General features: G+C 32.1%; 2 protein-coding genes across 2 annotated transcripts; one reads left to right on the top strand and one right to left on the bottom strand.

Moving 5' to 3' along the window:
* Positions 1 to 7,020: 7,020 nt before the first annotated feature.
* LOC108912774 (tyrosine aminotransferase) lies at positions 7,021 to 14,369 on the top strand. The gene is made up of 4 exons (XM_018718152.1): positions 7,021 to 7,306; positions 11,088 to 11,409; positions 11,642 to 12,311; positions 14,111 to 14,369. The coding sequence occupies exons 1-4, from the start codon at positions 7,129 to 7,131 to the stop codon at positions 14,219 to 14,221; spliced, it is 1,281 nt and encodes a 426-aa protein (XP_018573668.1). The 5' UTR covers positions 7,021 to 7,128; the 3' UTR covers positions 14,222 to 14,369.
* A 13,534-nt stretch (positions 14,370 to 27,903) lies between these two features.
* LOC108912777 (Y+L amino acid transporter 2) lies at positions 27,904 to 63,679 on the bottom strand. The gene is made up of 5 exons (XM_018718156.1): positions 63,309 to 63,679; positions 40,111 to 40,340; positions 36,576 to 36,835; positions 35,960 to 36,284; positions 27,904 to 30,840 (listed from the first exon to the last, which is right to left on the bottom strand). Exons 1-5 carry the CDS (start codon positions 63,556 to 63,558, stop codon positions 30,439 to 30,441), a joined length of 1,467 nt encoding a protein of 488 aa, XP_018573672.1. The 5' UTR covers positions 63,559 to 63,679; the 3' UTR covers positions 27,904 to 30,438.
* Positions 63,680 to 64,973: the final 1,294 nt, after the last annotated feature.

Here is a 64,973-nt window from a genome sequence, read left to right as displayed (position 1 = left end):
ATGACAACATTGTTATTGTTTGACAGTTTGTATTATTATTTAATTAAAATGGGTTACACAGAAGTAGAAAATTGGAATATTATAGGAATTAAAATATAGCAAAGTTCTTCTCCATTCTCTATTTTAATTCTAAATAATTTTGTACTTCTTGTAACCTATTTTAATTAAATAATAATACAAACTGTCAATCAATAACAATGTTGTCAAGACATTACTACCTGTCACTGTCACGACCTACCATATAATGTCCATGAGTAATTAGAACTCTCACGGCCTATAATTAGTAAGATTTCGTTACATTACCTATACGAATTTTGGACCGTATCAATGTCAGATATGTCAAAATATATTGCAACTAAATACGTAAATCCTTAAGTAATTGGAAAAAAAGGCAGAAATGCCTGAAAGAGGTCTCACAATTACAAGATGTATTATTTTCTTAATAAAAAACCTTCTTTTCGTTTTTTAATAGTATCTTGCTCATTGTTAGAGATGGACCAAACAAACTCTATATGACTATGCTCGAGAGGGAACGTTCTATCCAAATATGTAAAAATATACAGGGTGTTCCGTTTAACTTAACAAAGTTAACATCCCCGGCCATTTTGTTTGGTCTTCATTTGTTTTTCTACTATCATTTTCGAAAAATTCATAAAAAATCGTGCATCTTTTATATTTCACATTTTTTTTATAACTCTTAAAACAAAAAAGTTAAAGGGGGGGTCAAAATATAGTGAATCACCCTGTACAGTAACCTGCTTTTTTTTTCATTGTGTCACGCACCTTACAAGGAAATCCCACTGCCGAGTATGATCTCCAAAATTCGTCAAAAATTACTTTTCTAGCTTCTTCATTTATTATTTTGTTGCATTTATACCTGCAAGTTTCTTTACAAGGTGATTTCATTACCTTTGCAAAAATAAGTTTGGCATTACGATTTTTATGTAATAAAAATTTCATTCAAATTTTAATTTATAAATTGATTCTGTCTCACTCACGCAGCGTGCAAGGCGCAAACGCGGCAGGCATGACAGAAGCTATTTACATGTTTCCATCTGGATCGAGCTTGCAAGGCAAACTCTCCCATCTAATTGCAGCTCAAATTAAAGCTTTTTAGTTATTTCAAGCACCATCTTTAAAATATTAAAAATATACTTTTAATATACTTACCCTTGCAGTACTTATTCCGTTTTTTAAATAATTTTTTTAACAGAAAAAACTCATTGGCTTATAGATAAAGGAGTTATTAGTTTAAAGGGTTTACGGTTTGGAATATATATTTATTTCTCTATTTTTCTTTCCTGTAGGTACACTGTTTATAGGGGTATAGGGCAAAATAATAAAATTTGTGTTATTTTTTTGACCTGGGAAAATCCCATTTCTATAAAAGATTCAATTTTCATTTTTACGTTCTTCTTTTTTCTTTTCAATTTACGGTGGCTATATCTCAAGAATTCATAACAAATTTTCTTATACTTTTGGCGCCTCGTTAGTCGTTTGGGGGCCTATCTTCCAAAATAAGTCGGGTGTTGTCGACTGCCCGACCTGGCCAGACCGGGCCTGGCTTTCACTTTTCCGTCTTGCTTAATATTCTTTTTTAGCCATGATGTTAGGAACTCTGCTCCATCCTCTGCCAGGCTCAAATCTCGAACATCATTTACTTTTTCTTAGGATATTGTTCCTGTCTTTTTCACAATGTGATATGGAATATATTCGTCATAACTAGTATCACTAGTGATACTAGTGATAACGATGATAGTTTCATTGCCACCCAAATTTCCTCCTTCTTTAATATCTTGGTGAAACCTTTCTCTCTACTCAAACCCAATAAAATTTTCACTTTTAGATTCAAAACCAAAAAATTTTTGTAAGCATTTTTCGTAGAAAGTATTTAGTAGACCTGATCGGTTCAAACGGACATCAGATTCGGATTCAACGACCCCAAAAACGTAGGTTTACCTTGTTTTCAATTGTTCTCTATATGTGAACTGACCTCAACCCAGCAAACGGACACCAGATTCGGATTCGGCGATCCCAAGAACGTTCCTATAGGTATGTAGGTTTAGTTTGTTGGCAATTGATTCTCTACATTTGACCTTGAACTGAACTTAAACCAAAGGACCCCGCACAAACCTTATGGAAAATGGCTTTCGGTCAAAATGACTGAAATTGAAATATGATATAGCTCTCACCTTCCTGAGCAAAACTTGTCATGGGCCTAAAGCGATCCTATGAGTAGGTTTAAAGATATAGAGCTTTGAAGCTAACGATTTCATAGAACGTCCTGAATATAAGTGCAGGATAGGTGTATGTATATCTCCCTTTCTATACATGGTGAGTCAGTTTTTTGTAGACAAACTTTAACAGGAGATAGAACACATGTTTTTAAAAAGAAAAGTTCCTATAAACATATGTCGTAGAAGGCTTCGTTTCCGAGATACATGGTGTTGAATATAATTCTTTTTTCTCGAATTTTCATTATAACATAAACGAATGCTTAGATTTTTTTCATGTTTGGGAGATAATGCCTATTAATTAAGGGGCATAAAACAAGCGATAAGAATGTTCAAAAACTTGCACAGTGGCGGAGTGGAGGGGGTGCTCAACCCCTTTCTTAAACAGAACTTCTACGCCAATGACTATTTTTTAAAAAAACTGTTATTTTCATTATCTACATACAGTTTAACAAAAATAATGTCCCTTCTTCTGTTTCGAAATTCCTGTGCGTTTCCGAGTTATTTTGATTTTTAGTGTTTGTTGTGGTACTAAATTAAGTAATTTATTTATTATCAATTATCGGCTAAATATTTAATTCTTTCAACGAAACCTACCTAAATATGGTTTGTTAAGGATTCTAAAAAGCCGAAATCTCTTATTCTTTATCTCTTTCCAATGTAGTCAAAATAAATATTTGTTATATCAAGCCATACTCAAATACAAGACTTTTATAAGTTGAAATCTGTTTAGTACACTAATTTTAACAATCCTTATTTATTATGTGCTGCGTAAATACTAATGTACTGCAACTAAATTACAAAAAAAAAACATTGAATGAACATTGATGTTAATGTTTATGGAGAATTTTTTTGAATTTATAACAATATTTAATTAACAACTTCTTAAAACTTTTTGGCAACTGCACAATAATGTATTGTATGTATGTAATGTAACAGATTTCAACTTATAAAAGTCTTGTATTTGAGTATAGTTTGATATAACAAATATTTATTTTGACTACATTGGAAAGAAATAAAGAATAAGAGATTTCGGCTTTTTAAAATCCTTAACAAACCATATTTAGGTAGGTTTCGTTGAAAGAATTAAATATTTAGCCGATAATTGATAATAAATAAATTAGTTAATTTAGTACCACAACAAACACTAAAAATCAAAATAACTCGGAAACGCACAGGAATTTCGAGACAGAAGAATTTGTTAAACTACATGTAGATAATGAAAATAACAGTTTTAAAAAAAAAATAGTCATTGGCGTAAAAGTTCTGTTTAAGAAATGGGTTGAGCACCCCCTCCACTCCGCCACTGTGCAAATTTTTGAACATTTTTTATGCCCCTTAATTAATAGGCATTATCTCCCAAACATGAAAAAAATCTAAGCATTCGTATATAAGTTATAATGAATATTCGAGAAAAAAAAATTATATTCAACACCCCGTATTTCGGAAACGAAGCCTTCTACGACATATGGTTATAGGAACTTTTCTTTTTAAAAACATGTATTCTATCTCCTGTTAAAGTTTGTCTACAAAAAACTGACTCACCATGTATAGAAAGGAAGATATACATACACCTATCCTGCACTTATATTCAGCACCGTGCTATGAAATCGTTAGCTTCAAAGCTCTATATCTTTAAACCTACTCATAGGATCGCTTTGGGCCCGTGACAACTTTTGCTCAGGAAGGTGAGAGCTCTATCATATTTCAATTTCAGCCATTTTGACCGAAAGCCATTTTTCATAAGGTTTGTGCGGGGTCCTTTTGATCGAGTCAAACGGACACCGGATTCGGATTAGCCGACCGCAAAAACGTGTACATACATAGGTTTAGTTTGTTGACAATTGATTTTCTACATTTGACCTTGAACTGACTTTAAACCAGAGCTAATCGTGTCAAACGAACACCGGATTCGGATTCAGTGACTCCAAAATCATATGGATACCATGGTCTTGTCTTTCGGACCTGCCTTTTTTTGTGGGACTGTGATTATTACAGAATACATTTTTAATATGTTAGTAGCCATGAAATGAAATAAATTCAGTTTACATAAATAATCAATGGGAGAATTTATAAATGATTACAAGCCACTTGACTAGTAATATGTTTGTAACAATAATTTTATTTTTTTCATTTTGGCAACTAAGTCGCTAAAATTAAAAATTATTATTAAAACAGTAAGGTCAAGATCTCGAGTGTAGATGCGATGGTTTGTCATTGGTGACACCAAGATTTAGGGAATTTTCGTTGCTTAAGCTCGGCGGTCACTTGGCTTGTAAACATTTATGAAGGCTCTGTATATATCACCGTGTATAATATTACAGTCATTGCATTCCCTTTATTTTTCCCCTATACAATTTTTCTCATCCTTTGCCGTTTAACAACGAAACTGATTTTCTTACCAAGTATATTTTTATGATATCAAATAGAAATGACTGTAATGATTTAATTACAGTATAATAATCTTTTTGGCAAGGGTTTTAAGTAGTGTCGAAATTTAACATTTCTTCTAATATTAAAAGTTATGGTAAACCTCTGACGGTTAGAATACTCGAATTGGAAAAAACTATATTATATGACCCTGAACATGATCCTCATGCAAGTGGCAAAAAAATTGCTACAAATTTTAACATAGGCAATGAATTAGTACCATGGTCAATTCTCAAAGATCAACAAGTTGAAACCTTACTAACACAAGATTATCTCTCTCGCTTACAATTTTGCCATTTGATTTTGTAGAAAAATGTGCACTTTTCCGCTAACATACTGTTTAATGATGAGGCTGCTTTTTCGAGAAGTAGAACTAATTTCCATAATACTCATTGTGGAATTCTGAAATTTTAGGAAGGGTGACTTAAAAGCTACAGCACTCAGGCCCCATTGAGTCCCTTGTATTTCCTCGCATTAGGAGATCAATCCACCTAAGCCGCTAACCAACCTATTACAGAGAAAAAGATGGTGACGTTACTCAGGGGGATCTTTCTAATATAGGAGAAGGCCAACGTTATCCCAACACGGATTCTCTTGTTGACGAGACGGCAGTGCATTCCCATAGTATATATAGTACTGTCCCGTCTTCCTGTTCACAACCCCTACAAAGATCTGTTTCACACTTCCTAATGTTGTGAAGGTGCTTCCTTAGCCAGCAATGTCCAGTTTGAATACCTGTCACTAGGCGAAGATTTGACCTATAGATGTGGCCAGGTATGTTTTCAGGGGTATTCTAAGACTCCTTAGCGAATTAACAGCTATTTGTATCATCCCACCGTTTGATAAATTCTTTGTGGATGTTTTCCTTGATAATTTCAGCGAGTGCTTACAACGGAAGCACACTGGAGGAATTGGGTCCAAAAATATTGAGACCCGATGTACTCCTGGCTAGCTTGTCAGCTTCTTTATTGCCATTGCACCGCTCGTGTCCCAAGTTCAAACCTTACTGCTGCTTACAATTTTGCCATTGTGTTTTGCAGAAAATATACATTTTACCGCTGACATACTGTTTACTACTTTTTCCTACTACTACTACCACTTTTTCAAGAAAAGCTATAATTAATTTCCATTTGGATACAGATCTCCACTCCAATAGTAGAATTTCAACAATGTCAGTTATCTGCAAATGTATTGTTGGGTATTATTGGTGATGTTTTGACTAGAAGACCTTATTGGTGATTCGTACCATTTTCTTGAAAACGTTTTGGTACCTAAACTGTTTGAAGATGTTCCCATTGTACTCAGACAACGGATATGGTTTATGCACAATGGGATTCCCCCATGTTTTAGTGTGATTGCTAGTGCATATTTAAATGAGCAATTCGTCATGTCAACCTTGGTCGCCTTAATCACCAGACTTGAATCCAGTTAATTTTTTATTATAATTGTTTTTCTATCTAAAAAAATTTTTTGTATGCCCATTTTACTAAGTAAACATATCAGGTTTATCTATAAATTTTAATTTTTAATTTATTTAATTTTGGATAATTATTTATTACTAACAGTTTAATGAGTATTAGCGTGGTGTAATACAATATCATAGCTGGGGCATGTAACCCATGGAATGGAGTACTAGTTATTTCCCGAAGTATCAGCAGTTAACAATCTTGTACGTGATGTTGAATATCTTTTGCATGTTTGATAAGATTTTCTTGAATTTGTTTGAATTAAATTAATACCGTTTAAAATAAGTAAAAAATACACTTGTTAAGAAAATCAGTTTTGTTGCTAAGAAGGATGCGAAAAAGTGTGGAGGCATAACAAATGAGAATGCAATGGAGCATTTATTTGAAGACTTAAATTTTGTTTGTAATATTATACAAAGTGATACATTTTTTTGTGAAGAAATCATGACAGTATCCATTACTTCTCCACTGGAGATTTATGTAAACTGGAACTGTTTCATATTATAGGTACTAATGTATTTAAAAAAAATCGTTAGTAATATCTAAAGCGGTTCAAAAATTAAAAATTTTATATTTCGTCTTTTTTTTCATTTTGAAAACCCTGTGGCTGGAAATCGGAGATATTGGGATCCTATAATTATTTAACGATATTATCTTAATTTTAGTCACATAATTTGCCCCTGACTTTCTGTGCGCCATTAGGAAATACTCTGTATAAACAAATGTTTTGAAAATGTGGTGCATAAGTTGTTTATTTTATTTTCTTGAAAATAATACGTCTTAAATACACGCGTTGTAGAACTAACCAAATTAGCATATTATAGGTATATGTTTTCTATATAATAAAATTAATAAGCAAAAAAACGCTTATTTAAATACTTGTCCCTATCTGTAGAACGTTTAGATTATTCAAGCGGTTGATATCGTTCAGTTGTGGAAATACGTATACTAAACAAATACTTGCGAAACCGGAATATTAAAGTATCTCTTGTGTGAGCATGTTGGACAACAAACTTAAAGAAAAGAATAGTTTGAACATTACTGAAAGCAAACCCGAAATCTGGAAAGTCGAACCCTCGACCACAGCGAAAAATTGTAAAAATTTTATTAGGGAAATTGTTGATAACTTGGACCTCAAACCCAATCCCGAAAAACCCGTCATCGCTTTGTCTTTAGGTGAGTATTTTTTAATACTTCATATTTCGTTTTTTTTGACATGGTGTACCTATTATGTTGTTCAATTGGATAGTGTGCTTTGAACTGTAAATTTAATTTTTTGTTTCTTCCACGAATTTTTGAAAAAATTGCCATTACTATCAAGATTTCCGACAGTATGTATATGTTAACATTATTAGTAAGAATTGCACCAAAGTTGTGCATTAGAAAAAATGTAATTTGATGATAGTGAATTTTAGAGTAAGATGGATATTCAGAAAAACAAATATGATTACCAAGCTCTCTGAAAACGTTTAGCTAATAAAATAATTTTGGAAATCAGTTAAAAATGCTGTTGGACACGGATGTATCTCCAAAGTTCAAAGTTGATATGCATATTTTAGTTATTTGCAAATCGTTATGATGATTGAAATACGCATTATATTATTGTATTTTTTGTTACTAATGTTGCTTTCTATTTAATATATACGTGAAAACTGAACTTTTGCATTATAAAAATTTGACTTATTTTACATTGCAATTAAATAACCAACAGTTTTAGCCCGATTTTGGTTTGGCATTTAATTATGTGAGAACGCAAAATATTGAGCTAAACATTAAAAACAGCTCTAAATAGTATCATCCCAAAAATATAAAATGTGTAATATGTTTGTCTTACAGTGTATCATCATTTTCAGTTGGTTGTCATGCTCATTTATAGAAACAACTCCTCGATGATTAATAAAAATTGCATGATAACGCAGTTCGTATATTAATTTATATTGAAAAGAAACGAAATAAAGTTAATGCCGTTAGTAGTTTTTTTATTTGAAAATTTTGAATTTTCCTAAATACTTCTTTTTCGTAATTTTAAAATTCTGTTCTACTGCTGTAAAATACCTACCTCCGTAAATTCAGATTTAATTGTTAATCTTCCTTTTCGGTCAATGATTTTTGAAATATTCCCAAAAGAAAAATATAGGATTTGAACATACTATTTCTATTCTATTTCTATTATAGATATTCGAAATATGTGGGTATAAATTCAGCTAAATTCAATTTTATACAAGGTGTGACTAAAATTTTTGGCCAAATTTTTAAGGTTGATTCTGTTTTACAAATTAAGAAATAAACTTCATGTAGGTAGATGCCGAAGTATGTGTTCACAGAAGCTTTTTTGGGATACAGGGTGTTGAAAATTGATGAAAAAAACGTGATTCTTATTTTAAATTTAATTACTTATAACAGTTAAAGGAAGTCATGTAGGTAAACAAAATTGTGGATTGTTATTATTTCAGAAATAAGTTGATGTTATAACATTTTTAGGAATATCTATATCAGCATGCATTGTTTAAAATAAACTTATCACACAGTTGAATATATCTAAAGCAAGATTCAAAACCTAAAACTATTAATTTCACAAAAAATGCACATGCGGGAATTTTTTGTTTTCAATACCATTAAAAGTCGGAAAAATCATTGCCATTAACATTTTTTACTTTGTGAGAAATAGTAAAGCTACTATTTTTAATTTTTTAAAACTTTTGAACTAGGTAGGTATTTTATTATTATTTTTTGGATATACATTCCTATGTATGTTGCCTATAAATATACATGTACAGTGTATTAAGGGATGGACTTGAAAAGAGGGAATATATAAAAGTAATTCTTTTTAAAAAATTATGCTCTCTTCAAATGTAAAACCTATGATGTATGTAGTTTTAAATGTTCCAACAAGCCTTTAGAATTTAATAATACAGTATACCAGTTCTTCAAATGTAAAACCTATGATGTATGTAGTTTTAAATGTTCCAACAAGCCTTTAGAATTTAATAATACAGTATACCAGTTCTTCAAATGTAAAACCTATGATGTATGTAGTTTTAAATGTTCCAACAAGCCTTTAGAATTTAATAATACAGTATACCAGTTAAAAAACACATAAATAAATAATCCTTTTCCAACATTTAAAATCTACAGGATATTCCCAAAATGTTTGGGCGAATATTTGATATCTTGGGGAACAATTCTGCTAGGTTATAAATTGATTTGTAACGCCTTTTTGTTTCTGAAAAATTAAGTAGAAGTAGTTGCAGAAAATTTTAATAGAATTTCTTTAGAATTAAAATCTACTATTTACTTTTGAGTAAAAGGAGTCTGTAAAACGAATATTTTACATATGTTATATATTATATGAGTTATATATTATATAACTGTAAAAACAATAAACGGAAGAACTTTTTGTAATAAATTTATTTTGATGTTTCCTAGAACATTACTGATATCTGATTTGGTTTGAGATACATTTTAAAGGCCCCGAAATTTCTAGAACATGAAAAAAAATATAAAGGGTATATTTTAAGCCCGGGGGTGATTTCTCGAGTAGTTTTAGGCCCAAAAGCCTTAATAAACCAGGATCCTAAAGTTACTGATTTCCAACACAGAGGGTGTTAAAGTTTTTGAAAAATATCACATTTTTTCTATTACCTCTGAAGTTGTTTGACCTAGATTGAGAAAATTTGGGGAAATGATGTAACTATAATAAAAGGCTATTCGGTATATTTCTATATAAATCTGTCAATTACTAGTGGAAATTCGGGAGGAGGCTTATCATTCAAAATTAAAAAAAAAGTTACGTCACTGGGTTTTCAGAAAAATTATTAGGCGCATTAAATGTTCTGGCATATTTCTAATAAAAAAAGTGTCCTACATTTTCTTTCTAAAGACTGTCGTAATTTTTAAAGATTCCTAGCATTTATCTTACTTGCTGAGGTTCATTTAGGATTCATTTTCTACTAGTATTTCATAGACACTGGAGATGAGATAGCCCTATAAAAAAAATCAAGCAGATTTAAGTCAGGAGATCGAGCTGGCTATACATAGTGTATTTCGTCCGATCCATCGGTTGAAAAAAATTTCATTTGAACAGTTACTAGCAACTCTACTGAAATGAACTGTTGCTCCGTTGTGAATAAACACTGTTCTCTGTCTGGCTGCAATTTGAACATCTTCCAGGAGTTCATTCATCTGATTTTGAAAACATTCTCTATAAGTATCGCCATTAAATCTCAATGATAGAAAAAAGGTACCAATTAAGAAATCATCCATAATGCCTACCCAGACAATTACAAAAAACTGATACTGGTTCCTACTTTGATTTATCATATGGGAATTTAGTTGGGAAAAAAACGATTTGGATACCTATATGTTACAATATTCTCCACAGTTTTAATAAATTTAATTTGAAATTGATGTCCTTCGTCATTTGTATCTTCTAATTTTGGAATTATGTTTTTGTAGTTCTTTATCTCTTCACAGCACTGGTGCTGTTAGACATCAAAACTCAAATAATTTGTCAAATAAATAACATGAAACAACGCATGTTGCATTGCATGAAATATGTATATGAAACAAACTGTGTTTTCTTGTTTTTTGTTTTTATTTTTTCTAAAATGATCCAAGGAACCATTTCAGAGGATATGACATTTATAAAAATCTATATATCAAAGTGATGATGAAAAATGTCTAATGAAATAGCTTTAGCTGTATTTTTTCTTTTCAAGAATAATGTGTATTTTTTTCTTATAATTTTAACCATATATGTAGAAAACGAAACATTTGCGGATACATATTGATATCAAATTGTTTCTTAATTTATAATGTACAATCTGTTATTAGAATTTGATAAAGCATTTTAGCTACACCTTGATGAATATTTAAGAAAAATGCAAATAGCGTACTTTAAAAAACACATCTCTCTACCTTTAAAATCGGGCACTTTGAAATTTCTTACCTTTTATAGGTGATCCTACCATTTATGGTAATCTGAAACCATCTCCAGAAACCATCCAATCTGTAATAGACATAATAGAGGAAGGTTTGTGCAATGGATATGCACCCAGTGTAGGGTACGAAAACGCTCGAGCTGCAGTTGCAGAATACCTTTCTCATGATAATGTGGATGTAGATCCCAGAGATGTGATTTTGTGCAGTGGATGTTCTTCTTCTTTAGAACATTGTATAACCGTTCTCGCCGATGGCACCAAGAATCATAACATTTTAATGCCCCGGCCCGGATTTCCTATATATAGAACCTTAGCTGAAGCCCTAGGAGTATCTGTTAGGTAAGTTTCGCAGTCGAGATGCTAACATATGCTGTACTAATGCTGTCACTATTGAAATGATAAAAATTTGTAGAAATTGTGCTTAATACAGGTAAAGGTTACAGTATATTACAATTTCTTTGACTTTTTCCAACTTGGCAGAAGTTCTACATTCTGTTATGACCATAAATAATAATTATAGTACTGTTAATTTAGTGAATTAAATACTTATTTTTACTGTCTTTGTTTGCAGATACTACAATCTGATTCCTGAAAACGACTGGGAAGCTGATTTGCATCATCTGGAGTCTCAGATAGATCAAAATACGGCGGCTATTATTTTAAACAATCCTTCGAATCCCTGTGGTTCAGTGTTCAATGAAGAACACATACGAAGTATCTTAGAAATAGCCCACAGGCACAAGGTTCCCGTGATCGCCGACGAAATATACGAACAGATCGTGTTCCCCGGAGAAAAATTCGTATCCACGGCTTCGCTAAATTCCCAGGTACCTATCTTAATTTGTGGAGGTTTGGCTAAAAGATTTCTCGTACCAGGATGGAGGGTTGGCTGGATAGTAGTGCATGATGAAATAGGCGCATTCGATAATGTACGAAAAGCACTCGTGTGTTTATGCCAAAGAACAATTGGAAGCAACACTTTAATACAAGGAGCCCTTCCGTCTATATTGCAAAATACCCCTCAGAGTTTCCACGACGAATTGATTTCTACTTTGTACGAAAATGCACAGCTGACTTATGAGGGTCTGAAGAATGTTAGGGGGTTGAGCCCGTTTATGCCACAAGGAACTATATACATGATAGTGGAAATTCAGATGAATAAATTTACTATGTTTGCAAACGGACTGGAATTTGCACAGAAGATGATGGAGGAGGAGTCAGTATTTTGTCTACCAGGAGAGGTATGAAAACATAATAATGATAATGAATTTTACTGATTATTAATCTCTGTGAAAGAAAATGTTCTTCGTGTTTCAACGTAATATGTGTTGTGATTGTACAGGGTGTAAAAAAATAAAATGCATAGTTAAAATATAATGGCAGAAATAAAAGATAGATGCTTTATTTCAAAAAACAATGTAGAATATTATGTAAGTAATATTTTAATTCATTTCTAAATAATTATTTGAATTTTATAATGTATTCTTTGTATTTTCTGTTTAATGAAAAAACGATAAATCTTGCTCTACGATAATAACAAGTCAACATTGAGATAGCTTGAAAAAAATAATAAATAAAAAATTACCAAGTTCACATCCGAAGAAATTAGAGCCATATACGAGTATTTAGACAAAAAGTGCACACATATTTTGTAGAAAATCAAAACCAAAAATGAATGATAGCGTTCGAATAGTTTCTAATAGTATTTTTTTTTCTTTCTTTAAATTTTTACATTCTTTATTCAGGAAAATAATCATTAATATTTACAATCATTTATTATTTAGTTACAATATGGATTATGTGGGTGTGCGATATGATTTCATTCTTAGATGTGGCAATATATTAACCAACTTTTTTTTACTTCCCATTGTTTCTTGGAAATCTAGTATTATTGTTTATTTATCGTTTCTTTTATTATTTATTACTTATTCAGATTTTTGTGTTTAAAAAATAATTATTTTAATATTTTAACGGTAATTTAAAATTATAGGATTTTAAGATTTTTAAGTAATACAGGGTGTCCCTGAAATGCATGTACCAGCGAGTCATCCTAGATTGTTAAGGTCAAATTATGACGATTTACGCTAATTTACCTATATGCAAAAACGCATCGTAACGGTGCTAGTTGTCGCCAAAATTTGTTGAAAAAATATCGATAACCATCACAACAACGGAAAAGCGTTGAACGATTAAACTAAAATTTGGTATATGAAAATATATTTATAAAAGGCGTATCCTGATGCAATTAATGTTAATTATCGACTTGCATGAATGCTTTAAACTAGATACCTCAGTTAAAAAAATGTTCATATATTTTTTTATATTTATGTCACAATTCTCTGGTGAAAGCTAAAATTTTTTAAATAAATTCTGTCCCAAGATTTTGATATCCCATATCGTTTAATCGCAAAAAAATCAACCGTCACATGCAGCCGGCAAATAAAATTAAAATATACCCTCTCAAGTACTCAAGTACTTTTTTAAGGAACAAATCCAGTTATTATGCGCTTCCAAAACAGCAACTGGAGTTTCATATACTTGAGCTTTTAACGCACCCCATAAAAAGAAGTCCAAAGGATTCAGATGTGGCAAAGGTGCTGCCCATTGGATTGAGGTATAGTTTCCTCTACCAATCCATCTGTTTTCAAACTGTTCATGCAGATGGACATTGAACATGAACATTTATTGTAAACGGAGGAGGAGCATCATCATACATGAACCACATTTCCCTTCTTATAAGTAGGGGAACATCCTCTAGCTTAACGGGTAAAGTCGTTGGTAATCTTGCTGGGCCAATCAAATTATTTTCAACTATTTCCGTCCATACATTAATTCTAAAACTTCATTGAAAATACCACTCTACTACTGCATGAGTGTTCATTATGTAAATTAAAGCTACCTGTTTTCGTAAGAGAAGTCTCATCGTTAAATAATACATAAGAAATTTCATTTTAATAGTTTGACCTTAAAAATCTAGGGCGACTCGCTGGTACATGCATATCAGGAATACCCTGTAGTTATTTTCAATATCTATTTTCAGTGTTTTGCAATTCCTGGATTTATGCGAATTGTGCTGACGGTTCCTAGAGACCTTCTGCAAGAAGCATGCGAACGTATTGCAGAATTTTGTAATCGTTATTATGGGAATTGATAACAAACTTTAGTACCTAGTTAATTTATACCAAATCTACCTCTTAACTCAGCATCTCTTAAACGAGTTTTAAAAACTTGTTTGTGTTATATATAAACATTCCACATTATATGTAAATATAAGCAATAAATGTTAAGTTATCAAGTAACTGTCGTAGTTATTTCGAAACAACAATTCTTAAAGAACAAGAATTTAACATTTCATTTAGATACTGTACAGAGTGCTTCAGGATTAATTCGCCAAATTTTAACTCCCTATTCGGGTAGCCGAAATAAAAAAATATGGAGGATTGTCCGGATATACTTTGAAATGTGAATATACGAGTACATTTGTTAAAGTAGATAATATCTTCGAAGACCTTTGAAGTAGACATGATGATTTATTTCATTAAAAGCTGGCATGTAAAAATCCACAGAAAATGGTTATAAAAATGTTAACCTGTAGCGGAGAGTCCTCTAAAGACTCTAAAAAATTGCTTTTGTAAATTTGATCGCTACTTATAATTTCATGTGGTATTTATAAAAAAAATATCTGTTCTATTTTATTCTAAAGAATGAACTATTTTCGGATGATTATTTCTTTAACTTACATTAACATTATCATTTCAATATTCATAATGGTTATTCGTTTTCCGAAACTATTTAAATGCTATGCAATGTATAACTAAATTTTGGTACATAGTAACACAAATATAGTCTTATTTATTTTATTAATGTTGTATTGGAAACTAATTAGGTCGTATCACAATTGAGCGATTGAAATTTAACTTTAGAAAGTTCTTGAAATTGAATTATAAAACCATCATATGAAGGTTCTATTAACACTTTATAAAGGTTCTCAGAGAACTCTATCAGATTGTTAATCAACAACACAAGTTTATGTATTTTATCAGCATTTTATAAACATTCATTTAGCTATACATAACTCATATATCGTCTTAAGACTTTAAGATTAAGATGTTTTATAAACATATTAGGTATATACCTACAGCAAATTATTCAGCAATAAGGCTTACTACACTGTCTAGTGTGTTCATAAAGATCTTTTGTTAAGATGTTTTAATGTAATCTGGAGAAGCAATTATAGAACTTTTACAACGAGGAAACTTTATTTTGAAACTTATTTAACTTTACTACAATTTTGTTTAATATATTCACTTTCTACTTTAGAATAAGATACGCTTTCTATAAAAGTTCTATATTACTCCCATATTGTCGTTGAAAACATTTGTAAATGCTCACAAATTTCTTAGAAATTGCCTTAGGGTACTGAAAAAATATATACCACAAACGAATTTCTAAAGATGGTTACAACTTATGTATTTACATGTTACTAACACTTTGCAACTAATAAGTGCCAAAAATAAGACATTTTAACGTTATATTAATATTTTTCACTTTTTCGAGCAAATCCGTTTATTGTAATCTGTTTTCTGCAATTATTCACAACCAGAATGAATTACAAGAACAACGCTTAACACGTTCGCATATATGGCTATCCTAAAATCTAATAAGTATGACGTAAAAGCAAAAGATAGGTAAACTCTTACTTCGCATGTCAAGGTTAGGTTAGGTCTCATATTTTTAAAAATATTTCTGCAAATAATTTAATCAAAAACAAATATGGGAAAATGTGTTCTAGTAAATATATTTATCTATGACCACTACTGTAAATACTTAAAAACACACCGTCTGCGATCAATGTAAGATTCATGATACGTACGGTAAAAAAATCGCACAGTTTTCCTAGCAACCGCCTAGCAACGGTCAATACAATACTGTTTGTATTGACCGTTGCTAGGCGGTTGCTAGGAAAACTGTACGATTTTTTTACCAAGCTGTGCGATTTTTTTACCGTACGTAAAATAGGAATTTTACATTGATCGCAGACGGTGTGTTTTTAAGTATTTACAGTAGTGGTCGTAGGTAAAGTATAGTACGTAATACGTGACGTGGTGTAATGCAATTACGCACTCATAGAATTAACTTTTCCATTCGTGCGTAAAATGCTTTTTACAACACTTATTACGTAATATACTATTACAATATATACTTCGTACTTTCTACTACAGAGGTAGTTAGATATAAATTGTAGAATTCGATAGAACAATATGATTAAATTTTACTGCAATGAAACTATCACATTTTTATGTGGAATTATAGGAAAATATTTTTTATACATAATTACAATTTTGGCGTTTTTTGCAAAAATGGAAATATAGTAATTTTTATAAAGGATTTTTATCGTGCTAATTAGAAATTTAGAAAAATTTGATTTTATGACCAATATAGTACCATTTCAGCAGGAGGTAGCAAAATATTAATAAAAATATTTTGTTAGGATGAAACATTAGATATGTATGGAAAATTTCAATGTGTACGTAGGTCTAGACAAAATGTTTCTCAGAATAAAAAACTCAATATCATATGCCTACTCTGAGAAAAATCTGAAATCAAGCAAAACGTCAAAATAGACAGCAGGTTTATGATATTAAAATTTTGCGCACACACACTGATAAATTTTTTTAGTACCATTTTGTCATATCTCAAACAAAAATTACACTAATCTTTGTGGCGACACACTAATTTACAGTAAATTTTGAGTATTTTGAGTAAGTATTGGTTTGTAGTGCTAATATCACAAGGAAATTTGATTAACAATTAACATAGTCGTTAAGATATGAAACAATTACAATTATTACTTTATTTTATATGACTTCTATGATGCCAGTAAGTTTTTTAAATAATGAAAACAGAAACTATTATATTACCACAGCTTATTAAGCTGTGATATTACCATGTTCTCGTGTAGGTACATTACATACATATCTACATATTTCATGCATATGCATTTTTCCTTATGAGCTTTATAAGTTTTATAAATGTAAGTGTTATCACCTATAAATTATAAAATGTGTTTATAAACCCTTGCCCATTCTGGGTATAGAATAGAGCTATAGTGATCACATAAATGTTGGGGAAAATGTTTTCGGTGCTTAAACTTTTTGTCTATAATTCTTCTAATATTAGTTGTCGAAATGTTCTTATGTCTTTTATAAATTAGTTTGTGATAGTGGAGTTTTAAAAAATAGTACATTATACTATAAGGGAGAGAAATGCGTTATTTTGGCAGAGGTGCAATTTGAAGCCCGAGGGCTACAATGCACCGAGGACAAAATAGCATCTCTCCTGAATGGTATATACTATTTTTTCCACGGTCTCATTAACTTAAAAACACATATTCGGATATACTTTGAAATGTGAATATACGAGTACATTTGTTAAAGTAGATAATATCTTCGAAGACCTTTGAAGTAGACATGATGATTTATTTCATTAAAAGCTGGCATGTAAAAATCCACAGAAAATGGTTATAAAAATGTTAACCTGTAGCGGAGAGTCCTCTAAAGACTCTAAAAAATTGCTTTTGTAAATTTGATCGCTACTTATAATTTCATGTGGTATTTATAAAAAAAATATCTGTTCTATTTTATTCTAAAGAATGAACTATTTTCGGATGATTATTTCTTTAACTTACATTAACATTATCATTTCAATATTCATAATGGTTATTCGTTTTCCGAAACTATTTAAATGCTATGCAATGTATAACTAAATTTTGGTACATAGTAACACAAATATAGTCTTATTTATTTTATTAATGTTGTATTGGAAACTAATTAGGTCGTATCACAATTGAGCGATTGAAATTTAACTTTAGAAAGTTCTTGAAATTGAATTATAAAACCATCATATGAAGGTTCTATTAACACTTTATAAAGGTTCTCAGAGAACTCTATCAGATTGTTAATCAACAACACAAGTTTATGTATTTTATCAACATTTTATAAACATTCATTTAGCTATACATAACTCATATATCGTCTTAAGACTTTAAGATTAAGATGTTTTATAAACATATTAGGTATATACCTACAGCAAATTATTCAGCAATAAGGCTTATTACACTGTCTAGTGTGTTCATAAAGATCTTTTGTTAAGATGTTTTAATGTAATCTGGAGAAGCAATTATAGAACTTTTACAACGAGGAAACTTTATTTTGAAACTTATTTAACTTTACTACAATTTTGTTTAATATATTCACTTTCTACTTTAGAATAAGATACGCTTTCTATAAAAGTTCTATATTACTCCCATATTGTCGTTGAAAACATTTGTAAATGCTCACAAATTTCTTAGAAATTGCCTTAGGGTACTGAAAAAATATATACNCTACTGCTCTTAAAAAGAATTTACATCCACGAGTAGCTAGGTGGTGGATGATATTGCAAGATTATGACTTCAACATCGAATATCGACCTGGACCCAAATTAGCGCATGTAGACTATCTTAGCCGAAATCCAGTTAAAAGTGTTAGCGTTTTAAAGGACATAACTAAATCGTGCACAACTTTAAAAGACTTTCAACAATATGACCAATTTTGTAAAAATGTAAAGGAAAATCCGTCGGAGTATACTGACTATACAGTAAATGATGGACTAATAGTGACAAAAACTGAACCATTTAAGTGTTTTGTCCCAATTGCGGCTCGTTTGAAAACAATGCAGCTGTACCATGATCAATCTTCACATATTGGATGGGACAAATGCATTGCAAAAATGCGTGAAGATCTGCAATGGCCAAGGATGGGACAATGTCTAAAAAAATACATAAGAAATTGTAAGGCCTGTGTCCTAGGAAAATCTCACACTGGACGACGAAGTGGTTTCTGGCAAAAAGGAGAAAAACCTAGGGATATATTAGATACGTGGCACATAGATCATGCAGGGCCACTTGTCAAATCTAATGGGTGTACACAAATATTAGTAATTGTGGATGCCTTTTCAAAATACTCTCTTTTGAAACCAATCACGAAAAAGACCTCTGAATATACAATAAAAGCTTTGCACTCAGCATTTACTGACCTCGGAAAACCCCGCCGCATTATTGCTGATAGAGGTGCAACCTTCACTTCGGCAATGTTTAAAAATTTCCTAAGCGAACAAAATGTGCAGCTCCATCATATTGCTACTGGGATGCCGCGAGGCAACGGCCAAGTTGAACGAATAATGAGAACTTTATTCAATTTGCTCCGCGCTACACTGACCGCCGAGAAAGAAGACATGGGTAGCCGCGTTATCAGATATAGAAGTTACACTAAATACAACGGTTCATTCAACTACTGGGGTTTCTCCCATTACCTTGCACTGTGGTTTAAATCCGAAACTACCGGCAACTCAGCAGTTTCTTCCAGATGTGTTGATCAATAGAAATGACGTTGATCCTGATGATGCCGTCTCGCAAGCACGAATGCGAATGAATAAAATTAGAGATCAGCGGGCTCGACACTTCGATGTGTCCAGCTATGCGGCAAAATTATTTGAAAAAAATGATCTAGTCGCTGTTGAGGATTCTCAAACAGGCGGAGGAAAACTGAAACCCAGATACCATGGACCATTNAATAATAATAAATCGTCTTTATTAGAAGCAGATAATGCAAATATAAAATAAAGAAATAGAAAAAATACAGGGAAAAATTCGCAAACTCATGGCGAAGTCTAGCAAAAGCTATTCACACTCAACCATGTGTATGCGATAGCATGTAACTTCAAATACATAAAAAAAAACAACAGACAATCGCTTAGAAAAATATCCATAACACAATTAAAATAAAATACAGTTACCTAACAATAATCAAAAGTTTAAAATAAAAATCCTCAACTATAAACTATAAAATCATAAAATCAGCTGTCCACTCAATAGATATAATTTAAATTTATACTTGAATTTGTTAATATTAAAAATTTTAAAATTATCAGGAAGAGAATTGTATAAAGCAGTAATTGTATATTTCCGCAGAAAGCACAGCGGAGTAAAATGATAAACTCGTAAGTTTATTCTCTCATCATTATTTATTTGAGTGATTTGGAGAGTTCGAAAATTTTGAACAAAAATTGAATTTATAACATTTTGTCGAAAACTGAAAAATAACGAAAGAACCTGTTTCTAAGATTTTTTAATTATCTTTAAACTGAATCTATTTAATTTTTTCAAAACTCATAAATAAAAAAAATTTTTCGTACTTAGTATAGTTTGTTACCAATAAAAAATAAAATTTCAATACCGATAAAATGTTGAAATTCTAAAAGCCAGTCAAAGATAAAGCAACTGAAAAAATATGTACCGGCAACAGTTTTAACTACACTGAAATTAGAGATTTAATTGCATTAATTTAATTTAAATTTATTCACTGGTTGCGATGCTACGTCGGCATTTCTTAAACAGGGTAAGAAAAAACTTGTAAATATTTTAAAAAACAATGTAAAATTGGCGGAAATTTTTAATAACTATAAAACTGCTNTATTTATTTGAGTGATTTGGAGAGTTCGAAAATTTTGAACAAAAATTGAATTTATAACATTTTGTCGAAAACTGAAAAATAACGAAAGAACCTGTTTCTAAGATTTTTTAATTATCTTTAAACTGAATCTATTTAATTTTTTCAAAACTCATAAATAAAAAAAATTTTTCGTACTTAGTATAGTTTGTTACCAATAAAAAATAAAATTTCAATACCGATAAAATGTTGAAATTCTAAAAGCCAGTCAAAGATAAAGCAACTGAAAAAATATGTACCGGCAACAGTTTTAACTACACTGAAATTAGAGATTTAATTGCATTAATTTAATTTAAATTTATTCACTGGTTGCGATGCTACGTCGGCATTTCTTAAACAGGGTAAGAAAAAACTTGTAAATATTTTAAAAAACAATGTAAAATTGGCGGAAATTTTTAATAACTATAAAACTGCTTTAAAAGTTTCTAGAATTTCTAATTTTTATCGGCACAGTTGTGTTCCTCTCTTTTTGATACATCGATTTGAAAAAAAGCACATTTTTTGGTCAAGTAAAAGCCGAGAAAAGTCAATAACCAGCGTCGCATTTCGAACGACGCGCGCGCGTCCCCTGCTGACCCCCCACCACACGTCCCGGACGACGCGACGGTCGGTGAAAGTTTCATTTTCGAGCGCGTTCCGCTTGTATACTATTAGAATTATGCCAGCGCATAATCTAAGGGTTAGTTTTAAAAAAAAGTTAGTTCTAAAAGTTAAAAAGGGCAGTTGGCAGTTGCAAAATTTAATTATTAGAAGTAGACCTCCTTTCTTATTTGTTTGTATAACAAAATGCGTGTCTGTTATTTGCACAAATCGAATTTTTCGGGCGCTTTCTTTGAGCTAGCATAGGGTGATTGATTTTGGGTAGTTCTTAAAATTCCTTAGTTTATCCCCTGAAATATGCAACTATATAGTAAATTTAAACAATTGTTTACTTAAAGTTAAAGGTTTACCCCACACGTACGTTTTTGTTTTATGTCGATATGTTGAATAATGTACGAGTACGGCTGACAGGCGCACAATGCTAAGTAGCTTTAGCTTAGGAACTAAACAGTAAAAATTAATTTTTTTTTATTGTAGGTAATTGTGTTGGCTAATCTACCGTGATGAAATATTTTATAAATACACATATACCTATATATATATATGTTAACGGTGGTGTACTTTAGGGGTTCTTAAACCCTGACATGATCCCTACTGCGGACTATCTTCCTACTTAAGGCATCTGCGATCTGCGACTACGCAACGGCTACGAAACCACTCGATGGCAGACGGACGAGATCGACGAGAAAAGCGGGGAGAAACACCAGTCGACGTAGAGAGACGTAATGGGGCGGAGTAAATTAAATGTGACGTAGTTGTAAAATAAAATAGGTATTGTAAAAGGACCTAAGTGGAATTTATTTGGGGTAGAAACCCTCTCTCATTTAACATATATATATATATAGGGTATGCCATTTAACACTCCCACTGCCAATATTTCCGAAATGAAGAAATTTATTTTAGTTCTGGAAACTGGGGTTGTTAGGTTGCTCTAATAGCTTCAAATTGTAGTTAGAACTGTTAGTTCAAATATGTCTCTATAGATGACGTGGCAATACTAAAAATTTTTTTGATCCCTGGAACATGGAAATGCAGTCCATCTTAAAGATCGTTAAATATTGACTAATTTTTGTAATATAAAGTTTTTCCCAATATTTAATTGTATTCGAGACATGTCGACTTCAATATGCAATGTATGATGTATTAACAGGAAAATCTATTATTTATATTGGCTTTCGTAGGAAGAGAAACAATACAATAACTTTAAAGTGATTGTCTATAGATTCTTGTGGTGGTAACTTTTGTGTACGTAGAGACAAGAGGTATTTTCACGATCGCGAGATTCGCTTTTTATAAGGAATTTCGTACATTTAATGTTACTCGTACTCGTAGAATACAAGATTCGTTTTATTGCTTTCGCGACGTCGCAAGAAAGTTAAATTAATTACTTACACAAACCTAGAAATTTTCTAGATGTACATCAATTATGTCCAACGAAGCTGCCTCTAACAGTGTTAAGAAGTTTCGTCCGTAGCGACTTTAGAACCAACAAAAACCGAAATGAATATCAGGACAGGTCTAGCAGTTCTAATAGAGGATCTTCCTCCACACAGCCTAGCCCGAGAAAAACAAGGGCTGGTCAAAGATTACTAGCTAAGGATAAGGAAGTGAAAGGCGATTCTATAATTGGCGGCGACACAGGTCACGGTATAGTAAACCGAAAAACTATCGCATAATTTTGTAAATTTTGTTTAATTGTTGTCATTTAGAATATTTTATTTTATTATTTAGAAATTTTCAAGATCAACAAAAATTAATAAATAATAAAATATCTTGGAAATATATTTTACTAATATCTTAGTTTTTAAACTTTGATATTCAGAAATTTTCATGGATTGATAAAAAAAATAACAAATAACATCGTGGAAAGATGTTTTACTGCTTTATTACGATTTATACTCGACGGCCGAAATTATAGATAGTGATTCATCGCTAGCTCTTGGACTAGTAAGGAGGATGAGGCGTGCGGGCAACATGATGTAGAAAATATGGAAAAAATATAATAAAACATAACATCTATTATTTTTAGAGGTTTTATCGAGAAAACTTCAAAAATATTTTAGTAACATTTTGTTTTTAAATTTTAAGTGTTTTCTATAAAACGATGCCCTCTTGGGCATCGATAACCCACCACCACCCGGCTTACGCCGCCGCAAAATATTGTAATGTTTACTATTAATATATTTATTTAAGTAGGTACTTACATATTTTATAATAATTATCTCACGAATATTATCACTGTCACACTTTCACTTCACTGCCACATAATCACTTCACNGTTGGGATGTTGTTGGACAAAGTCACGTACGTGTCGATAAAAGTTCCAATGGACTAGAATTGTACCATGACCTATCCAACGCGCCTCAAATTATGACTGTTTCGACATTCAGCAACATTACTGACGCTAATATGTCAGGATTGGACGAGCACACAAAACTGAAATTAAAGCAACTTCTGTTAGATGCCCAAGAAAAGACTGCTACTAATATAACGACAGGTGAATTGAAAATTCGTTTAAAGGACGATGTGCCAGTCGCATTTCGACCTCGGCGGTTAGCACATGCTGAAAGAATAAAAGTACAAGAAATTGTCCACGAATTATTGGTCAGTGGAATAATTCGAGAGAGTACGTCTTCTTATGCCAGCCCAATTGTGCTTGTAAGAAAGAAAACTGGCGATTTACGAATGTGCGTCGATTATAGGGAAATTAATAAAAAAGCTATTAGAGAACGCTACCCCTTGCCTTTCATTTTGGACCAAATTGATGCACTATGTCATGCCAGCTTCTTTACAACTCTGGACATGAAGTCCGGATTCCACCAAATGGAAATTGAAGAAAACTCGAAACACTTTTCTGCATTTATCACCCCTGATGGCTTGTTTGAATATAATAAAATGCCGTTTGGTTTCGTTAACTCTCCGGCCGTCTATCAGCACGCTATTGATAAAGCCTTACAAGGACTAAAGGGTAATATGGCTTTCGTGTACATGGATGACGTTTTGGTTCCCTCAAAAACTGTACAAGAAGGATTCCAGCATCTTAAAGTGGTATTAGATGCCTTAGCGAGTGCGGGTTTTAGATTAAATTATGCGAAATGTGTCTTCTTTGCCAAATAGAGTACCTTGGAGTTATTATTGCCAACGGAACGGTACGGCCTAGTACTAGAAAAGTTATAGCTCTTAAAGAAGCGCCTGCTCCCAAAGATGTGAAAGGTGTACGACAGTTTCTGGGTCTCGCCAGTTATTTTCGCCGCTTTATAGAACGTTTTTCGGTTATTACGGCTCCAATCAGTAAACTGTTGCGAAAAAGTGAACCATTTGAATGGTCTGACGAGTGCGAGTGTGCAAGACATTTAATCATTGAAAAATTGACTGATAAACCTGTTCTAAGAATTTTTAATCCGAAGCTGCAAAGCGAATTACATACAGACGCTAGTTCGATTGGTATAGGTGCAGTTTTGTTCCAAAAAGAGAATAATCTTACTTATCCTATCGCATATTATAGCAGACGAACAACAAACTATGAATCCAAGTATCATTCTTATGATTTGGAAACCATGGCTATTGTCGATGCGGTGGAACATTTTCGCGTGTACCTGTATGGAACACATTTTACCATATACACTGACTGTAATTCTGTTCGAGCTACTGCTCTTAAAAAGAATTTACATCCACGAGTAGCTAGGTGGTGGATGATATTGCAAGATTATGACTTCAACATCGAATATCGACCTGGACCCAAATTAGCGCATGTAGACTATCTTAGCCGAAATCCAGTTANAGATGCCGACGGCCTCTATGCTTAAGCCGGGGATTAGGTCGGTGATTAAAAGGAAAGAAAGGGATTCTTTCCACGTAGCCTTAATAAAGGCAGGTAGATCTTGCTCGTTGCAATGCACTTCACCTCACAAACAAACACGTCCGCTCAGCTCGGCTGTTCGCTCTGAACTGACTTTACGGTAATAGTGTTTCTATATTATGTATGAATCACTATCTATATTTTCGGCCGTCGAGTATAGTTAATGTATGTATGAAGATTTGTCAATTTAAAACTGTAAATAAAATTGAGAAAAAAGTATCTTTAAGGCTATTGTCGCGGATCTTCTGTAGTCTCAGTTTCGTTCAGCAACATAGCTCCACGTTGGGCGCAATGTCGCGGAATGTTATTGGTCTCGGTCTCTTCCAGAATTAAGGCCCTCGGTTGGTCACCTGGCTACGAGGTAAATTGGTTACCTATTCCCTGTGGTGGTCCCACGTTGGCGCCACGACGCGGATGTACTTCGTCCTGGTTGGATCCCGTCCGTTGGGACCTACTAGACTCTTCCCTAAGGATCATCAACGGGTCGTACACCCGCTTGATGAGACGGGAAGCTCAGGTGGGGATGCCACAATCTATTTGTTTGGGGTGTGTTGCGACCTACACAGCCGTTCGAGCACTTCACTAAATTTGGTTTCCAATTTGGGACGCTTGGAAACGTGGTTCTGGCTTTTGTGTCACCCTGTAGGCACTTGATTCGGGTGTGATACCTAGTGTCTGAAAATCACTGTCTTTGGTTCACTGTGTACGGACTCTTTGGAGCGCCGGTAATGAAACTTTTAGGAGGCTTGGTTCAGCGTGGAGTTGAGAGAATTGGAGCTCGAGGTTTGGGTATTTTTTGGAGAGAAATAATAACTTGAGAATATTATTTGAATGCTTCTTGATAGAACAGAATGCTATGAATACGAATTATTTTAAAACGGTGCTAGATTCTCATCAGGTACTGTGCCCTGGCTGTAGCCTGCAATTACCGCGGGTGCGCGTTCAATCGCCGGCAGGGGTAGGGCTGCATTAAGGTGGGCGATAGGGGCTGGGAGTCTATGTATATTTTAGCTGATTTTTTTAGAATGAAACCAAAAATGTGTTTAAGTTTTGAAATTTTATATCGACAAGTAGCTGATTGCATGACGTGACCTTTTTATTTAGAATTAAACAAAAACCTATTCATTTTTTTGTTTTTTTAGAAAGGGCCTGTGTAGAGCTTGTAGACCCGGGCCTCACCATAAGTTAACCAACCGGCTCTGGGCAGGGTGGATCTCTCTCGGTCGAACGGCTGCTGCATGGTCTGATTCAACTACACTTCATTTTGGCTCACAACCTTTGCATCTTCTCTTGGTATGGTCTGTCGGTAGTAGTTGGTTATCTAAAATTAAATAGATTCGACCATAATTCGACCCTGAGGTCTTGCGGGAGACGGCTTTGGTGTCGATCCATCCTCTTGAAAATTTTAAAAGTGGGATTTCGTCTGGGTGTCTTCAGAAGTTGTTATCGGGTTTTTGGCATGGTAGAAGACCGTTCGTAGCGTCTGGGGAGCTTCGAGCAGAATTCGAAACATCCGTGAATTTTGACATTCTTTTACGGCTTGCAGATAAACAGTTATCATATAGTGTTATTTTTATGTAAGGATACTTGTATAGATGATATTTTTTACAATTTTGTAGGTATACTTACAGAAACTTTCCAAAATTAATGAAAAATGACGACTCATTTATCCATTTTTATGTGACTTTTCACATCCAAAACGTCACTAAACACTATGTACAAACAATAAAATTAAAATGTTTCTACTAAATTATATATTTTCATACCACTTTCCTGAGTGGTAATGTAACTCCTTAAGGATGCTACAAATAAAGGATGTTGAAAAGATAAGACTCAAAGAATTATAATAAATATTTTATTTAACTAAATAATGTTCCATCACATGAAAAAATGTACAAAAATATGTAACATAAATAATAAATTATCTCTAAATTACATAAATTCGAAACAATATATTTAACTAACATTTTAGTTAAAGTGAACGTAGAATAACCACTGGTATATAATCTATCTGCCAGTGGTGTATACAGTGGCTTGACCTCTCATTTTTTTTCATTCTACCTATATCTAGTTCTATAATGAGAAATTTGATATAAGTTAACAGTACATAAAAACTAACTGTATACACCATTGCTCTCTGCATATGAAGTAGGTATTTAGAACAGTTGACAAATGCTCCTGGAATGAATATAGTATGAATAAAAGAAAAAAGGAATGATTATGTCTTTTTAATGTAGTAAACAGAATAATGGAAAAACAGGAGGTAAACATTATAGATAATACATCACATACTAATAAATCACATATGAATTACAGATCAGGTCAATGCCAGAAACAGATGCATTTTTTAAAATTTTTGTTTAAGAGTGTTGAACTATACTCATAAATACTTTCTTTAGTAAGACATGTTTTATTAATTATTTAATGAAAAATAAAATTAATACAATACAATACAAAAAATTGAAGATAAATTATATTTGTGCATAATTTTAATTATTGAAAACAATAATATATAAAGCTGGCATAAATAATTTTTGAATTTTTTTTATATAAAATAAATAGTAAGAAGGTATTATACTATTTAATGAAAAATTGCTTAATATATAAATATAAAACAAAATAAATATGTATGAAATATGTTTAAAAATAATTTGAAAATAAAATATTAATGCTATTATTTTAACTATTTAATTTATAGTGTAACAAAATATTTAAAAAAGATAAACTAAAATTAATAAGTTATTTGTTTATATGAAAACATATCAATTTAGATTAAATGATAAAATTAATTTTATTAATACTTCAAAGTTTGAAATTAATGCAAGATGAGAATGCAATGTATTTAAGAAAATTATTTGTTTGCCAACGTTAAAGCACATCAAGTGTTATACAAAAAAATATATTTATGCATAAATATTTTTTCTAGGAACTAGTATCTGTGAAAGTAACAATTTTTTCACAGTATAGTCAATATGAAAGCAACATTTTTCTCTCAGGATGAAAATGTTTATTAGCTATCTGTTTTATCTCTAGAGATGAAAATGTCATACCTAAGTTTTTTAATTAAGGTAGTTATCACCTAAATCGACAATATTCAAGATAATTACGAAACTTTGAGTATAAGTAATTAATTATTCACCTGATAGATACTTTTGCAAAATTTCAGCACATTTTACCACATAGTTTCTGAGTTATGCTTAATCAAAGTTGACTATGTTTAGCATAGGCTTAGTGGCGCCACTTCTTTGGTTAAGGAAACATGAGGAAGTGCGAAACACTTATCTATAGATTGTGAGCAGGAAGACGAGACAGTTTTCTGTGTAGTACTCTGCGAGTGCACTGGTGTCTCGTCAACGAGAGAATCCGTGCTTGGAGAAGGGTGGCCTTCTATGGCCTACATCAGGGAGACCCCCTGAGCAACGCCATCACCTTTTCCTCCTTGATAGTTTGGTTGACGGTTCAGGATAGCTGATCTTTCGCTGGGAGGATGCACAAAGAGCCCAATGGGGCCTAAGTGCTGTAACTCAGTATACTGACTTACCCTCCAAACTAATCCAGAATCCGGAATGGCGCCACCTCAAAAAATATTGTCCTTACGATTAAAATGTTGCTGTAGCTAAATAACCCCATTCGGGAAATTGCTCAAATTTTAAGCAAGACCAATTCGGAAATCAATCTGGAAAGGATTGACCAGCTAGGATTAAAGATATTAATTCTCAAACCACAAAGTTTTTCATATGATTATTCAGATAAATGAAACGTGAATTGAAGAAAGGTTATTTTGTTTGCGTGCTGATATTCTAAAAAATTTTGACGTTTCAGTTTGCGTTTTTCGTCTAAAGGAACTAATAAAATAAATCAAACAATAAGGACGATTCCTGCAAAATTTTTTTAAAATGTACCAAATGATTGTAATGCATCTACTATATTTAACACTAATCTAACTTAACCTTGTGTCGCGTAAATATAAGTTTCCATCAATCTCTCTCTCACACACAGCTGCAATCTGTACGACCAGAGAGACTAGACAAGGATCACAAACTCATACGGGAAAATTGACAAAATTTGTTAATGTAATAGTAGAAATTACTTATAGTTTTTACCGGTGGAGTCACTAGTGTTCCTTGTACACTGACATATTTTCAATATTTATTGATTTATTTATCTAATTCAAAGTAGTCTACATCATTTATTTTAAAATTTTTAACACATCACAAAAACGACATGATTGATTTTTAATTCAAACTGCCGCTTTCTTTATCACCCCTCCACTATTTCGGGGTATGTGGGACACTAGCGCCCTCTAATTTGGTAAAATATTTGTTTACATGGAATTCGTGCTCCCTGTGTAGTCTCCATGTGTATAATGTTGCCAGTTGTCAAAAATTAATTGACTCAAATATGAGACTTGCTCGAAAGTTTTCTATTTGAACTCCGTACTTGGGATATAACTACCTTAAAACACTAAACTAACTAAATTTACATGAACATAAATTAATTGAATTCCAATAGAATATTTGTTTTAAAAACCCAAAATTTAATTAAAATAATATCTTACTTAACAAATAATGTCCTTTTCTATGTGAGAGTGACAATTCTGAATAGAATGTTTGCCGCTGTGGAAATGACTAACAATTTAACTCATATGTTGCTGAATAATAGTTCATATTGAATTAAGTTGAACATGAATTATATCAGTCGAGAAAATTGCATTTTCTACTCAAGATGAAATACTTTTTGTGAACTTGTTAACTGTCCTTTAATTCAGGAAAAAAACGACATCTTCATCTCTTGTTGCAAAATATACTTTTGCATTTGTATTAGACGATAGCGCCTCGTACATAATTTTAATTTTATTTTTCATTAAACTTTCGCACAAAAACTGTCAATAAGGAAGGTTAATAGATATACAAGAAACGTATTTTAATAATTTCAAATATTTTGTAATACTGATTGGCTTTACTGCTGATGGTAATGCACTGTCGAATTACTAGATTTTTTTATATTTACAATAACTTATTTTAAATAATTTTGATTGTTTACAATGGCACACACAGGGAATCCAGGGAGAGCTCTACATATTAAATCTTTCCATAAAATTTGATATTTAATATACTCAATTTGGGGGTCTGTATATGTCATTGCATGATTATCAAATTTACAAAACTTTCTCTGTAGGTACTACATTTAAGTACTTTTAGAAATTTTCAATTTGAATTAGATGTTAAAAACATTTAATAATCGTTTAAAATGTTTCATCAGTACTGCTCCAAATGTGAAAAAACTCCCAAGTACTTATACATAGTGTAGTTTAGGCACAAATTCTATACAAGTTGAAGACACTAATGTATTACAATAATGTTAAAGATCTTTTATGAGGTCGTCTTCTGCAGGAACACACATAAACAACTTCGCACAACCATTGTTAAAGTCATTAAAAATCTTACTGAGCCAATACGGTTTATTTTTCCAGCCGATAGTTATGAAATAAACTGGTATGCCACAGATTATAAACGAACTGCCTATAACTACTTCAACTGGACTAACATAACAAGGAAATGTTACTAAAAAGGCACAGATTATGAAGAAAATTATAGGCAGAAGAATGTTTACTTTAATAGGACGATTCCAGTCACGTCTTGTCCAACGCATGTAAAGTAGTCCTGTTACACTAAGCGCGATAAAAAGAGCTTCTACGAAAGAAACATAGTTGATAAGAGTATACACATCTTCTATTATCACTAGAGCCAGCGTTATAATACACTAAAACAAATAAAACATAAATAAAATTAATATTAAATAGACAACTGAAATATAAGCTTATAGAAAACAAATATTCAGGATATAACACCACAATGTGCAAAAATGAAGGAACATTTTCTTCTTCCAAAATGATTATCAGATTATCCCTTGTAGCCATTATTTTTGAGATACAGTATGCTGAAGTTTTTGAAAATATGTTTCAAAACATCTTCTGAATAAATGAAGAATACTGAATCAAAATTTTCTGTGTATAATACATGGACAAAATGGCATTCAATAAGAAAATATTAAATCTCGGTTATAACCACTGGTATAGTAGTCCAGAAGAATTACACATTGGCATGGCTGTTGCTTGACGTAGATTAGATATTAGTAAAAATCGGTCGAAAATAATATAAACAATGAAAATATAAGGTTGCGCCAAGAAAAAAAGTTGTGCTATTCGCAGAAAAAATTAAAAACTGCAAAAATACTCAAAAATCACGTGTTTTTCCTAACATTTTCCAATATAACTTCTTAAATATGCAGTTTACAGAAAAAACTATTACTGCTGAAATTGTTTGTTATGAAATTTGCTATAAGACACAATTGTTTTGAGACCTGCGTATTCAATATTTTTGTTGCTAGAAAGCCAAAACAGCGTAAGAAAGTGATGAAAATCGAGGTAATTTTGAAGCGTTCAACTGATAGGTAAGAAATTGTCCAATTCTACTATAAATGTACATGTAAGTACTTTAAAGGATTACAAAACGAAATTCCAAAACCCGATCGAAATCGGTCTGATAGTTTTGGTATGAGACAATTTGTTACTAAATTTCAGCGCGAAATGTCGTTATTTTTTTGCGTCAGTGCTGGGGTTAAAGTTAGGCATTTTAATTGGCGCTGATTTTTTTACACATACTTGGACTCTTTAACTATCATATAGAATCGTTATAATATTAATTTTCTTTTTTTTAATAATTTTTGGAGCGATTTTAAAAATTCGAAAAATTTTAACTTTATAAACAAATACTTTCGTGAAGCCGTTTTGCGGGTTGGAATATATACCAAAGTACTAAAAAATAGTTCTCGGAAAGACGCTTAACTTGAAAAAAAGAACGTTCAAATCGGTCACATAAGTTCCGAGATATCAAGTGTCAAAGTCAACAAGCGTTAGCTGCAAAACTATGCATAATGTAACAACAACAAAAATTGAATTTGGTAGGTTTTTTAAGAACTTTTCGTATGTGCTTTTATAAATATTATCGCACGTGTGCTTTTTATATGAAAATTCAATGAATATCGCCAAACCGACCGTTTGAGCCGCAAAACCGGGGGGAGGGGATGAATGATAGAAATTGAAATCGCGCGTTCAAAAAGAGCGCGCCCTCTTCGGCGTTCAATATCTCGGCTTCTACGGCTCTGATTTTGATGATTTTTTTTAAATCGATATAGCAAAATGAGAGGAATTCAATTATCAAGATTTCATTGAAATATTATAAAGCCTTATCAGCCTATTACGACTGCTTAAAATTTCATACATTTCATTGTTGTATATTCATGTAAATAATATCGATGACTATTGTTAAGAGGTATTAATTTTAATAACTACTTGGTAATAATGTTTAAAATCTTGAAATTTTTATGTCCTAATGTAATTTATTTATTGTTTACATATAAAATAGAAAAAAATGCAGATACAAATAATTATTATTTGATATTTATAAAACGTATCATCGCATTATTAAAAAATGTATTAAGCTTTTTTATAGCATAGTTGCTGATTTCGCTCTCAAAAATTTCTTCCTTTAGTAAACAATTAAAAATCGCACTTTGCAATTCATTATACAGGCTGTCATGCGGTGACGACCCATTAGAATATTTCGGAGACTACTTCGATTTGAATTTTGAAAATTTTTGACCTGGTGGTTTTGGAGGTTTTATTTAGAGTTTAAATAAAATAATGCCATTGTTGTAGTACTTCCGGTTATACCGGTAGTCGCCACCTATTTGCTTATTATAAATGGAACATCCTGTATATTTTTGTATATTTGAATTCTACGCATATTTTTAGAGGACTTTTATAAAGCTTCCCTATATGTATCTCTAATGGTCTAATGGTCTTCGACCTATTTCAATTTCATATTTATTGTCGAATTTGATTGACCGAACCGCCAAAACTTGGTTTTTCTAAATGGGACACCCTGTATATTTAATAAAAATCTGTTGTAGAAATTTACTCCACATATATCCATATTACACCTCCCTATACCTATCTTCTAATTTTTCTGTTTTTGACGGATTTTGTGATAAATAAAATGATCATTTTCTTGCGAGGATGACTATGAAATTGGAGGCAAATTTAAAAAATCAAATTAACCAACCATAAGTCATTATTTGCTGTTAATTTAACAGTGGTATCTACTTACAATTAGTTAAACACTGATTTGAAAATAATGGACAACGATACGTATTCAAATGCTGATATTATAAGTGAAAACACCAATGATGTAAAAAAGTGAAAAACTTTAATAATACGATGATTATGAAAATATAATATACACGTTTTGTAAACATAAATAAATAATTATTTGTATTTATATTTTTTCTGTATTATATGAATACAATAAATAAATTACATATTAAATAAAAATTTCAAGATTTTATTTAAACATTATTACCACGTCATTATTAAAACAAATACCTGGTAACAGAGGATTATGTACCTATATCCTACCATCGATATTATTATTTACATGAATATACAGTATAACAACAAAATGTGGAAAATTTTTAGTCGTAATAGATCGAAAAGGGCTTTATAATATTTTAATGAAACCTTGGTAATTGAATAAAAATAAATCATCAAAATCGGAGCCATATGCATAGAAGCCGAGATACTGAACGCCGAAGCGCGCGCGCTCTTTGAACGCACGATTTCAATTTCTATAATTCATCCCCTCTTCTCGGCTTAACGATATTCATTGAATTTTCATATAAAAAGCACACGTGCGGTCATATTTGTAAAAACACATACGGAAAGTTCTTTAAAAAACCTACCAAATTCAATTTTTGTTGTTGTTACATTATGTAGTTTTGCAGCAAGCGCTTGTTGACTTTGACACTTTATATCTCGGAACTTATATGACCGATTTGAACGTTCTTTTTTTCAAGTTAAGAGTATTTCCGAGAACTATTTTTTAGTACTCTGGTATATATTCCAACCCGCAAAACCGCTTCACGAAAGTATTTGTTTATAAAGTCAAAATTTTTCGAATTTTTGAAATCGCTTCAAAAATTATTTAAAAAAAGAAAATTAATATTATAACGATTCTATATGATAGTTAAAGAGTCCAAGTATGTGTAAAAAAATCAGCGCAAATTAAAATGCCTTACTTTAACCTCAGCACTGACGCAAAAAAATAACGACATTTCGCACTAAAATTTAGTAACAAATTGTCTCATACCAAAACTATCAGACCGATTTCGATCGAGTTTTGGGATTTAGTTTTGTAATCCTTTAAAGTACTTACATCTACATTTATAGTAGAATTGGACAATTTCTTACCTATCAGTTGGACTCTTCAAAATTACCCCGATTTTCATCAATTTCTCACGCTGTTTTGGCTATCTAGCAACAAAAATATGAAATGCACAGGTATCAAAACAATTCTGTCATATAGCAAATTTCATAACAAACAATTTCATCAGTAATAGTTTTTTCTGTAAACTACATATTTAAGAAGTTATATTGGAAAATGTTAGAAAAACCACGTGATTTTTTAGTATTTTTGCAGTTTTTAATTTTTTCTGAAAATAGCACAACTTTTTTTCTTGACGCAACCTTATATTTTCATTGTTTATATTATTTTCGACCGATTTTTACTAATATCTAATCTACGTCAAGCAACAGCCATATCTCGAAGGTTTTGAGCTTAATTCTCTTGGACTATAGATATGAAGTTACCATTTTCCTCCAAAATTATAACATATGACTGGAAAAAAATATTGTCATTCTTGTAATGTAAATTTACTGAATACCTTTTGATTTCATTGCACAGGTTTTATCATTTTGGTACAAATTAACAATATTTTATACGTTTGGATAAAAATAGAATATATCTAAATGATTTTACAAATTAAGCTTAAAAATGTCACCCTTATTGCAATATCCTGTTATTTACTATCTTAAAAATTCTTATATTCTTATGAATCAGATGATATTCTTTTTTAACATCTTGGCAAATGAGGACTTTAAGGAAAAATGTTTATATAAGAAAATATTCTTAAGTTTNTTTTAATTTTTTCTGCAAATAGCACAACTTTTTTTCTTGGCGCAACCTTATATTTTCATTGTTTATATTATTTTCGACCGATTTTTACTAATATCTAATCTACGTCAAGCAACAGCCATATCTCGAAGGTTTTGAGCTTAATTCTCTTGGACTATAGATATGAAGTTACCATTTTCCTCCAAAATTATAACATATGACTGGAAAAAAATATTGTCATTCTTGTAATGTAAATTTACTGAATATCTTTTGATTTTATTGCACAGGTTTTATCATTTTGGTACAAATTAACAATATTTTATACGTTTGGATAAAAATAGAATATATCTAAATGATTTTACAAATTAAGCTTAAAAATGTCACCCTTATTGCAATATCCTGTTATTTACTATCTTAAAAATTCTTATATTCTTATGAATCAGATGATATTATTTTTTAACATCTTGGCAAATGAGGACTTTAAGGAAAAATGTTTATATAAGAAAATATTCTTAAGTTTGGACGACATTTTAATTGTAGTGTTACAACTTGTATCTTATCTATGAATTTCACGTTCTATATGGACATGTATGTTTGTAAATAATTTTGCAATAATAATTTTTATGTAAGTCTTCTACTTGTTGCATCTGTCGAGATGAGATAGAATAATATAATGACAATAAAAATTTAACAATGATAACAATGTAACACAAACAAGAGTGCCATTTCAGTTTAATCAGTGGAATTAGATAATTGTTATATCTAAGCTTCGAGTACGTGGAGATCATCGACCTTCTTTTATTCAATTTTAATGGTTCATTATTTACTAATTTTAATAGCGCATTAGTGAATAATAATAGCAAACTCACCATAAACACTAAAGATGGGACAGGAGTCAGTCTTTTAATATCAATGAGGCATATTGCTCGAGGCAAATGCCCTGCCCTAGCTCCAACAAAGAATAACCTGGATGAAGCAAAAATCGCTCCATTTAATGATCCAAATGTAGAAAAAGCAACAAACAGAGGCATCAGGAACGAAAAGGATCCTAACATTTTATCTCCAAATGTCACAGCAACTGCTTCTGAGGATAATATATCATCCCTACTGAGTACTACAAAATACGCTACATTTGTGATAACGTAAATTATGGTTACTACAGGCATGGAAATGCATATTGCTCTAGGGAGATTTCTGCAAAAAATATAAACATATTTATTAGACCGCAAAGATAAATTATCTTTTTTTTGGGACTGATAAAATAATACTTTAATAAATAGAAACAGAAAAATTTGTTGATTCCGAACTTTTTTACTTTTTTCTTAAACAATTGTTAATCTGTCACACAATTTGTCAAATGAAACACTGTTTATGGAGTATTGCGTGTTTAATCATTTTTATGTTATAGCAAATTTATTTCTTAAATAAAGTATTCATGTAGCCCGACTTAGTCTGCTCAATATAATAATACAAATTTTTGCTAACCTGTACGGGTCCTGTAGTTCTTCAGTAACATAATTCAAATAATTCCACCCTGAGTAAGAAAATAAACCTGAATAAAAAGCTAGGGCAATATATCCTGGTTGCCACTTGGTTCCTTCCATAGGATCCTTGAAATGTTCAACATGGCCTGTACATAAATAATATATACCAGCGGCAACTATTATTAATAATGCAAAAATTTTTGTAGCTGTAAAGATATCCTGCACCCTTGTCACCAATTTAACGTTATAGCAGTTTATTACCTAGAAAAAAAATGTTTAATCGCTCATAAGTGTAAGAAATATATCATTAAATAAGAAAATATTTAGTTTTTTCTTTCTAATCTAAATCTAGCGTGTGTATTATGGAAACTAAAGGGTCATCTCGATAGTTTGTTTCAAATTGATGTTAGCGACATCATATTGAACAAGATTAACCTTTAAACGACCGGAGAGTTCCGGAGTCACATATATAATGGTCATTACATCAGGCAATACTGATCAAGAAAACCTTTTTTCTTTGAAACCATAGAACGCAGCAGACTTGTATACATAAGACCCTGATGGGTCAATGATGGATAAATAAAAAGTGTGATTATTCTTCTTTATTGACTAAATCCTGTATTTAAACATTTCTTGAGTTCTTTTTTGTTAAATTTTGGTAAATACAGTTTTTAATGAAAACAAAAATTAAAGGCACCTTGCTTAGAGAAAATTTCACATTTTAAAATTTTTTGGACGCCCTGTATATTTTATTACATATTTGATTAATGCCCATGGCTTCCCAAGATAAGTAAAACTTTTTATCAAGATATACTTTTTCTCTAAAAATCAACAATAAAAAAGTTTACAAGAGTGCGGTGGAACCCCATCCGGGGACACACTGTATATATAAATTATACCCCTAAAAAATATCGAATTTCACGGGAAAAATGCCGGCACCCTAAAGGTAACAAATAAACTAATTTTATAAGCAACTATCTACATTTCTATATAAAAAAAAACGGCTACAAAGTTTAATATGGGTGTTTGTTAAGTGGATGCATTCCTTGCAGGAGGTTTAGTGCAAGTGATTTGTGATATATTTTTTCAATATACCATATTCCGGAAACGCTTAGTTTCTGATCTACAGGGTGATAAAGTTTTAATAAAAAAATGCAAATTTATAAATATTGCGGAAACCGCTCAGAATATTTTAATAAAATTTTACAAGCTTTGACAGTTAACAATAATACATATTCTACGATAAAAATATTGTTTTTAGTTTCACCAGTGGCGTGCGTACAGGCACGTCTTTCGATATTTTTAGAGAAAAAAAATGATACGCCATTGATTTTTCTTAAAATAAAAATTATTTTTGAATTCCTTGTTCAATTTAGAAGAGAAAAGGTATCTCGACTGTTTTTCTTATGACGCACCGTTTTCGAGTAAAAAAATTAAAATCGATTTTGTATTGATAATGAAAGACCCTTTTTGTTAGTGGACTGTATTTTTGTATTAGAGCAGGTATATAACTTGGGAAGCAATCGGACAGGCTTGCAAGATTTATTTATCGGACTCGAAAAATATGTAAAATTTGTCACTATGACAGTAAACAACCTACTACTACAAAAAACGAAAAACAACGCTGCTATGTCTTGACCAGATTTATTGCATGGCGTAATCCGGTTTCAATAATTTGAAAAATAGCAGAAATTATGCACTCAGCTTTTTTTTGTACCAATTTTGTTACAAAAAATTATTCCTCGCAGTTAACATCAGTCTAAAAAAATTTTATCAATTTTTATATTCACTATTTACAATCTAAACAGAAATTAGCAAGTTGGCTGTGCACTCGTTTTTGTTATTGTTTGACAAAATTAATACTAGGTGTCACTTTGAGAGTTTGAGTGTGAAGCAGTTAAGTGCATAATTTCTGCTATTTTTCAAATTATTGAAACCGACTTACGCCATGCAATAAATCGATTTTATTTTTTTTACTCGAAAACGGGGTGTCATAAGAAAAACAGTCAAGGAGGAATTCAAAAGTAATTTTTATTTTAAGAAAATCAGTGATGTATCATTTTTTTCTTTAACAATATTTAGAGACGCGCCTGTGTGCACGCCACTGTCACTGGCGAAACTGAAAACAATATTTTTATCGTAAAACATGTATTGTTGTTAACTGTCAAGGCCTTAACTGTCAATACCAGTAAAATTTCATTAAAATATTTTAGAGTGGTTTCATATTCCAATTATAACTTCTAAGTCGTTACCATGACAACAATAAAATTTGGACAATTAAAAGTAACTCATGATAATGTTTATTTCCAAGTTTAAACTGATATTCAATACGCCTGGATTATACAGGAGCAGCCACTGAAAATTAACACAGTTTTTAGAATGTAGTTATCTGATCAGTAGTTTTCAAGACATGTCGATCATTGTCAGTTTTCTTAAATACCCACATATTTTCCCGAGTATTTAGTACCCATTTAGAGTACCTTTAATGAATTTTTTCAAATTTTTATTTCAACTCCTCAAGAAGTTGTATTTGAATATTTTGGGTAAAAACTTTTCAAATACCTGTAACTTAGCAAAAACTAAAGATATCATAAACTATTTTTTTCATTGCGTTTTTGGGATGTAGTTTAATAAAAAAAAATATATAAAAATAATAGGTACATTTTTATTTTTTCGAGTTTTTTAATTTTTAACCAAAAAAGGGTTTTTTGAAAAAGAGTGGCGTATTTTTTCAAAAAATTCTCAAAAAAATCGTCTCAATATGCAAATTTATGAGACAGGTTCTAAGTAGAATCTTTTTTATTTAATTTTTTTCGAATGATTTGACTCCTGTAGGTGTTAATTCTGAAATTTTAAGTAACCTTGTTAACTAGAATAATTTATTCAAGACTATTGCAGAATTGCCTCAGGATCAAATAGAACCGGGTCAATGCATGTTTGTAACACTAACAGGTTTTCCATTAATGTAGAATTAGGAATTAGATATGTACCTACTTAGGTAGTAACGATTGCATTACTCAAATTGATCCTCAGCAACTTTTCTAAGCTATCCTCAAAGTATAGTTGGTTGTCTCTGATATTTGTATAAAAACTCGACGGCTGGTAAAAATTAAAGTTGTCATATTTTGATAATGTTTCATTCATACTGTTTCTTATGAGCCCACGTAGACAATTTACATGGAAAAAAAAAATTTTGAACAAAATTTGCGGAAAAAATTAAACTAAGGACAGCCTCCTCCCAGATCTCGAAAAAAAATTGCATGTGTACGTGCAAACAATTTTTTTTTTCATAATCAACTTATACATACAAACATGTGTTTCTGTATAAAGCCGCAATGAGTTAAGTTTTTCTTGGAACATAAGGTAACATTGAAAATATAAATTAATTATTTTTTAAAGTTGGTAAGATTCCAATGGGACATGAATTATGTATCTCTACTTATCACAATTACATCCACATTAGTCTTGTGTTAGATATTTGTAATGGGATAACTATTAACAAAATGTTTTTAAATTAAGGTTTTGCGACAACTTACCGTCAATATGCACGTGGTGGCGGCAGCCAAAAGCCTGACAGCTTCGTATGGTGCAGGACAATTTCCCCATAGAGGTTGTACGATATATTGAGCAAAAGTAATGGCAGTGATAGCATTACCAGTCGGAACTAACACAAATAAAGCTACCCACAAATATAGAAAGGCTGGCAGAGGCCCAAATGCTTCCATGATGTATGCGTAGTCTCCGCCAGATTTTGGAATCATAGTACCTATAAATGATTAATTTGAAAATAAATGGTAATACCTATATTCCACAGTGGCAAATGTGGATTTTAACTTAATTAAAAAAAAAATTGGAAAATTTAATTGGGAAATGAGAACAAAATTTGGCTGCCTATCTATGTAGTCCAGGATAAAAAGGTTGGTAAACAAAACAAGATTAATAAACAACGCATAGGTACGTTCATATTTATATACATCTCCGTTGGTACTATATAGGGTCTTTAAATGTACGAGGTTTGTTCAGAAAATATCCGAATTACGCGCTAATGGAGATAGGTATTTTGTGATATGCGGTTGGCAGCATTGCGTTGTGCATAATCTCCTCTGCAACCACATGTTCTTGGATTATAAATATCTCACTTAGTTTTCATGATACAGTTATTTGAGAGCGACGTGTTTAAGTGTTAGTGTCAATTTTTAAAATGTGCAATTTTCTGGAACAACGATGCAAGGTAAAATTTTGTGTGAAACTGGGGAAAACTTTCCCGGGAACGTTTCAACTTACGGAGATGATGTTCTGGGTTGTACGCAATGTTACCAGTGATTTTCACGATTTAAAAGTGGTCGTCAGTCAATTGAAGATGATCGTCGACCAGGGAGACCTACGACTTTAACAGATGGCTACCATGTTCTCAAAGTCTGGTGCGTGCAAATCGGCGATTTATTATCAGAGAAATTGCAGAAGAAGTTAACATCTAAACCGAGTCATGTCATGAAATTTTGACAGAAAAATTGAACATGCATCGAGTTGCAGCAAAATTTGTTCCTCGTTTGACGGTGAAACAACTGAAAAGCAAATCCTTGAAGAATCCAATGACGATGAAACATTCATTCAAAGGATCATAACGGGAGACGAAAGCTGGGTTTACGGCTACGACATTGGCACAAAAGTTCAATCATTATAATGGATTGGCAAATGATCTCCACGGCCCAAGAAAGCACATTAGTCTTTTTCGACTAGGTATAATGGAATTGTACATTTCGAATTCTTGCCTCAAGGTGAACCGCGTGTACTATCAAGGTGTTTTACAACAGTTACGCGAAAAATTCTGCAAAAAGATACCAGAGTTGTGGTCATGGTTCTTGCACCATGACAATGCGCCCGCACACTCACCTTTGTCAATTTGTCAGTTTTGTGCCAAAAATTTGCGATTTTTTCTTATTTCCGAAATTAAAAGCAGTGCTGAAAAGGCGCCGTTTTCAGACATTAAAGCAAATTCGTCACAGACTTTAAAGGAGTACTTCGCGAAATGGAAATACCGCTGGAAAAAGTGTGTGAATAGGGGAGGGGAGTACATTGAAGGAGACAAGGACCAACATTGTATAAAATTAAAGTTTAAAAGATTTTTTTTCATATTGTTTTTTGCTCTTGAGTTTTATAGGTTTTTACCTCTACTCTTATCATGTTAATAATAATAATAATAATAGACAAAATCTTTCGAGATGAATGGATAGGGCGAAGAAGACCAAGCCACCTAGTTCTCCAGATTTAACTCGTCTAGATTTCTTTTTATAGGGATACTTAAAATGTAAAGTATACCAAAATAGACCACAAAATCTAGATGCATTAACAGAACTCATTTGGATGGAGATGGCACAAAAAACTCCGGAAGTTATAGATAAAGTTCGAGAAGAGTCNATAATAAAATAAAGTTCGGTTATTTCTTGAACAGACCTTGTATTTATTTATTTAAAATTCAAGGTCTAAAATTCTGTGAAATCTTCTACATATTTTTCTCTATAAGTATAATATAGGAAATGAAGAGATACATAAATTAGCAGACCAACTTTCAAATTTTGTAATTTTGAATACCTTATAATTTGTTGTAAAATTGCGGTGAAACCTTTTTCGTGTCGTTTTTGTTTAAGGGGTGGTTTCCTTAAATTTATATAAAGGTAGCAAGCATCCCATCTAAAGACTGGACGATAATTAGACTGGACTATAATAAGAAACATCTATTTTTTATCTAACTGGAAATAAAAGTTAGATCTACTACATTTTTCTGTTAATTTCTTATTAAACTTAATAATGTATGACTGACTTGTTTACAATTTAATAGAATTATTTTTAATTTACAATAGTTTTAACTGGCACTGGTTATTTTGCGATTCCATATGTAAGTATCACAAAGTAAAAGCAGAATATATATATATAAATTTTAATTGATTTGTGTTACAAAATATAATAAACATATTGCAGTTTTGGGTTTGTGGTCTAAAGATCGTTTCCTTTTTGATAGATTTGATAAAACATACCAAATAAACATAAATAATAAAATCGAAAATTATCCAGCCTACTTTATGCCTTTGTAAATTGATTTTATAAAAATTATCCAACACATCAATTTTTGTTTTTGAGGTGACACATTCCACACAAATTTTTTTAAGTATTTTCATCTGCCATTTCACCCCCCATGGGGAGCAACTTCCCCCCTAATAATTTTAAACAGTTTGAAGTGGCATATACGAGAATGCTCCAGGATCCCTAAAATAGAAAAATGACGTATTCGAACAATTTTGATTATTTCCAGAGGTTGGTCTCTTTTAAGTGGCCCATACTATATGTATTATTACAAAAAGACTGTCTTAATAATGTTTTGCAAACAATTTAATAAAATGAATGGTATGTTCAAACGAGGTTCAAAAATAAATAAACGACCATGATAAGCGATAAAAAAATACGTATTGGAGAACTGATTGTAACTAACACAGCTAACTTAATATTTCAAATGACTGCTAATTAGTAGGTACTTATTACATATTTAATTTGCAGAGAACAGTTTCCACATCGGAAAATTTCGGTAATAAAAAAATAAATAAATTCATATTGATTCAACATCTTACCTTTTCTCATAAAATTCAAAGTAAAATTTGTTCCTAACACTAACACTGAAATTAATAAATAGTATGTATTTATTGTAACTGTATTTGAATAAAATGTATATTGTATGTTTATTATACTGGGTATTGCAATACTCCATTGAAAATATTGTACAAGGGGGGGGGATATTTGTAGTAAAAAGATTTAATTTAAAATTTAGTTTACAATGTCATCTAGATAAACAAATATATTAAACTTATGAAATATGTACATTAAAAAGGAAATGTCAAAATGATAAAGAATAAAACAGATTAGGTAACTGTCTTTGCTCAAAAGAGCCTTAGCAACAAAAAATGGTGAAATCATAAGATTTGTGTTTCTAAAACAATATTACTCCAGATTATTTCGTAAAAAGTGTTGAATGTACCGAATTTAAACGGATTATGCGATTATGTTAAAATTCGTAAAACAAATGAGAATAACAAAAAAATTATAAAAGTTTATCACCTTATATCTCCAAACAGCGTTTGTGGATCTACTTTTATTGAACTTTTTTCTTGCTGTTTATCAGACCTTTAGAATTTTATCAGTGGGGTATTACAGAATACCCTATGACCTAGAAGCAGTGATGTAAAATGACCGTCATTTAAACTCGTGACCAGGTCATGACGGTCATTACACGTCATAAATAGTTTCAGTTAGGAAAAATAATAGTACTTAAATGTATTTTAATGTCATTTTTCTAAAATATAAATTACTGAATCTCAATATTGCCTTAATAAATTCATCAACAAAACTATATTAATATTAAAAAAGTTTTTAACTACAAAACAAACAACACAAAAAAACACATGTTCTTTGGCTATAGATGACAAATATAAAGTATTAAAACAAAAAATTGTTACCATTGGTTAAGTTTTAAGGACACCACGTCACCAGGTGGAACATAAACCTACTTCTTACCACATTGACAATGAATATTTAATACATATTAATTTAATATTAACATTAATAAAATTATCAAAAGTATCTATAAAGTGATTTTATTTTATTGTAATAAAAAATAATAATAATAATTTAAATATTTAAGAAACAAAACCTATCATGACGCGGTCGACCGCGTCATGACGTTTAAATGACGGTCATTTTACATCACTGCCTAGAAGAAATATAAAATATGTCGAAGGGAACGGATTTGTACGAGTATTACATAAATTTGATACATTAAAAATTTTTGTTAGAGCAGTAATCGATATGTACAAAAAATACAAAAATTACGTCACCATTAAACCTATTTTTGGGAAAATTATATCTCCAAAATAAATGTGTTATCTTAAATAACAATAAAAATGTGATATAAAGTTATTTATAGATATCTTTACAACAAATTAACTTATTAAAATATTGCAGAATAATTACTCATGTTATAAGAATAAACAAATAAAAATCTTGGAGAAATCGTACTCGGAATTCTAAATTTAATAATTATGAGTGAAGAAATATCTAATGGTTTATTTATAGGTTCTTTTAGTCCCTCATAAATATACGATAATAAAGAAAGATTATTACTAAGAATGTTTTACTACACATATAAAATACCAAATGAAAGAGGAAGAAAATGAGGGTGGGATATTGTCCTAGTACGAATCGGTACGAAATAGTTCGATATCGATATTTCACCATCAATTATTGTGATATCTCTCTCGTCTTTATGCACAGTATGAATTGCAATATTTATATTAAGGGTGGAGGGAAAGTGGAGTGATTGAGAAGAACAGAAGTAATTCGATGTATAAGTCTGAGTAGTGTTATTAAAGCAATTATACCTATACAGTCTGTTTGATTATAAAGGCCACGGTTATCCATTTGTGGACGCCCTGTAAAATATATACATTGTATATTTTTAAATGAGATGTTATTTTATTTACACTGACGCACATTTTATTTTCGTCACACTGTAGATGAGTGGTGTCTTCATAGATATTTCTTTTAAATGAGATTGTATTGAGAAAGGAATGTTCAAAATCGATTTCATATTAATGTATGGTGTGTTATGCTAGGTTAAAAAATATTAGGGTCATACTTCTTTCATGGTCCTTTAACTGGTGAACGGTATAACAATTTTTTTAGAGATCAGTTAAAAGAGTGTTTGGAAGAATTACCTAACCTAACAGTTAATGAGTGTGTCCATATTATTTCCCAACAAGATGGTGCACCTCCACTCCACATAATGCCCAAATAAACATAAATTATTTGAATGTTACATTTGAAGATCGCTGGATTGGTACAAGAGTACCCATATATTGGCCGCCACGATCTCCAGATATTAATCCATTGGATTTATTTCCCTGGGGTTTCGTAAAAAATTAAGTTTTCTAACACCACCAAATAACATTGTTCAGTTGAAATTTCAATATTTTGTTTATTAATATTACTAAGTTGTTACATACATACGGGGTGGGCCATTAGTGTGAGAAAGTAAAATAGCTCCCTTGTTATTCATAATACAGAAAAAAATATATACAGGGTAGCCCATCTTAAACGTACAGCAAGGCATTACAGGGTAGTAATGAACTTTTCGGCAAAATCCAAAAACAGGTAAAGTTTGCTTCTGAGGGGGACAACTTTTGGCGCAAAAAGCATAGCAAAATCTTCAACCCCCTAAGTGGGGGTGCCATCCCCCAAATTTTTTTAAATGGGAATGGGGGTCAAGTGGGGGGTCATTAGAAAGGGCTTTTAATTCTCTATACATCGATTCTTACTTTTTGAAAATCGATCCATTATTTTAGAAAATATGCAGCTTTGAAAATACGAACAATATTTTTGACGAGAAATGCGAAAATCGATTTAATTTTACTTCAAAACTTACGGTATTAGCTTGGTAAATTCCTTCAAAAGAATTCGCTTTTTTTTTTCTGATTTGCGAATTCTTTAGCCTGATTTTGGTGAGCAAAAAATTGTCCGCTTTTTGTTTCGTATTTAGATAGGCCACAAGAAGTTGCTAGATAACTGTCTTGTGACTTGTAGTTGAAGAGTACCAATACTGCCGAGTCTTTTAAATTGATTAATTATGGTGTACTCAATTCCAGAAAGAGTAGAAATTATTGAGCTTTTTTTCAAAAACAATGAATGCGGAAATCGGGTCGCCGAACTGTTCAACCAACGGCATCCTGAGAAACATGCGTCTGGAAAAATTGTTCGCGAATTGGTGGCCAAATTTCGCGAAACTGGCTCCGTTCATAACAAAAAGAGGCAGGTTGAAAATCCGGTACTAAATGAACCTACGGAAATAGCGGTATTGGGGCAAGTGGCAATGGATAGTACGCTGAGTACAATGCAATTGGCTACTGCGACAGGAGTGAGTCGTACAAGTGTCCAACGAATATTAAAAAAATACAAATTCCATCCTTATAAGATTCGGCTAGTGCAAGAGCTAAATGAAGACGATTTTGATCGTCGTTTGCAATTTTGCGAAATAATGACTGAACGAGCGATAAACGATAATTTCCTCTTTAATGTGTGTTTTTCGGACGAGTGTACGTTCTTCTTGAATGGTTTAGTGAATCGCCATAATTGTCGTTACTGGGCTGATACCAATCCAAGGATTTTCCATGAGACACACTCCCAACACCCCCAGAAGTTGAATGTATGGGCAGGTATTTTTGGAAATTCCATTGTAGGTCCTTTTTTCCTTCCTGGAAATTTGACAGGCGATATGTACTTGGATTTACTACAAAATGTCATCGACCCAGCTCTAACAAATATCATAGAGGACGACCCTGCTTACAATGAACACGAACTGATTTTCCAGCAAGACGGAGCTCCTCCACATTACTCGCTCAATGTGCGCAATTACCTAAATGAGACGTTTCCAGGACGCTGGATAGGACGAAGAGGTGCAATTGAGTGGCCCCCTCGGTCACCCGACTTAAATCCTTTAGATTTCTTTCTCTGGGGGCACATTAAAAGCAAAGTTTACAGCACTCCACCTGATACCTTGGAAGATCTGCGAGGACGAATCATTAATGTATGTCGCGAAGTAACACCGCAAGTGCTCCAGAATGTTCGACAACGGTTTGAAGACAACCTGTATCATTGTATGCAAGTTGGCGGACAACATTTTCAGCATTTACTTGACTAATACCGTAAGTTTTGAAGTAAAATTAAATCGATTTTCGCATTTCTCGTCAAAAATATTGTTCGTATTTTCAAAGCTGCATATTTTCTAAAATAATGAATCGATTTTCAAAAAGAAAGAATCGATGTATAGAGAATTAAAAGCCCTTTCTAATGACCCCCCACTTGACCCCCATTCTCATTTGAAAAAATTTAGGGGATAGCACCCCACTTAGGGGGTTGAAGATTTTGGTATGCTTTTTGAGCCAAAAGTTGTCCCCCTCAGAAACAAATTTGACCTGTTTTTGGATTTTGCCGAAAAGTTCTTTACTACCCTGTAATACATTGCGGTACGTTTTCGATGGGCTACCCTGTATATAAAAGTTGTACAGAATCAAAAAAACTAAGGGACAAAATTAATTTGAAACACACAGGGCGATGAGTAAAAACGGGGCATGCCAAATATTACATTTTTTAAATGGAACACACATGGAAATTCTGTATGTGGCAATATAAACAGTTTAACATTTTAGTGCGGGGTTGCCAAGTTATGTAGAAAATTCTTCGAAAACCTCGAAGATGTATTATTTTATAGAATACCACAAATAAACAATAACTAATAAAATTGACTCAAAATGGAATGATAAATTATGAACTGATAAGTTGACACAATGTGATAGTTTTTTCCAAAAGCCATTTCGTGCGACCGAAAATAATAAAAATTAGTTTTTTCCAGAAATGTTGCTATATCTTAAAAACTAACAACTTTAGGTGTAGAACATACTTTATAAAAGTTAAAATGGACCGATATGTGAATAAAATAGAATAATAAAATACAGGGTAGGGTGTTCCATTTGAAAAATTTTAGAAAATCAAGTTTAAACATTCTAAAAATGATCGTATTATAAAAAATGCCCTGTATAAAATATCGATATTAGCTAATATAGGTATAGGAGTATTTGCTTAACATTTGCCTATAACTCTATCAAATATTTTTGCTCCAAGTGTTAGTAGTTGAAAGTTAATACAACTTCTTCGAGATCATGTTTTTTCGAAGAATTTTCCACCTAACCCTGCAACCCTGCACTAAAATGATAAACTGTTTATATTGCCATATATAGGATTTTCTCGTAAATCCATATGTTTAAAAACATACAGGGTGTTCCATTTAAAAAATGTAATATTTGGCGTGTCCCGTTTTTACTCATCACCCTATATGTACCAAATTAATTTTATAGTTTAAGTTTCTTGATTCTGTATAACTTTTATATAAACTTCTTTTCTATATTATGAGTAACAAGAGAGTTATTCTACTTTCTCACACTAATGGCCTACCCTGTATTTTTCCTATACCTTAACTGCTTCAAGTGTAGTAAACTTTCTACTGTTAGGAAAATTTTTATTAGGATAACGTTGTCGATGTAATATGGCTACACTGTTTTTTCTACATTCATAATAAACCTGCAGTATATCAATTAATTCATTAAAATCGTTCATTTTGATAGTTGTAAAGTGACAGTAATTACAAACCAACCGATATGTGACAGATAGCGGCATGTAAAATTGTTTTTCCAGCGCCTTCTATTTGATATGATTTAGAAAGCGAACACCGTAAACTAAAGTCAAATGCTGAAAGTTTTTCTCATTTTATCTAAAAAATTTCATGATGCAAAGGCATTATGGTTGGAAAGAGAATAAAAAAAAATCTATCAAAACAGGCAAAAAATTTTATATCTCATTAAAAAAATGGATGACGTCAAAACTCATCTAAAATGTGACGAAAAAACAAAATTTTTGCGTCAGTATAAAGAAAATAATATCCTATTTAAAAAAATATATTATACTTTCGAGGGTATCCAAAATGGGTAACCGAGTTACAGCGCGGGCCACTTATAATCAAACAGACTTATATGTCACACGTACAATTCGCGCGTTCATCTGAAGCCATTACACCTCTTTACTTCTTTTCTATTATTTCTGAGTAATACTTGAGTAATTAATTATTGAAATGAATATTTTAATGTATAAATTTCGGCCAGTGGTTTTCTCCTCGGTTTATATTAGTATTCAAATAGTCAAGTTCAGTGACATGACCACGCTAATGTATAATGTGGCATGTTACGAGTTATTTAGTATGGTATGGAAAACCAAAAGCTCAAAACGTTAAATTTCATTAGAAATTTGTGACAATAATATCGATAAATTAATTAAATCCAGGTTTGGTTTCAGTAATCATTTAATAGTGTGTCAATTATTTCATTTGATACGTCGATTTAAAAGCTAAAAAAGACATTCCTCAACACATTGTTAAATTAGTTCAAAAGGAATATTCAGTCTTAAACTAGTTAAAACTGAATGAGAGTACTTTAAAATAAAGAAATTTTTAAAATAGATGTAAAAGTGAGGTTGTTATCTTACAGTCGTTTATTAACAGTTACTTGTGCATTAATTTTTCTGAAAGTAAACTTTTAAAAATATTGTGACCCCATATGACAATACTAGAAAGTGAGCGTTGTTTTTCAACTAAAAAAAAAGACATTGTTAATAAATACAATGAGACAAGAAAAAATAGGTGCTCAGTATAGAAAAACTGTTGGGAAAGATTTAACGAGAAAGATATTGACAACTTCACATCTCAAAGGGATAACAAGATCGATATGTTATATAAATGAGTTGATATGTCAACTGTTCAAAATTGTGCTCTATTTGTAGATCCACGAACGTATTAAGTTCAGGGAATTATGAGTATGTACAAATTACATATACAAACATTTTAACTGGATAGACACGTTTTCAGAACATTTTTAAGTATGGAATTGTAGGGTTGTCGTACTTCAACTTTCGAGTGTTTTCAAAATTCATCCCACATTCCATCACGAACGAAAAAGACGGAAAAGACCGCTTCAAGCCAAATCGACTGTAGCTAGGATCAAGGACGATGTCTCAAAGGACCTACGCCCTCAGCGCGGCGATTACGAGCGCGCGGAGAGAAAATTGGAATTTTCACCCATCTTTCCAAAATCCCGTCGTCGCGCATTTAGCACCTACAGAACACCCTCTCCACAATGTTCGACGTTGATGAGGGCCGATGCTGTCAATAGCCGCTTTCCGAACGGGGCGGTGCGGGAATTGGACGTTTTCATCGATGTTTCCAATTTTCCCGCCGTCGCGCCCAAAAATCTCTTCATGCAGCCAGATCACCACGATGCAGCAGCCCCCATCCTCTTGATTTGAGTGCCGCCACAAAAAACTAGGTTCGAATTTCGGAAACTGGCGAATATGACGAAATTCGGACCTAACCAAAATAATACACTGTATATCATTTACTTAAATGGACAACTCAAAAGATTATCGAAATTTCAAGTGCGAACTCTATAGCTCCCGAAGCTCCTCAAACTTCCTGTCTAGGCAGTCCTTGACTATGACGAAGACCCCTAAAGCTAGGTACTCAGTTCATTAGCTGCAATCCACTAGCTCTCCTATGAGGTGCAGTGCCCAAGCTCCTATAGCTTGCAGGTTCCCACCAAAGACTTCAGAATCAAAACTTTTAGTGCCTAGCCACACGATTGACTATAAGGTCCTAGTACTCGCAGTGTTATACAAAATCCTAAGGTTTTAGTAGAGTCAGTGCAAAACATTACATATACAGGGGCAGTCGAAATCCTAACATACAGGGCGAGTTGAAACCCTACTACCAAACAGTACGTGATGTGCAAGATCCCATGTCTTGGATAAAAATTACAGCGTGACCATCTTCTTAAGCAGGCCAACAACCTCCATGGAGGAAGAACGCCGGTCTCAGAGCCATCCACCCCCGTCGCGTCGGCCCTTTCGACTGTCGTCAATAAGGAGGCGTACGAACCTACTGGAAGCCCCATTACCGGTGAGCAGGCGAATAAACACCCGGCACCGTTTGTAAATACATACAGGGGCCATTTGAAGTCTACAGTTTATAAAACACAGCCAGCTTCTCTTCGAGTTCTGCAAGAACGCATAACTGTAGAATGTCAAAGGATAACTGCCGATATGTTGCAGAATGTTAGAGAAGAGATAGAGAATCGATTTTATTATTGCATGGATGTTAATGGCGGACATTTTGAAGTTTGTTAGATAAAGTTCACGTGTAGACCTAATTAATACATTAGTAAGTATTTTTATTTATTTTTATTTTGACAAGCTGTCATTTCGTTACGGATAAAAATAATGAGGTAAAATTGTGGGGTCATAAAGAACTCGATGAGACCTCTAAAAAGGGGTATAGCACGACTCCTATCCCCTATTCAAATTTGGGGGGTTGTTCTCTCCCCAGTTACGGGGGTTAAAGCTACGGGGATGAAAAAAACTGAAAAATAGTTCCCCCTCAAATCAAAAGTCGACGTGTCCGAGCGTTTTCCCAGATTTTTATTTTAAACCAAAAAAATCGTGGTGGAAAGTTTCCATTGGGCCACTCTATATACAGGGTGTCCGGTAAGTACCTCCTAATCTCTCGGGAGTGTATAGAGGAGGTCAAAATAAAACTAGTCCTCCCTATAATTTTTTTTCCTAATGTGCCCCCTAACGGAGTTATGGGGGGTCAAAGGGGTACCTAGAAATTAACGTTTAGGGTTATAACTTTGAAACCACCCTGTATATTTTAATAAAATTTTCGTACGTTGTATTACACATGGAGCTCTACGATTTGATGCTAAAATCAACTTTTTGCTATTATCAGGTGTCCAGAAACGGACTGGCCCTATCACAATTTTTCTCAAAATTTTGACAGAAGTAATTTTATCAAACTGAAAATATTATTATTAGATACTCTGAAGGTTTTTCTTTAAAAATGGTACTCTTTATTTATTTCGAAAAAATGAACGGTTTGCGAGATAAATCGGTTTTGAAAAAAATTGGTAACAAATACAACAACAATTAAAATTTATTTTTTTTACATATTATTTCATGCATTTAATTTCTTTAACTTTATCAAGTCCAGAAATCTTTGAACGGGTTGGCTATACTTTATGAGCAAGTAGTGACCAATTAAAAATAACATTTGAAAAATAACTTACTTACAAGACATGCAACAAAGAACATTCAACAATGAACAAAGGTACCTAAATGTTACTTCGGTAGATGTTCAAAATGAGCACCCCGTACTTCAATGCACTTTCTAATCCTACGAATGTTTTCCCGGTGCACTTGAAATAATATTCCGTGATTATTGCGGAGATGGTCACAGTTCTGTGTTAGCCTCAGCAGAAGTTCCTCTCTACTATTTACGGGTGTTGAATAAACGTTATTTTTTAAATGACCCCACAGAAAAAAGTCTAATGGGTTTAGGTCGGGCGACCTAGGTGGCCATAATACAGGTCCGCCTCGACCTATCCATCGATCACCAAAAACATTCGTCAGATGTTGACGTACTAAACGATCAAAGTGGGGTGGTGCACCGTCATGCATGTACCACATTTCAGTTCTTATTTGAAGGGGCACTTCTTCTAACAAAATATTTAGATTTTCCTCTAAAAATTGCAAATAAAGAGCACCATTAAGTCTTTGCTCCAGAATAAATGGACCAATCAAATGATTCCCGATAATGCCAGCCCACACATTCACCATAAACCTTTGTTGGTAGCGAGTTTGAACTAAAGCGTGAGGGTTTTCTTCATCCCAGACATGTAGATTATGCGAATTAATTATGCCGTCTCTTGTAAAACCTGCTTCATCGGTGAACAAAATAGATGTACCAAAATTATGATTCCGAATATGATGCTGTAAAAACCAATTGGCGTATTGAAGTCTTTTTGGATAATCATCTGGAGACATAGCATGTACTTTTTGGATGTGGTACGGGTAAAGCAATTGTTCTTTCAGAGTTTCATGTACAGCCCATTTTGTAACATTGTTTTGCGCCGCAAGCTTCCTTATGCTATTTGAAGGATTATTAGCAACGTCTTCCAATATTTGTTCCTCTACATGAGGGTCTCGTACTCTCCTCGGGGCTCCTGCTCCACCACGGCGTGGCAAAAAGCTTCCTAAATAAAGGATTCGGAAGAAATTAGTTTCACTAACGTTTTTCACTATTTTTTTTTACCTGTTTCTCTTAAACTACGATCAACTCTTTCAAAAGTTTTTGGACTCGGCAAATGTCGACCCGGAAACCTTTCCTCATAAAGTCTTCTTGCCTCCACGGAGTTGCATAATGCTTCCCCATAAATTAGGTGCATATCAGCATATTCTGCACAGGAATATTCTTCCATTTTTAAATGTTATTTCTAACGGCTTAAAACGAATACCACAATAAAATTGAATTTTTATTCTGTCACGCGCCTTTGACAAGTACTTTAAAATCAACAGGGTCTAACAACGAAAACAATAGAAAAGAACTCCATGGAGACAAGAGCAATAATAATTTGTAGATGTATTTTGGTCATAGATGTTGATTTTACAAGAAACGGCATTATTCATTCCCTTAATTCACCACCAGTAAATGTTTATGGTGAATCTGTAGGCTGGCACTAGCGGGAATGATTTTATTGTAAAAAAATAAATTTTAATTGTTGTTGTATTTGTTACCAATTTTTTTCAAAACCGATTTATCTCGCAAACCGTTCATTTTTTCGAAATAAATAAAGAGTACCATTTTTAAAGAAAAACCTTCAGAGTATCTAATAATAATATTTTCAGTTTGATAAAATTACTTCTGTCAAAATTTTGAGAAAAATTGTGATAGGGCCAGTCCGTTTCTGGACACCTGATAATAGCAAAAAGTTGATTTTAGCATCAAATCGTAGAGCTCCATGTGTAATACAACGTACGAAAATTTTATTAAAATATACAGGGTGGTTTCAAAGTTATAACCCTAAACGTTAATTTCTAGGTACCCCTTTGACCCCCCATAACTCCGTTAGGGGGCACATTAGGAAAAAAATATATAGGAAGGACTAGTTTTATTTTGACCTCCCCTATACACTCCCGAGAGATTAGGAGGTACTTACCGGACACCCTGTATAATATAACAAACTTGTTAATCCATTGTAATAATTCGTTTCTCAAATCTAAATCCGTGGATGTCTTCAACATGTGCCGAGTGCCATATTAGCGCCTCACATAAGAATTTATTTAGTAATAAGACTCATTCGTGTAAAACTTAGGGAAAAACCCTCAATTGAACTGGAGTGGTTATTGATTACCGATTACAATGACAGAATATAACCATTTGCTACTTGGAAGATTCTAAGATTCACTTATTTGAGAATTACCTATTTTATTTATTTAAACGTAAGACGGTAGTAAAATAAACTTCAAAAAAATAATTACTTATGCTTTAGATAATCTTAATCTATTGATTGCTTCAAACTTTACGTCTTTCCAAACGTTGGTTTTCAGTTTTCTGCTAATTTAGCTAGCACCTTGAAAATTAATTAAAAAATGGTACATTAGAATTATAACATAAATAAAATGCCAATTGATACTTATTTTCTACTGTCTCTCTAAAAAAAGTGTAATCGAATATTAGTTTTGTTTCAATCAAATTCTAACAATATCATATTCAGCAAAGCTTCAAATAATATAGTTATATAGACTCAGTTTTCAAATTTCTTTAAATAATTTAAAATACATTTGTTAAATAACTTTTTCTTATTTATTAAAATAGTGTGGAAATTTCGTCTTGCAATACATTTAAAGCAGTTTTTGCAATAACCCTTTAAACATTGCATTGCATAATTCTATTTCTCACTCAACGCTAAAAGGGAATAAGTTACTTATATGTTTGTAGTAGCCGCTCATTTGAGCTTATATGAATTGACTCATTTGGAATAATAAAAATATCTGGTAAAACTTTCTACTATCAATCTACGTCAAACATTTTCAGAGATATTTGGACAAATGTGATATTTTTTATATTGAAACAATGTTCGAAAACTAGTGGCTTTAGATCCGGATTTTGAAAATATATTATTTTTATAGCGAATACATAAATAATTTCACTACTTAGTTGTTGGTCGTTCCATCTTGCTAGGTATTGTAGATTGCAATTACAATTTTTTTTAAATCTCATTGAATTTATACCTAATTTTGATATATTATATTCCTTTATTTCGTTTACGTGCTCAATACGACCTTGGAATAGAAAGAATAATTTGAATTCAAATATGTTTACAAATAAAATATTATCTACCTACACTGTCAGTATCAAACAATTTTAAAGTTGTAAACAAAATGAATTTATATTACCTACACGGTTTATAAAAGAGATAACGATGATAATGCAAACCACATGCAGACATTTTAGAGATAATATACCATGTGTTTATTCCTTGTTATGTTTGCATTATCCTTTAGAATTTAGATAATTTTCTCAGCCACCCACTGTTTGGCTAATTCGATAATCTGAAGTCGTAAAGACCTGTTGTAGGTAACAATATAAAGGAAAGGAAATATGCTATATGCTATGCAAAGTGGACAATTTCAATACTCCTTTATTTCCACAATTATTTCATCCGGTACTTGAATGAGTCCTTTTATGAGGTTATAAACGAATCCGACTCAATTTTTTTTGTATGTACAGAAGCATTCACATAGCATTCTACCCACTTTATCTTATTTGGCTTTCGCTTTCTATCTAGAAAAAATGATAATGTCAACTCTTACGAAATTTTCTTGCGATCTTAAAAAAATGTATGAAAAAACAATTGAACATTGAATATATAATAAACTTATACTTTTTCAATGGAAATACCCTGCATATTTGTCGTTTTTTGTAGTCTCCTCTTTTTCTGATTTCAACGATATACCTACATATATGAAAAAAAAAAACTAACCGACGAACGATTTCATAATTTAAATGACCTAAGGGAGTAAATATTGACAGAAGTTATTATCAATGATGTGGATAACATGGGGCATTATTAATAAAACTGAAATATGTATATGGCAAGACGAACATGAAGGCACCTATTATAGAACAGAATAGGTACATGTCCTTTATCTAGATGATGAAAGTATTATAGAATATCTTTTATAATTACATATTTTGTTTTAATAAAGAATATAAAGATTTGTTTAGTAAAATTATCCACTCACTCATAAGGTGTTAACGTAGAGTCAATCCATAACAAAACATAAGCTTTGTTCCGGTTCTTTACACAGACCAGGTGGTCTATGGGTTCTCTATTTCTGAACAGTCCAAAAACTGCGTACAACTATAACGCAATAAAAAAAATTCTAAACGATTATCCGGATTCTTTGGAAAGTCACATTTGCAGCGAACTTTTGTTTTTAGTACTAAACTAATAAGTACAAAATCTAATCATTTTCATTTGTTTACTCTTTGCATTTTTGCCTTATATCTCAAAATCATTTTCTTGCGTAGTACCACAAAAAAACTAAAATAATTTTCCTGGTGGAAATGGAATTCTTTTATATCCAGTTTCAATTTTAAGATACAAATGTGATCGTTTGTATGTATGTATTTGACAACAATATGTGAATATTTCTATAAACCCTAAATAGTAAAAAATAAATAAATTTATTCACCTAGAAAGAAAAAAAATACCATAGCTAAAGAATTCTTAAATTCTTTTTGGAAAATAGATTTTCCATATGTTCAAAAAATTTCCAAAATTCCATCTATCTGTATTTCTTCAGAACTGAAATTAGAAAATGATAATGCAGAAATACTCAAATACTTACATTTCGTCAAAGAAAAACACGAAATGAAGAAATTACAAAATGTATGGGAAATAATCAAGACGATCTTAGGAAATATTAACTACGCATGCACCAAATAATACAGTTCTAAATAATCCATGCTTGGGAGCACAAGAACTACTTCGGATGGTTAAAATGGTTCCTAATCAAGTTCGAATAAAACCAAAACAAGCATCTGCAAAATTCTGAACCGTTCAACTGACTCGAACATACATTTCAGACTGCGCATAATTAGAACGGTTCGGAATTAGGTTAAATGGGAAACCGAACAAAGCGTAGTGACTGTAAACAGTGTAAACCATAATCCGTGATCACCCATAGGTATATACTACGTCCGTTTATATACAACTCGTAATATGATACGATGAAAATAGGAAAGCAGAAAATAGATTTTTATATTAATTAAATGTGGAATAATTATGCCTGATGCCTTAATTATAATTAAAGTAACTTAATGCATGTAATTATTGGAGTGTGGATGCAGAAATAAAGCTTCATACGCATATGTATAGGCTGCCATTGTTGCCAACTATAAGTCTGTCGATCATATAAGACCGATTTCTTAATAATTACATGTGGGATCATTTATATTCAAAATTGTTTGCTTGCCCATTTTTCGCCCAAATAAATATTTTTTTTCTTTCATCATATGATATAAATATTCGAACACGTATGCTACCAAGTATGCGTCGATGGACAATTTGTTAACAATTCAATGTAAAAAAAAACAAAAAACAAAATTGAATGTTCGTTTCTCGCCCTAAAAAAATATTTTATCTTTCATTTATGGATGGGGAGATAAATATTCGTAACAAGAATGCCAATAAGTGTGTGTTCATCATATTTGGATAATTTATTAACAATTTAATGTAATATAAGCACATAAAACCAAAACTGTATACCTGTTCCATTCTCACTCTAACTTTTTTCAGCTGTGGATGGGTAAATAAATATTAGTAACAGGTATGCCAATAAGGGTGCGTTGATCATATTTGAACTATTTGTTAGATTTTCGATGTATGCCAATAAGTGTGCTATATCAACTACAAATAATTGTAGTTAATATTATGTAGAACATAATAGGTAATAGGATTTAATCTTTATTAATTTTTACGGAGTTGCCGTAATTTGAAAATGTCAATGGGGCATTAAAACTTACAGGGTTTCCCATCCAAAAACAGCAACCACGATAAACATTGAAAGTATTTAGTAATTTCCCGAAAAATTGCTTGGTCTCAATCCCTTAAATTTGTTTATGTAGGAGCATATGAACTCTTAAAGCGATTTTACCTCGGATTTTACTTAACATTTACAGGAAAATAGAGTTATCTCATGCTGTTGGAAAACAGTTTATTTTCTAAACTATTATTGTCTTGCAATAAAGATGGATTAAGAGAACAGTTATGTAGTGTGGCCAGCTAGATCACTTGATCTTAATCCATGAGATTTATTTTTTACCTGGTAATGAAATCCAAGTAGGTATTTACGCAAAATTCTCTTCAGGATTTGCGTCAGCGAATAATTCATAAATGTCGGTCGTTGACTCCAGATGTGCAGAGGAATGTTCAATACATTTGGGACACTGATTACATTTATAAATGGTACACGGTGGTGCATGGTAACAATCTAAATAACTATTTTTATTTTTCTTTTCACTATATAGTATTTAGAATGAAAAATCATATACCTAATATAACAAATATAGCCGTGTAGGTAATCGAAAAGTGCTTTAGAATGTGACATTGACCTTCTTACTATTTAAATTTTTTTAAGAGAGTAATTGCGGACGGCAGGGGAAAAAAGCCTCATCATCAGTAGTCATTGAAATGCGTCCCCATCGAAAACGTACTTGATGTGTTTCGATTTTTCAGAAAATTATTACTTTCAATGTTACTGGGGTCTTTTGGTTGGGACACACTGTATGAATAATACATACTATAATTTCTATATCAGGGTGAAGGAATATGAGAAATAGCGAGAGAAATAGGTAGTGTCTTAAGATTTATTATATTTATACAATATTTTATTACAAAAAAAATGTATGAACAAAAAAATACGAATTATTCTGTACTGTAAGTATCCGCTCATTGAATCAAAAAACAGATAAATACATGTGCTTTATGGTGCTCTATGGAGGTACATCTTCGCCCCCATAAAGTTGGCGCTACTCAATTTTTAAGATGTCTATATTATTGTATAATAATCTCTTAATGTATATGGAACGATCCGTGTCAACCGTGCCACCCGCTAGTACAAAAATTGAATCGGTCAAAAAAATCGCACGACGGCTTAAAAAATTCGTTGAGATGAGCGCTTTCGAAAGCCGTGTGGCGCTTTTTAATTTTCAAGATGGCGGTTGCAATATGGCGGCTACTATCCACGAATTTTGGCGACCTCCTGAAAGAAGTGCTATTGAAAAAGGAGCGATGATGACGAAAATTTAGCTATGCAACAAAAATGTTTGTTTTGTAGAGAGTTACCAAATTCCAAGCGTGTCCTCTGAATTTTCAAAATGGCAACTTCAAAACGGCGCCGATATCATCGAAATACCAAAATTTTTGGCTTAAACCTGTTGCAATCCACATTTGGCGGTATATGCGCTAGTGTTATTCAACAGAAAACGTTGATACGGAAGTGCTCTACCAAATGTTACGTGCTTAGAATTGGCCTCGAATTCGTGATCAGCGATCCCGAAAACCCCCTTATACCAAATTTGATGCGAATCTGTTATTTTTTGAAAATTTGGTCGGCCATCTTGGATCCGCCATCTGGAATTTTGCAAAATTGACCTCGGATCCGTGATCACCGACCCCGACAACCCCTGTATACCAAATTTGGTGCGGATTTGTTATTTTTTGAAAATTTGTGATATCTGACCTTAATTGACAATTTCTTTTGAGGTTAGAAAAAGAACCATCAATTCTGACCGCTAATTCACGTTCGGCGGGGTCTTAACTATATAAATGAACATATGAATATAGTAAAAAAAAATTTTTTCTAGTTTTCCTAGCACTTTTTCGTGAATTTTTGCTATTTTTGACCTGTTTTTTGAGGTTAGGAAATTCCTGAGATGTGATAGCTCAATTCTGACACCGGATTCGTGATCAGGAGGAAAAAAAACTACTGATAATATATGTCGCATGAAAAGTACAGACTACTTTTTTTGTGTGTGGCTGTGTTATTATTTTGAAAAAAGTTTATACTCAATTTGAAGAGATTATTTCACCGATATCGGTGCCATTTTGCAGTCGCCATTTTTTAAATTTACCGCATATGCTGATGCGTTAGTCACACAAGGAATACTTTTAGTGAGACTATGGAAGCGATCAATTGGCTTTTTCAGCAGATTTTGACCTTAAACGTGTTAATTCGCTGGTATAGGCGCCATTTTGAATGCGCCATTTTGGAAACTTGTAAGGCGCACATCATATTAGGTAGTGCACTTGCTTACGCACGTTTCTAGTTAGATAGCATGAGCTTAATCGCAATTAAATGGCGTTATTAGCAGATCTTGACCTAAAATCGAGCTATTTCACTGATATAAGCGCCATTTTGAGGTTGCCATTTTAAAATTTGTGCAAGGAGCACGTAACATTTGGTAGAGCACTTCCGTATTAATGTTTTGTGTTGAATAACACTAGCTCATACACCGTTAAATGTGGATTGCAACAGGTTTAAGCCAAAAAATTTGGTATTTCGTTGATATCGGCGCCATTTTGAAGTCGCCATTTTGAAAATTCAGAGGACACGCATGGAATTTGGTAACTCTCTACCAGACAAACATTTTTTGTTGCATAGCTAAATTTTCGTCATCATCGCTCCTTTTTCAATAGCACTTCTTTCAGGAGGTCGCCAAAATTCGTGGATAGTAGCCGCCATATTGCAACCGCCATCTTGAAAATTAAAAAGCGCCACACGGCTTTCGAAAGCGCTCATCTTAACGAATTTTTTAAGCCGTCGTGCGATTTTTTTGGCCGATTCAATTTTTGTACTAGCGGGTGGCACGATTGACACGGATCGTTCCATATACATGCATATTATTACGCTATACAGGGTGTCCCACGATGACGAGGCATTAGACATATTTCAGAGTCTACTTCGATTTTAATTTTGAAAATTTGGGCAATAGTGTTTTCGGGCATGCCTTTCTCAACTAATATAATGTCGTCCACCTAACGGTTCCGGTTATGCCAGAAGTTAACGTCATCTTCGTTATTTTAAATGAAACACCCTGTATATTATTGCAATTTTAGATTCTACGTCAATTTTTGGGTGAACTTTCATAAAGGTTTCCTATACTTAAGGCTAATTATTAATTTAAAAAAAAAAATTAAAAAGTACTCCCTAATTCAAAAAGATGTGTATTTTACAATAATAAAGTTAGAGCGACAAAATTTATAGGGTACATAACTAAAACTCCCTTCCTTCCCTGCCATAATTTCAAAATTACTTTATGACTGATTATCTTGTGACACTCTCCATGAATAAATAATAAATTTAGAATGTCAGCATTTGAATAAATGTAAACGTTTTCCATTCTTTAACAATAAATAATACTCAAATAAACATTCACTGTATGTGTTAAATTGACAACAATAGACTGGTGACAGATTAGGTGCTTGTTTTGAAGTTCTACTAAAAATTTCACAGCCATCCTCGCAAGAAATTATGCGATATCCGTTGACTGCATGGAAAAACAGTAAATAATAAAAACCAGAAGAGATATGTATAGGGAACCATTATACAATTTAAAGGAGAACAAAATTATTCATTAGGTTGCGCAAAAATATACAGGGTGTTCCATTAAAAAAATAAGTTTGGATGGTTTAAAGTTGACTTAATTCGGCATTAAATTTCTACCTCCCTGTATGAAATTAAGTTATTTTGAAATTATGGTAGGAAAGCTTAGAGTTTTAGTTATGTCCCCTATAAATTTTATCGCTCTAGCTTTATTATTGTAAAATACACACATCTTTTTTTAATTAGGCAGTGCGTCGGGCAGTGTTTTAATTTTTTTTGAAAAAAATTAAATATATTAAAAACGGTTAACTTTAAGAATAGGAAACCTTTACGAAAGTTTATCTAAAAATTGACGTAGAATCCAAAATTGCAATAATATACAGGGTGTTACATACAAAATAACGAATATGACGTCAACTTCCGGTATAACCGGAAGCGTTAGGTGGACACCATTATACATATTAGTTGAGAAGGGCATGCCCGAAAACACTATTGCCCTAATTTTCAAAATTAAAATCGTAGTCTCTGAAATATGCCAAATGTCTCATCACCGTGGGACACCGTGCATATGCTATACTATATGGATGGAGGATCCCAAATTTACGCGATTTAAAAAATGTTGAGATAAAGTATTTCGGCATTACCTATTTGATAAAAAATTCTAAAATACACATAAAGATATTTTTTTTATAAGTACATAGTCTAAAAAAAATTAACCTATCATTTTTATATGTCGCCGTGAATTAATTAACAATAATCATATATTTATTTTGAAAAAAGTTTGTCCGGTTATTTTACAAAGATCTAAACCCTAAAATGGGCTTGAACAAAAACATTGAGTCATAATCATAAGATATTAGATAAGTAAAGCGGAGTTTCCAAAAGTTAAATCTACACATCCTTAAAAAACTCTGGTCCGATGACGTCTGTTAAAAACTCAAGTATAATAATTTTTAAAGCAAATTATAGATTGCACTTGATTAAAAAAAAAAGTCAGGAAATTTGGCAAGCGGTTTTTTCGTGTCACGTTTCAATTTTAAGTGTATTGTGTTCTATAAATTTTGAAAATTCAAGGGTTTTTAAGATTTCATCGACAAGTTGGCTTTTACAGAATAAAAAAATATTTATAAATAATTCATTATCATGATAGTGGGTTGGAGAGTTTTATGTGAAACACCCCGTATAACAAAGGTAAAAATTTATTGCGATTAAAGAAAGAATACCTATTCTTTGTTTGTTTTAAGTGTTTTTAATGGAATAAAATTTTTATAGCTGTGCTTACAGTTTAGTTGCTCTAAAAACAAATCTAATAACGGTATATTTTAATAACAATTTTCAAATACATTTATTTATTTCATTTTAAAGAAATTAAAAATTCATAAAAATACATTCAAATATTGCATAGAAAATTTAAAAGGTATTTATGTAAAGTGAACAATTAAGTAGGTACTTCCATATCGCTACTCGCTAGTATTTGTTTAGTTCCGGAGGTAAAAGCAGCCTGTTAACATTAACATAGTAATAAAGTAAGCGAGCTGACGCAACGTCTCAGCGGTTTACACGGCTTCCCTTATAAAAATCTTACCTAGCTCCGCATAGCAAAGGGCCCCGATCATTGACAAAATCCCTGACAGCACCCACACTATTAAAGCTTGTCCGATAGATCCGGAACTTAGTAAAACACCCTTGGGCGACACAAAAATTCCAGATCCAATAATAACACCAACTATAATTGCCACCCCATCCAGTAACGACAATTCTTTCTTCATTTTAACACCGGAAGACTTGCTTTCAGTGGATAAATCACTTTTACTTTCCTTCTTCGAATTGGACATTTTCACTTTTTATTTAATTTTTTTGAAATTAATATAACCACACCGGACTAGGTATTATTTAACTGTCATGCCGCAACTACCACCACGTGTTTACTTGAACAGTAACTTGCTTCATACATTACGTCTGGGTCTGACTGACTGACTGCCAATGCGAAAGGAAGCCCCCGCTCTGACCGTTTGAATTTTAATTATCAGAAAGCAAACTACTTTTGGGTTGCGCAGTAAGATCCGTCGCACTCGTTTTCGATCACTTTGGGCAAAAATTATAATACGTTTGTGCCTTCCTTGCTCCCTCTTATGTTGATTCGTACTGTATGTTGCATCCTGTGTGCGAAATTGCCCTAATAATTTCAATAGAGTTATACATAATGCGTTAAGTGCCGGATGACATTCACGCGATATTTTTTTTGAAGTGTTACCGCTTTAGGTATAAATAAATTCACAAAATGTTTTTGTAAAAAATGTAAATATAATTTCAAGTAAATTATATCCAAGCTGTTTTTAACATTAGCTCAGAATGGTACTTTTAAATAATTGTTTATAAATTCGCCTAAGGGTCGATTTATCAAAAGAAATTTTGTCAAATGTATCATATCTTAACAACCAGGGCCGCCGGCAGGTGGGGTTAAGGGGGGTCCATCGACCCCCCTGGATTTTTAAAAAAAGATTTAAAATCAAACAATTTTCGTCTAATTTCTTAAATTTTACAATACCGCCTAGGAATTTAAAATTTCACATTAACTTAAAACGTTAAAATAAAACAATGTAATTTGAATGTAATGTAAAAACGCGTTGTGCGAAAACTCCCACAAAGACAATATCCGCGGGCGTTAAGAAGCGGCCAGCGCGTTTCCTAGCCTGCGTTTGCTTTGACTGAATTTTTGTGTATTATTATTATTTAAAAATTAAAGTTGTTGTTTTTTTGTTGTTTTTATTTCAATTCTAGACTATACTCGACGGCCGAAATTATAGATAGTGATTCATCGCTAGCTCTTTGACTGGTAAGGAGAATGAGGCGTGCGGGGATCCAAAATCCATAGGCGTGTATACGTGACAGGCAACAAGATGTAGAAAATATGGAAAAAATATAATAAAACATAACATTTATTATTTTTAGAGGTTTTATCGAGAAAACTTCAAAAATATTTTAGTAACATTTTGTTTTTAAATTTTAAGTGTTTTCTATAAAACGATGCCCTCTTGGGCATCGATAACCCACCACCACCCGGCTTACGCCGCCGCAAAATATTGTAATGTTTACTATTAATATATTTATTTAAGTAGGTACTTACATATTTTATAATAATTATCTCACGAATATTATCACTGTCACACTTTCACTTTACTGTACTTACATATCACATTATTCTCATTATATATTTCACATATCACTGTTGCTATCACTATCACTAGAA

The sequence above is a fragment of the Anoplophora glabripennis genome, unplaced genomic scaffold (assembly GCF_000390285.2).
Source record: "Anoplophora glabripennis isolate ALB-LARVAE unplaced genomic scaffold, Agla_2.0 scaffold858, whole genome shotgun sequence".
Taxonomy (NCBI): domain Eukaryota; kingdom Metazoa; phylum Arthropoda; class Insecta; order Coleoptera; family Cerambycidae; genus Anoplophora; species Anoplophora glabripennis.
Note: the sequence above shows the minus strand (reverse complement) of the source record. Positions and strands in the feature narration are given on the sequence as shown.

Excerpts from the sequence above, each read along its gene's own strand:
- LOC108912774 (XM_018718152.1), top strand. The coding sequence starts at position 7,129 with ATGTTGGACAACAAACTTAAAGAAAAGAATAGTTTGAACATTACTGAA. Across the intron at positions 7,307-11,087 it reads CGTCATCGCTTTGTCTTTAG|GTGATCCTACCATTTATGGT; the intron begins GTGAGTATTTTT and ends TACCTTTTATAG. Across the intron at positions 11,410-11,641 it reads GCCCTAGGAGTATCTGTTAG|ATACTACAATCTGATTCCTG; the intron begins GTAAGTTTCGCA and ends CTTTGTTTGCAG.
- LOC108912777 (XM_018718156.1), bottom strand. The coding sequence starts at position 63,558 with ATGTCCAATTCGAAGAAGGAAAGTAAAAGTGATTTATCCACTGAAAGC. Across the intron at positions 36,285-36,575 it reads GAACTACAGGACCCGTACAG|AAATCTCCCTAGAGCAATAT; the intron begins GTTAGCAAAAAT and ends TATTTTTTGCAG. Across the intron at positions 30,841-35,959 it reads TCCCATCTTTAGTGTTTATG|TGTATTATAACGCTGGCTCT; the intron begins GTGAGTTTGCTA and ends TATTTGTTTTAG.